The sequence below is a fragment of the Teleopsis dalmanni genome, chromosome X, assembly GCF_002237135.1.
Source record: "Teleopsis dalmanni isolate 2A chromosome X, ASM223713v2, whole genome shotgun sequence".
NCBI lineage: Eukaryota > Metazoa > Arthropoda > Insecta > Diptera > Diopsidae > Teleopsis > Teleopsis dalmanni.
The window spans coordinates 62,384,501-62,456,589 of record NC_051848.1 but is presented as its reverse complement, the minus strand read 5'-3'; the positions used below and the strand labels follow the sequence as shown (position 1 = coordinate 62,456,589).

The 72,089-nt window shown below is 28.8% G+C and overlaps 1 protein-coding gene across 1 annotated transcript; it reads left to right on the top strand.

Moving 5' to 3' along the window:
• Positions 1-26,461: 26,461 nt before the first annotated feature.
• On the top strand, positions 26,462-68,778 carry LOC119687770. Its single transcript, XM_038102239.1, has 8 exons — positions 26,462-26,561; positions 26,630-27,695; positions 61,517-61,624; positions 61,696-61,894; positions 65,246-65,424; positions 66,569-66,731; positions 66,800-67,522; positions 67,594-68,778. Exons 2-8 carry the CDS (start codon positions 26,652-26,654, stop codon positions 68,022-68,024), a joined length of 2,847 nt encoding a protein of 948 aa, XP_037958167.1. The 5' UTR covers positions 26,462-26,561; positions 26,630-26,651; the 3' UTR covers positions 68,025-68,778.
• Positions 68,779-72,089: the final 3,311 nt, after the last annotated feature.

Genomic DNA, 72,089 nt, shown 5'->3' with positions numbered 1-72,089 from the left:
TACACACCGCAATTATTGTTGCCGAGCAACTCACCAATCTTAAAAGTAGTTCCTTATTTCGTTTAAGTTTGCTTATCTTTTGAAAATCTGTGACTATTAATCCTGCTATTATTTACACTGTAATTGATAGTCCGGTCGAAGCTAAATTAATTTTTTTTCTATTTGACCACAACTATTTACTTAGTTTATGCTAACGTACAACTCTCAAACATCAAACTAAATCAATAATAGCTAGAAAGATCAATTAGTTCTAGACGCGCTATTTGAAGCCTGTATTTGGGGAATATTATGGTTTCGGCATCCGAACATAAAACCAAAAACCACACAGTAAAAATATTAAATTGTTTCTTCTCAATATTTGTCAACTGTTTACACTGTCAATATTAGTCTTAATAATATTTTTCATCACCCGACTTTTTTTTTTTGTTTTTTCATTGGCTATTTCATTGAAGCTTTCTAAATAGAAATTGACAATAATTTTGCAAATTGGGCTTCATATTTGTCAATGATTTCCTTTTAAGGTGATTTAGTGCAGTTGCAGAAGATAAGTGTCGAACATGAAGATCTGGATGCGACTTGAGTCTCTCTCGGAATTTATGTGTATATTGTCGAATGACTTCTTCAACAGCTGGTAGAAGTCTTTGTCTTTGTGTAGGTTTTTGTTTTTGACATACCACGGAGCGCACGTTGCTTGTCGGAGACTTTTATTTTGTATTCTCTGGATTTTTCCTACATTTGTGTTACATGCTGAACACCACAGTTCTATACCATAGGTCCAAATTAGCTTTAATATTGATTTGTAAATTAACTATTTGTTATCGAGGCCGAATTTAGAGTTGCGCTTTTTTAAAGCTTCTAGTCAGTACAATTCCTTATATTTAAGATTTAATTGGCATCTTTCGGCTTCAATATGACTTATTCACGCGAGCCTTCTATCTAGATGAATTCCCAGATATTTCACAGAATGTGATTAAGCTATGTCCACATTATTGATTTTAACTGCAGGGCATGTTTTCCTCTTTAAAGTAAAAGATACTTGAATGTATTTAGTTTCATTCACCTTGATTCTCCGTTTAGCAAGCCACTCTTCAATTAAACCATGATGCCTGGATAAATTTTGTGATGCTATAATGCAGTCACGGTCGGTACTGACTATAGCAGTGTCGTCAGCAAATTTTTTGGTTATTGTGGAATGTCAGTTGTGTAGATTAAGTATAGAAATGGCCCCACTGACTTTTAGTTTGTGATAATCTACTGTTCTGCGTTTTTAAGGTAGAAAGGTAGGACTTAAGTTTATACTATCATTGTTAAATTTTGTTTTAAATTAAAGTTACTGACTAAGAATATGATCATATCAGCTTAATTGATAAACACGGTTTTGGATATAAAAAAATGTTAGAGTGTTAGATAGTATGTGTTGGAACTAGTGTTGCATAATCGTAGATTATCAATCCGACATATTGGATAATAGTGTTGGATAATCCTAGATTATTAATCCGCCACATTAGATAATAGTGTTGGATGATCGTAGATTATCAATTAGACAGATTGCAAGGATGGAAAGCGTTTGTTGCTGAGATTAAACTGCAAGTAATCGTTTTAACATTGTAAAGCTCTATTAAAATTCACAATTCTTGGTGAAACGTGGATAAAATTCAATCCGAAGTCAAAGGAATAAACCAAACAACAAAAAAAAAAGGTGAAATGTCATACCGAAAACATTATCACTATTGTTTTGATCATGGGTGATGATGTATTTCTGGTTGAATGTTCTGCACAAAAATATATAATGTAAAATTATTAATACTAATTATCAAAAAACTTTTCCATTGCAAACAAAAAAAGTTTTATTTCACTAATTTATTTCATGAACTTTATTTCAAATAGATTGATCATATCCCTTATTTAGTAATTTTGATCAAGTGAGTTTTTTTTGATTCCAAAGTTTAAAGTTTGACACGAAAGATAATAATTATCGATATATAAATTTTTACTGTGCCGATTTTTGAAAAGATGAGTTTCAAAATATTAATCCAGTTACATGCTGGATATCTGGATATAGTAGCTAATACGGCACTTGTATAGCAGATAAATGATCATGCAAAAGTACAGCTTTTGCCTGACTTTTGATAAAGTCAGTTATCTTTATTTATTTACACATTAATTTATTTACATTTACACTATATATATGTAGTATTATTCTGTGAAACACTCTTCATTTCTAAAAAAGTAAAAGCAGAAAAGATCCATATGCCTATCTAGGATTAGCAAACTTATTAATTTAAATAGAACCGAAATTCGAAATAACATTTCCCGTGTAAACGATTCCTTAATTAACACATATGCTTAGAGACTTTGTATTCCAACTGAACAACATTGCGACCTTTTCCACAACATATTGTGCAGATGTCCAACACAATAGATTATGGTAGCCTTGGTAAGAGATAAGACTACTATTCTTGGTAAGCGCTCTTTGGGTAGTCTAGAAATGATATCAGTAATTGATGTTACAAATCAACATATTGTGCAAATGTCCAGCACAATAGATTATGGTAGTCTTGGTAAGAGATAAGACTACTGTGACATATTGTTTATAATAAAAAAATAATTCAAGAAAGCTTGTCCACACAAAAAAATTAAATACACTACGATTATTATAGTGTGATAGTTATACACTATTTGCTATTCACTTGTTAGTAAAATGAGTTCTTTATAGAGGAAAGTTTCAATCAGATAGGAACAAAGATTTGTTTTTAAAAACGTGGCCATGGGTATATGGAGTAACCACATATTATTATATTATCCATAGAGTATAAAAAAATACTTCTATTTATGCTTGTTAAAACTATTTTATTATAGCCCTTATTGCGATACCATTGGTGAACTTCTCTCAACTTTCTTAACAAATTTTGATCAATCTACTGAATCCAATAACAAACTATATAAATTATATTAATGACGGATAAATAGGAGTCCTATATTTTTAATTTAAAATAAAGACATAACGGTATAGGCAGACTCCCAGACTGATTTCTTGAATTTTAGTCGTTGGTAAGTTTTATAAGGAACCAGAGTTTATAACAACTCGACTTTAAAACAAAATTTTTTTGGTTACATTTATCTGCATTTAGTTAACCAATAATAGGCATAGGAAAAGTTTTTTTCTTTTACATTATATATTTTCTAATGGTTCCAGTATACATCTCAACCAATCTAATCAGTTCACTTAATTTAAGTTATAAGTATATGTGAATATTTCTTACATATATTATATTGCTTATTACAATTGATAGTTTGAATACAAATTCATTAAATATTAATTAATTATTAATTATTCTAGTGAATACATTATTAAATATAATATGGAAATTATTAAAAATTTCCTAAATAATTGTCAAAGAGGCATAAATTACTCTTGATCTATTTGTAGAGAACGATTGCGAAGATTTTATATATTATGTTCCACATATTCTATGTCACTGTTATTGTGGATTAGAGAGATAATACCAGTTGATTAGGTAGAATTAAGCTTTTTCATAAATACTGTAAATTTCAAAAGCATCGTAGCAATTATTATGAAATCTCCTAATCCGGGTTTGTTCCAGCAAAACAAACGCATCACAAAGTAAAATCTGCTCATTATAAGCAAATAAATATCAAGTATAAGAATATTATTTATATGTTAGGAAATATAATATAAAAATAATAATAAAAAAAATAATTTTTGCTTAATTAGAGTACTGATACTTACTTACTTAGTTGGCCATTGCAGACGTGAGTCGTTCTTGGTCGCGTCGAGTAACCTTCTCCAGCCGATTAGTTACTTGGTAGTACCGAGTGCCCCCAAATCGTTGGTCACCTAGTTCTTCCACCCAAGATGCGGACAGCCTCTACTGCGTTTTCCACCTTTCTAGCCGCAGCACTTTCTTCCATTCGCACGATATGACCAAGCCAGCAAAGCCACTGAGTACTGATAGCAATCTTTATTTTATATGTATAACATATATGTATATGTGTATATATTTTATTATTATTTTTATTTATTTAACTAATAATTTCAAGAGCGTTTAAAGTACAAAGGCGTGAATAAAATGGGTTTTTCATTATATATATAAAATATTATAATATATATACATATAAATTCACTACTTTAATTTTCCGAAATATATATTGCATAAACAAATATTGAGTTTAAGAGCATTGCGTGTCATAAATGTTCTAGACAATATTATAGTTAAATTAAGGAAAAAACAAAAAATTCTATAATGATATATACTGGACATTACTATGGAATTTTCCCTGGTAACTAGTTGTTATATTATTAAAGTGCATATTTGTTTTATTTTTCAATTGCTATGAAAATAATTTTATAATTTATTGCATTTGGATCAATTTATTGCAAATAATAAATTCAATAGTAATTTTACTCCAATGAAGTAATATGTTAAGCATGAAACTAGAGAATAAATTATTATTTTATACTTTAGCAATTAAAATTAACTTTGGAAAATATTTAAAAGAAATGTGCTATAAAACTATATTCCAAGAAAGTAGATTTTAAATTAACTAACTATTAACTATTAAAAAGCTAACAATTTGGAATTGCTTATGATTCAAATTATAACAGAAAGATTTATTTTCGCTTACTTAAAACCCAGCACTGAAAAATAATCCTCAGCTGCTGAACGTTTCCTTTAATAAAAATTAAAACTCATATTATTATGTGTAATAGTATTTTTCTTGATTCAAAATGCAGAATTGTCTATACTGAATGCTTAAAAATATACATAATAATGGATTTAGATTGAATTATGACTATTACTGTATGTCATTAGGCTCCATAAGTTACAGTTTGTAATCAAAAAAAAAAAAAATAAATGATATATGTTAAACCACGGCTGTCCAGATCAGATAAGATCGTAGGCCAATATAAATCACTGAATAGATTGGAGGACCGTAGAAATAAATACATACTTTCGTGATTTTTCTGGAGAAAAAAAAAATACGGCTATAATAATAAATTAAATTTTATTAATATTTTATTAATTTATATTTTAGAATTCTATCAATATCAACAATATTAATATTAGTTGTAGCCACACAAAAAATATTTTATTTTTAATGTAATGACTGAATACAAGTATTTTGGACCAGTTGTACGAAGAAATATGTTATTTACGAAAATATCTGTTAATTAAATAAATTAACGTAAAGTGTAATAAATGATTTAAAATATTATTACGGCGAGACAGTCGAGGTAACCGTCAAGCTAAAGAGCTGATTCAGCCCTACAGTTTGGTAAGGTATCCTTCTTGAGCAGATGGGGATATTTAACGGGTCACCATGGACTGTGTTATCACTTTAACAAAATGGGTCTGCCCGAAGAGATAGATTGTCGACTCTGCTTAGAAGCAGACGAGACTTTTAATCATATTCTATGCTTTTTTTGTGATGAGTGAATAAAAAGCCAGCTTCTTTGCTTCGCTACTTGTTTCGAATGTCAATGATATGTATGCCCTGTTAAGATTATATATGGATGAATACCTATTATTTAGGTTTGCAACTATTCACACTACAAACTTAAAGTTTCTTATGCGATAAGTCGAAAGCGTGCTTTAGACTTCGAAAGTCGTTGTTATGCTGCACAAAACAACTGCTATCAAAAATTTGGAACATGAGAATACTGAGAGGTGTTGAATGAAAGACCATTATTTCGTATTTACAGTGATTTGTTAATTAAGTGTTCGCGAAAAAATGTAATTAACGCGAGAAAATTTTCGTGCGATGATTTATTACGACGATACAATGATTTTAATCGAAGCCGCATTTCGCTCACTGATGAAATTCGTAAAGGTCGTCCAAAATCAGTTGTTGTGTCAGAAAACATTGTTGCTGTGTAAAAACTGTTACGAGTAATATAAGATCGTTATGTGACATATTGCGAGATTAAAGGGAACCCTAGACATTAGTTCCACCATACTTATATACATAAAATGATCATTTAGCCGTGAGAAAGATTTGTTCTCGTTGGATCTCCCATCATTTGACAAAATCTCAAAAGATTGGAAAAAATGATTTAAAAAATGGTTTGAACGCATAAAGTGTATTAATCAAAAAGAAGAATACTTCGAGAAACAATAAAGCAATTTTCAACGACAAGTTAGTATTTTTTTTTATTAGGCTCAAAATATAAATATTGACACTCGTAAATATATATATGTATATATATATAAATATATTTCTCCTAAGAGATCTAAAATGTGCGCGATCACTATTAATTCCCATTGTGCAAGAAATTGGGATATGGTTTCAAGGTTATATATTGATTATTTTGTTGAAATAATTAAAATCTAATTGCAGAATACACACAGAAAATATTAACAGACACGTACGTGTCTAAATAAATTTACATAGTAATTAACTTAGTAATTATACTAGCTCATTCAACTGCTAGTATCCTTAAACCAGTGCTACGTACCAAATATTACATTTGTCTTAACTATATTGACAAATCTCATATATTCTGCACTTTGATAAGCAGTCTATCGGACCTATTCTGTGCACTTGACAGATTTGTCAAATTCTTTAATAAAATTTTTGATTTTTATATAGCAGAAAGCTTTTTGGTATTCTGGACACATCTTGACAAATTTCAAAGCTTAAGTACCTAGTGCTTGTCACCACACTGTGGTGTAAAGTGTTTTGTATAGAAAACTGTTCATAATTGTTCGTAACTGTTCGTAAAAAATGCTTGTAAAGAGCATATATTTTAAGTTGTCAAAAGTATTTTTCATGCATTCAAATAACAATAAAAAATATGCTTGTAAAGAGCGTATATTTTAGTTAAGAATATTTGTCATGCATGCAAATAATAAAAAATGCTTAAAAAGAGCATATTTTTATAGTTGTCAACAGCATTTGTAGTATTGACAACTAACAAGGAAAAGAGCTTTTTATTTATGTCACAGAATACCAAAACCTTTACAGCAGTCAATTTTGACAAGTGTCAATGTTTGACAAGTTTATAAAGTGCACAGAATAGGTCTGTATATATAAATAGTTTTCAAAAAACTATAATAAAAATGTTTCTAGTTATTTTTAAGTCCTTCAGCTTGCTTTGATTTTGCTTTTCAAAACTTATGTTTAACGTAACAATTAAATAGTATTTGAATTTTTTCAATTCTTAAAGTTTCTTAGCAGTCAGAGTTGAGAGTATCCGCTTTCTATCATGGACGAACTTTAAAACTAATAGATTTGGTTTCTATTTGCCCTTGACGAAAGGTATATCGTATATATATAGCAAAAATAGAAACGGGCTGCATATGTAATGTTACTTCACGCCCAAATTGGACTCAAATTATTCCGATAACTAATAACTATCCTAGATAGCTATTCTCTTCGTTACCACCATATACAAGGTGAGATAAAAAAACTGCAACCAACTTCAGACTGCTGTCATTTCTAAACCGCTCGTCCCACAGCTGTCAGATTTATTCTAGTGACAGCTCATTATATTGTTTACAAGCGCACAAAAGCATTTTGGTGGGAATTTTTCAAAAAAAAAGTTATTTGTGATGGAATTCAAGCGTGATAGTGTGATTGCTTTGCATTTGGCTGGAAAACCACAAGTGGCTATCGTTAGAGCCCTCCAGCATTTAGAAGTGAATAAATGTTTTGTGTCTCGTACCATCGCTCGTTACCATGATACTGGTAGCGTAGCCCGACGTCAAGGAAGTGGACGAAAAAAAACAGCAACATCGGCAGAAATGGTTCGAAAAGTGAAAAAGCGAATTGAACGAAATCCGCGTCGCAGTGGACGAAAAATGGCTCGTGAGCTGAACATATCGCAATATGCCATTCGGCAAATATTGAAAAATGAGCTTGGACTAAAGCCATTCAAGTTCCAAAAAGTGCAAGATCTTACTGATGCGCAAAAAAAAGTTAGACTCGAAAAAGCTAAAGAGTTGTTTCGCTTGGCCGAAAGTGGTGAACTGCCGAATTTGGTTTTCTCCGATGAGAAACCATTCGTTATCCAGCAGTTTGTAAACAAACAAAATGATCGTGTTTACTTGCCAGAGAGGTCAGCTGAAAATTTGCAACTTCGGTTGGCCATCACAACTCAAAAGCCGGCCATGGTGATGGTGTGGGCCGCCATAACAGCCGATGGTCGCTCGCCGCTCGTATTCATCGACCGTGGGGTCAAATTAAATGCGCAAATCTATCGCGAAAATATTTTGGAGGGAGTTCTGAAGCCCTGGGCACGCAAACATTTCGGCCGCAGACCTTGGACATTCCAACAGGACTCAGCACCATCGCACTCAGCACGCGCTACCCAAGAATGGTTAAGAAATGAGGTTCCTCGCTTCATTTCCACCGCACAATGCCCACCAAAATCTCCGGATGCCAAACCGTTGGACTATTGTGCCTGGGGTATTTTGGAAAGCAAGGTTGGCACTAAAAAATACCAAAATGTCGATCATCTCAAGCAAGCGCTTCGCCGAGAATGGGACAAAATACCGCAGAGCCACTTTCGGGCAGCGTGTGATGGTTTCATTGGCCGTTTGAAGGCCATAGTTCGTGCCAAAGGTGGCCAAATCTAAACCGATTCTCAAATTTGATGTTATTTCCGACATTTTTTGCTTTCATTCAATAAAATTTAAAAAAAATGAAAAAATTATGGCGTTTTACTTTGTTGCAGTTTTTTCATCTCACCTTGTAAATTTCAAAGGATTTTTATTATTTTGGTTGGGATGTCAAAGTTTCATTTGATGTTTCCATTGAAAAAAATCATTACTAATTAATTCTTAAAACAGAAAATAGTCTGTTAACTAGATACTAATGTTTCCTAAATTGTGATCATATAACATATTTCTATCCTTTTTTTGGGGTAGAAAGCATTAAAAGCCACAATGTAAGATTTGAACTCATTAAAACCATGCCTTACGAATGATTATGGTAGATCATTCCACAGCCATGGGATTCAGCAGATGCAATCCCATTCCAGTAATTGAGGGTAGTGAGAGTCACTCTGTTGGATGTGCCATAATGATGGAAATAAAGGTTTTCATTACGTCATCGAGAAATATGATATTCCTGTAGTCCTTTGGTGAGTCCTTTGTATTTGTTTTCTTATGTTTTCTAAGAGTCTTTATGTTGATCTCTATATTGAAAATAAAATTTTTGGCTGCTGTGGGGTATTCTCAAATTGTAGGAACACATTCTTCAGAAATTCTCTTGTTGTTTTTGTTTTGTGCAGTAATTTTTTTTTACTTTTAGTGCAAAATGAAAAAATTATTTTTTCAGCGGCAATTTTTACACATTCAAAATTTAGTTACTTTAACATTTATATATACATAATTTTAAATTTTAAAATCTAATAGTAGAGCTAACTATAACCTTCAAAAATATTGTAGCACAGTTTCATTTATATTGGTTTTTTATTACCTCCCTAAATGTTTTGATAGTCATTTGAAGTAAATGAATTTGAAAATCTTACTTTGTCGTTGAGTTTTGAAGTAACCAATTCCCTTTTGGTAAATAAGGAAATCGCTGTTTTTTTTTTGTTGGCTAAAATGGATTTTTTGTTCATTAAGGTGTGTCTGGGCATAATATTACACGCATTTTCTGTATATGTCATATACTTGTGTAATATACATTGGTCGACAACTTAAGCAAAAATAAATAAATCCTGACCTAAATACAGGTACAGCAAAAAATCTATTGAGCGGACATATATGGTATTAACAGCCAGCTTTAGTTTATTTAAAAGCTGAATAAACTTTTTTCAAAAGAGGTGTCCATTCAAAAGGGGTTATGTTATTCTAAATAATAACTTAAAAAATTAACTGTCCAAGTTTTGTTTCTTCAAGAGAGATGTCCATTCAAAAGGAATTATGTCATTTCAAATAATGTTTTAAAAAAATTTTGAATCCAAGAAGGGTTCCATCTATTCAATTTTGTTTTGTTATTTCAAATAATGTTTTAGAAAAATTATCTATTCAAGAGGAGTGTTAGACAGCTTCAGTTTATTCAAAAGAGGTGTCTATTAAGAAGAGATTAAGTTATTCTAAATAAGGGCTTAGAAAAATTTTATATCCAAGAAGGGTGGTACACATCTTTAGTTCATTCAAGAGAGGTATCCATTAAAAAGGGATTATGTCGTTCTAAATAATGGTTAGAAATATTATCTATACAAGAGGACTCTTAGACAGCTTTAGTTTATTCAAAAGATACGTCCATATAAAAGGTCTTATATCAAATAATGTTTTAAAAAAATTGTCCATCCAAAAGAGTTGTAAATCTGTTAGAAAAGTTTTTACTGTATTTATCTAAAGTAAAAACTTATAATGTACCTCTATGTGTAAACAGTAATATGCAACTTTTCTGTGAAAATAGTTGACGGCAGTGTATAGTGATTAACTTTAACTGTACTTGAAAAATGTAATTGAAGATACAATTAAATACTATTACTTTTTTCACTTGCCATTGTAATATACATATATCAAAAAGTTTTTTAGTCACGTAAGAGCCCTAAGAGTAGAATTGCACTGTGAAGCTACGCCGAAGTTATTTACTTTTGTTTGTTTTACGTAAAACTCACATCTGTAATTACGTAGTCAACAATGTTTACCTGGAATTATATTTCAAAGGATAAAGAATTCAAGCACCGTAAAATATTTAAATTAAATTTTATTACTTTATTGTTGTTCCATTATTGCCACATATATAGTTTATTGTTACTCTTTTATAAAGTGATATATGTATATAATAGCGAATTTATTATTTAAATTTCTACTTTATTTAACATTTAGTAAATATAATTCTATGTTTACATTTCATTCTCTTAAGTGACTACGTAATAATACATTAAAATAATACTTTAAAGACTATTTCATGACTTTACGACTTTTCTAACCTTATTTCTGTTAGCTGACAGCAGACAATAAAAAAGCTGAACCAAATGGAACCTTTAAATTAATCAGATGTGCTTCCAAATACTACGCCGTAAATTTTTAAAAGACCTACGTAATAACAAAAAAAAAAGCTAATAATAAAAAAAAAGAAACCAGGTGGAAAATAAAAGCTTGCAAAAATAAATGTAATCAAAAATCATAATGTCAGCTGCTTAATCCTTCTAGCTGTCTCGTTTAATTCTCTTGGATTTGGCCGTGTCCTTTTTGCATATATGGTATGTAGTATTCATAATGGAGCACCCAATGTGTGCCAACTACTCGTATATTGGCTCCAAAAACATTCTAACTCTTTTTGCTTACTGCTTTCTCTGGTATTTTTCTGGTATAGAACTCTATTCTATGCTCTCACTTTGTGTTTGCAATGTACACAGTCAGTGCTTTTGACTCAGAGTGTACCATAATATAGGACAAACGAAAAATGCACGAACAATTTTCACTTTCATTGTCGTTATAGTTGACGACATTGCAGGCGTTGCTATCGTTATTGTTAACGTTGCTGGCGCATGCTGTTGATATTAGTACTGCGTTGTTGCTTCTGTTCGTTGTTGCTATTCTGTTGTCCGTTTCTGCAAAAGACCTCGCATATAAAAGTTTTTAAAGTTTCAGATTTTTAGTCGTGTTTTTGTTGTTTCCTTTTATCGTTGTGTTGTTGTGCGATATTTCTGATTTTATCATTGTTTCCTATGCAAAAATGCTATAATTTAAGCAAATTTTATTTAAACAAATATTTTTGCAATTTTTTAAATAATATTTCAATTTTGCAGATTTTTATTTACTTGTGAAATAATAATTTTTTCATGAGGACTCGAATTGCCTTCAAATGCGCATTTTTTATACTTTCTGAATGTTAAAATTATTATAAACTTCTGATATAATTTCATTTTAAAGTTTAAACGAATAAAGTTTTGTTTTAATCGAAGTTCAAAATAATGAAATTCTTAAGTGAAAGTGATTTTAAACTAAATAAACATGTATAAAATATAAAATAAGCTAAGCGTACTTGTAAAAACGTTTTAAAATTGATGTGATATTCACCTTGGAAAATATGCAAACGAAAACGACAACATTTAAAGTGCACTCTATTCAGTTCGCATTATTTCGTATAAGTTTCACCAAATGACTTTAAGCTTTTTAAAGCTAAACACAATAAATTTAAATAAAATATAGTGAAAAACATCGTCTAGCAAATTAAGGAATTGTTTAACATATTTGTATATCAGATATTGTATAAAATTGTTACTCATACGCCCCGTGGGCTCAGTTCACAAAAACAAAAACTTGACAATGTAACTAATAATTGTTGCAGAATAACTTAATTGTAAATTAATTGATTTATTTCTAAGAACGTTTCTTTTTTATCCGAATAATTGTGGTAAATTAGTTTGGCAAATTTCGAAAATAATTGTATAATAAATATATATTTAATATATTTTTCGAAGTGTGAAAGCGAAAAAACTTACATGTAGTACTTTACATATATTTGAATATTTCTGTTAATAATTGAAGTATTACTTTTCTTTCATAAAACTGCACAAATATACTTACGTTTGTATGACCATAAGCTCATTTGCAAAAGACAATACAACCTTTACAGTGCTTAAGTAATTTTAAACCAGTACCAAGCATATCAGATTTAATTATTATTTGCTCCATAAAAGTTTAAAAGCCAAAGGATATATAAAAGCCACATATGATTATCTTGTAAATATTACTATGCATGACTGAACTAAAATTATTGTTAAACTATTTTTTTTTTGTAGTTTTACAGTTTGTAGTTATATTCTTCCAATTGAATCAATTTCAATTGAATTCAGATAAACCACAAAATTAATACCTATGAAGCAACGAAACAGTAAAAGTAAGGAGGAACAGTAAATAAAAGTTATTCTTTGTATGATTGAACATATTTAAATAAACAGAACATTGTACATTTGCATTTAAAATAAATCACTTCAATTGAATAGTAAATTTATAAAACAATTAAGTGTTTACACACAAGAACATACAAGTACTAAAACTAAAAAAATTGTTATGTGTACTTCGGAAAGTACAAGAAAAATGTTTAAGAATTTGCTATTTAAACAGAAAAAAATCAAAACTTTAAAATATTTATAATATTTAAAATATCGTTTAATCTTGTGAAGTTATAAGGGACGGACAGACAGGTATTCAATATAACCAGTTGGTGGTTATATGGCATACTTTTGAATGTAATCAATTACTATAATTAAAAAAAATTAATTAGTTTTTGTAAAGGTTCTTCATTATTATGAAGCATGCGATCTTATTGTTTTTAGTTTTAATATGCTTCTCATGTTAGGATTGAATTTGAAACTCATAACCATTGACAACGTAGTTTATGACGATATAAATTCTTTAAAAATTCCTAAAAAGGTTTGTTAATTGTTACCGGTTATAATTATAGATTAGAGAGGTAACAGGGTAATATTCTATTCATTAAACTCAACAACATTTGAGAAAGACTTAAATAAAATTTTATTATTTGTTAATTAATTTTAATTTAGAACTATTTATTTTCAAAATTTTATTATAACTACATTTAGTTTGAGAGTATCTAATAATTTATTCATTGAACTGGTTTAAAATCAAATAGAAACACACATTTTTTTTTTCTGGCCGACCTATGAAAAATAAAACTAAAATATGAAAAATGGAACTGAAATATATATAGTAGGCATATTTTCAGAGTTATTTATACTTTTTGCAACAAAAAATTGATATATATATCATAGCTTCTAAGCTCGCATAATGTGCAATATAAATGGGTACATGTGATTATATAATACGTAAGTAAAACTTTTTACTTCCCTGTAACTTAGAAAATAACTACAACTAACTCTAAGGATGTATACAGACATACATATTTCATAAACGAAGGTTTAAACGCATTTAATTTTTGAAACACACTGTCTCATATAATATTAAAATAACAGTGATGAAAACGTTTTTTGTATCTACACAATTTATAATATGGTCGCACTAAGATTACTTACTTAACTAAGCACTTTCTCCAAAAGTTTAAACTTGCATTAAATATCAAATATTTAATATTTACAAATAAATAATATTACATTTTTACTTAAATAATATAAAAATAAACAGACAATGTTTCTGAAATTTTCAATCAATGAGAAGTAGTCAAAGTTATTGTAAAGTGAAGATGCAAACTCACCCTGTTTTTAAGTGTGACGGCAAGTTTATAACAAAAACAAAAACAATGAGCTAATTTAAATTAACAACGTAGCTAACGTAAGCATATGAAAACAGGTATGTCCTAAATGAGTCAGTATCCGCAGTAGTTATAGAAAACGTCAAAAGTTGTTACAAGTGCAAAAATTATTATTAAATGATAATATTTGTTTTCGAATTTCGGTCATTGAGTAACAACTTTACAAATAAAATAAAAAGCTATATGTATATAAACATGTCATTATAAAAAGATAATTATATTATATGCATACATATTAAATTATATATGTATATATACATATATAATTTGAATGTGCAGTAAAGAATGAGTGCTACGAGTATATTAAGGCTGTTTGTACAACATATTTTTTAAAAAAATAAAATGGCAAATAAACGAAAGAAAAAATAAGTAACCAAAAACACTGCTAAAAGGAAAACCACAAAAACAAGTTAAGATAAGAGGTAAATCGAACAGCGAAGCGAATTTCTTCAGCGAAAGGATAATATACACCGTCGTGCATTTGTAATAAAAAAATAACGCAAAATTTATTCAAATTGCTTTGGTTGAGTTACTCGTAGTTATTAATTTATTTTTTGTTTTTTATTCTTTGAATATATGTAATGAAATATACATAAGAATATCTTTTACAATAACACGATATAAATTACTTATTGCAGAAAGGTACCTAAGACACTTTTTTGAAGGTTTTGAGTTAGAGGTGAAAACAGTCATTCATCGGATACACTCAACTTTCTATGCAGAAAGGAGCAGTTTTTAAGGATATTTGCCTTAATGTTTATAATACAATAAAAATTCCAAAGGCCTTTGGTTTAATTAGTAGATTTGGTAAACTTTTACTTTTAATTACTTAAAAATTCATAGCGAGTTACTTAAGTACCTTTCTGTAATTTGCTATACTAAGCTATAAATATTGAGTAGTCGATTATATGTTATTGTATGTACCTATAGCTCATAGTAATTCTTAGCCACATACGTTGAAATTGTGTTTAGAAAAAATTCTTATTAATAATTTAGAGTATCTTGAACTAGATAAATTCAAGAAATTGAACTTGAAATTCATTGAAATTCATAATGAATATTAACGCGATCGACCTATTCAGCTTATTTGTTAATTAAGGAATGTTTTAAGATCATTTAATATAGATCGTTATTAATATTTTTTATAAATAGCAGTACTCAATTTACAATATTAAATGTTATTACCTTGCATTACATATGCATAAAAACATTAATTATGTATAAAGGGACCCATACCAGCTAATGGTAGAAGTATGGTATGATTTATATTTGAAAGTTATGTTTAAATATTCTAATAACCTATTCACACGACACGATACAATTGTATTCTTTCTGGTACCGAAAAATATACTTTTAATGTGTAACGATTCATAAATATATCAAAATGATTTAATTTTTGATAGCATTTTTATAAAGCAAACCTTTTTGTAACCGAGTTTGAACATGTATAAAGAATTTCCGCATTGAAAAATCAATAACATATTTCAATACCATATTTTTAATTTAAAATAATTTTAACACGGTAGAAAGACTTTTTTTAAGTCAACGCACGAGTCTTTATAGCTATTGTAAATGCATTTTCTGCGCTTTTTGACGATTTTAAATTGCATTTTTGTAAGCAAAGTGTAAACACAAGAAAGCTAAAGCACAGTAGGTAAATGATCTGCTTGTGTGAACGCTATTTTACGTGAAAACGCTTTATACTGGACTCACACAAGCGTTTTATTTGTAATTTTAACTGTCAAACAGTTTCACTTTACATTACATGCAACAACAATTGACAGCTAAAATTACATACAAAACGCATGCAGTATGAATTCAGTATTGAACGAGTTTAAGCTAAATGAATGTGTAGGTGAAGTCGTTCTTGAAATATTGGTTATTTCGAAAATTCATCAGTCATTAATAATGAAGTTTTATTAATATATTTATTATTAATTAGTAAACTGTGAACACCTTTTTAAATCATTAACACAGTTTTAGAAGAAAAAATCAAGCATTTCCATTATCATTGAATGCATTGTGACTTTATACAAATACTTCCATAAGTTGAATACATTTTGTCTTTTTCAAAAAAATTATAGATTTGTTACACAATTTCTATTTCTTGTTTTTTGACAATTGATTGAAAGCAAAGGGTTATGTAATATAAAATATATATTTTGCACTGAATACGAAAGCTATTTCATTCGTCATAGCTTACGTCGTTTTTTGTTCTCTATATTTAATCCTCAGTAAGTCTCTAAGTATCGTTTAATCTTTTTCAATAAAGCAAGAATATAAAAATCTTGCTAATAAAGTTCTTTGTACCGAATTTAGAAAACATAAAATTAGAGAAAAACTATTCAACTGTTGCACCTGGTGATTCCTTAGATTACTGAGCTCGTGCGCATAGTAATACGCAAATACGGAATATTGTTGGTATTCCGTGCAATAAAGTATTGTGCTCAAAATATTAAATTCTCAAGAATTTTTACTAAATTGCACAATATTACACAATGGGAAAATATTGAACCAGTACACTTCAAATATACCACCTTCTGTAGGCAATTTTAGTCGTATTTGTAAATATGAAATTAAATTTTTGTTCATATCTGACCTACAATACACGCCACCACTCTATAAATGGATTTGAGTTCCACCCAAATGAACGTAGGATGGAAATTTTGGGCAGTAGCAAGTAAACATGTACATTGGGGTAGTTTTTATATTTGTATTGGTTTTCTTTTTGTAGTATCCGTCAACTATTTTTTTTTTATTTTGAATTTTGAATGTTTGTGGAAAATAAGAGTTAGAACGGTGAGTTTAGAAAATCCAAAATATAATACAATTTTTTTTTACTCTTTTGCAGATGACAAAAAAACAATTGGTTTTATTAGAGCATATTTTTTTGTTAAAAAAGATATAAACCTTTTTCTTATATTGCAATAGATTTGTGTTCTTACTTCATAGTTATCATGTGCTAAGATTGTAATGAAATCTGAGCAGTTAATTACCGTGTAAATAATATTGAGCTGTCAAACTGACAATATTTACACTAGGGACAAATTGACAGGGATAGCCATAAATGTGACATTTAACATTATGGTTCTGCCCCAGGTGAAATCCTGCTCATTGCAACTATATTGGTATTGATATATTGAGCGGTAAATGTCTTTAAAAGAAAACTTTTATCTTTTATCAAAAGAAAAACGAGTAAATATATTTTCAGAAGTTACTTGTAAATATAAGTAATTATGCAATTATATAATTGTAATTGTAAAACAAAGCTGTATTTAAAATATTTATAAGTCAGCTAAAGGTTTTAGTAAAAACTTAATGCCTAAAAGCTTTTAAAAATAATTAACTTAATTTAATATAGATATTTTCTACAACTATTAAATATAGGAAGTCCATAGTTTTCATAACGTCATTAATTGCCGTTAAGGCTTCACATCAGGATGCTTTTAATACACATATCAAAGCTCAAAGCAATGCGACAACGCCCCGATTGGAATTCTAGAAAATGCCATTGATGTGAATTGAAACTATATATTTGGATATAGTTTTTTACTTGGAAGGGAGATAGGCCCAATTAACATCCGTTTAGGATACAGCACCAGGTTGAAAAATGAAACTACACATCGAATGATAATACAGCCATTCTACCCGCGTAAACACCATGACCACTTTATAACCATTTTAACTTCCATTAAATAGGTGATCTCTTGATCTGAACAACACAAGCTGTGGCCCCTAAAACTAAAATGAAACTCACTTACTATCATTTATGCTCCGGAACAGTATTGAGTGATGCCTATTGAATTTAAATCGCCTTTTACGACAGATAAGACATACATTGTCTATATTCTTTTATAACCCTTTTTTCCCGCGAAAAAGAGAACTATTAACTATTAAAATATAACTATTAAAATATACATAATTGTCTTCAATTGCTCATTAAGGTTCTGAAATTTTGGTTATTGCCGAAACTAGTAATATTCTAAGGACTAACAATATATTGTATAATATGGGCGTAGCCAATAGCGAGAGGACAGTGAATCCAACCTAAAAATATTGTTGAAAGAATATTTTATATTGAAAAGAAAATTGATGTAGTAATAGTTTCCTCTTGAACAGGATAGATTGATGACAAAATTATGAGTTATGTGTCTGCACAGACAGTATGAAAATAATAAATAAATTTATATTTGTTAAGTATATGATTATCATAGATTGAGCGAAACTGCATTGCTCATATTTGAGATAATTAAAAAATTTTATAAATATTAAAAGTTGTCCCAACACATCTTGATTAAATAGTACATACATACATTTTTATATAAATATACGTTGCACCTTTCATTTGAGTCCCAAATCTATATACGCCACTGGATTTGACGTGCCTATGATCTTATATACTTCTTGACATATACCATATATGTGGGATTGAATCTGGCAGCGACAAGTAGCGATTTTAAATATGAATGGAGCATCATTAGTAAATGATGTTAAAGATGTTTCGGTTTTTATGTGTCATCGGGCCAATATTTTGTTTTGTCGAAAGATTTTTGCAGTTTTATCTGTTGTGTTATTAAATATCTTATTTAGAAAGATATTTCTCCATATTTTTATATAGTATATACATATAATTTTGGTAATAAAAATAAACAATATTTAATGGATGGTTTTATTTAAATATCAATTTCAACAACAGTTGAAATATCTTACGAATAGGTATTTTAACAACATCAGGACTAATATTGAACATATGACCCATATGACTTTTCTGAATCATATGGGTCATTTGCTTTACAAAATATATACTTTTAAATATAATGGTTAATATTTAGAAGCTAAATGGTTTTATAGAAAAATGGTTCGTAATCTCATTTACAAAAATTTAAATAGTACTCATGGATTAGAAATTTGATTCTGGTTATTATTATTGTGAGAAAGATCTTAGTCGGATTAGACTATTTCTCTAACTCTAGTTTCTTTAATGAAATACAGTATAAAGCCTATCTTTCCTAGTCTTGAATCCTTATTATCCATAAAATAGCCTCCTAGGTGTTTCTTCTGCTTGTTAATTAGTGCCGGGTACTCCACAAGCATATGGCATGCGATTTATCTCTTTTCTCTACAGTATCTGCAGTCTGAGTTATACTAAATTCCTAACTTTCTTAAGTGATTACTCAATCTACAGCGACCGGTTAGTAATTCCGTGATAATTCTTAGGTTATTCTTTGATTGTTCTATGCAATCTTTTTAGGTTGTTGTTCCCTAAAAGCATTTTAGATTATGATAGTCTTGGTAGTCTTTTTCTCTTTCTTTTTCCTATGCGACCTATAGACCACAGAAAGGTTCTAGACCTATCATTATTAATCATGATTAACCCAGAAATAATTGAATCATATCGGTATTTAAATTATTATCAAACAAATTTGAGTTTTTTGGGTCTGAAATTGCTCAATCTCCTAACATCTTTTAAAAGACAGTTAAATGAGAGCTCTGAATTAAATGAGTTAAAAAATTAGCAATCAAACTCTCACTTACGCTTGCAGTTGAAATGTGTGACAGAAAGCTCTTTTGTGTAATGAGCTTTGCAAAAATTTTAAAGAAATTTTGTATTTTCGACATTTAAATTATTTAGTTAAGTCTCAAATATTCAAACATAAAAAAAAATAAGCAGAAATACTGTTTTAGTTCATCATTTATTTTGTTTGTCAATCTGATTATAAAATATTTTTTAAACTATTATATCTAAAGAATATAGAGAATGAATTTTATGATTCGGAAACTTTGCAATTCTGTTTTTCTTAAAAGCTCTACTGAGATTTTTTAATAATAAGAACAATTAATTTACTTTAAATTTTTCCTATTTTTAAATTTACAGATCAATCTTTTGAGCACTTTGAAAGGTATATCTTATAAATATCTGAGTAGTTTGGTATGATATGTCATATCAAACCTAAATCAAAATATTTGCAAACTATTTTAGTAGTTAAGTTCTATAACTGTTTCAGCGTTTATAAATAAAATATATAAAATATTTTTACTAAATTTTACCTTCCTCCCGCTTTTTATGAAGGTAGCAAAATAAATAATAATATATTTTTAGATATAAAAAATAATTTTTTTAAAATACATATAATAAATCAAAACTATTAATAATATATGGTGTTAGTAACTATATTCAAAATAATACATTAGTTATTTTTGTATTTATAAAATTATTATTAACAATATTTTTATATAAAATATGTTGACAAAGTTTTCAACGCTTTTTAGAAAGTTATGTTATGGTTCTGTACCATTAAGCATTTAATTATTTTTCATTAAAAATATTATAAAACTGTAAGTCATTCATGTTTCATTATTCTTACTAGATGTCAGTTCGTAATTTGCATTTTTTGGGCATCAAACCATATTGAAAATTTTTAAGAAATATATTTATTTTTTAATACACTTATGTTAATTATTATAATTATAACACCACATCGAAAAGCTTTTAAAACGACAAATGTCCAACATATGATGAAACACATAGGTTTTAAGCATGATTCATTAATGTAGGCACCAGCCATATTAGCAGCAGCTTATACTATTTAACCCATCGAAGAAAAAACATCAGCTTATCGTTCAGATCCATAGGATATATACGAGAATTATAACATAGGAAAGCTTGTCCACTTGAACTCTGCAAATCAATTTTAAGTTGCACTTAGCATAAGTCGCCTTATCACTAAACTTTTGTTGAAATAGAATAAATACACATTGCCTAAATTGCTTTCATCTGAGATAATAGATTGCGTTTCACATCCTATCTATAGTAAAAGAAGAATAAGTCGGAATAAATGCACAGCAAGCGAAATTGTTTGTGCTATATCCAAATTTTATTCGAGTAAGAAAAAAGACTGATAGTAAACGGTACAAGATTAGATATATACTATATGCATTAGAAAATAGAACGCACCGTCCAACAAGTAGGCCCACTGCAGTGAAGGATTAGCCGAAGTAGACCACAAAACGACTTGGATCCTTTTTCGTCCTTCAATTCTTGGATGTCGTTATTAAGTTAAAGCTAGAGAAACTTCCATTCGCATAACTACATCTCTTGTTATTGCAATCAGCTCATTTGGCTTGAGATTGCATCTCAGGTTGTACCTTAATATTTCATGTATAAACTTCCTGAAGTTATAGAATTGTACGTATTATAACTATTTCAAAGCTTTTAAAGTCTTCACTTCAATCGGACTAAAATTTTGAAAACTCTTTGCTAGCATTTGAGTTTTTCTTCTGGAATGATGACTATAGACTTCAAATAATTTGTAATTAATATCGATTATGTTCTCAAACTTTATATGCATCGTGGATATTTAGTCGATATGTGCAAAAATTTAAGATCAATCTTTAAGGCATTCATATTGAATTAGAAGTATTAATGTGTTTCCATCCATACCACACTAGGTTCCAGTCCCAATTTCCTTTTTACTACGCCTACTTAGAAATTGCGAATGTGAGCTACCATAAGTTCTATATGCACTGATATTGTAAATTTCTGATTATATCATATATGGTTTTTATTCAAAGGTTAAGTGTTGTTAAAATGGCACAATTCATAGGAAACCATGTCATGTGTTAAGTAGTTTCATGGCGGCTTTATTAATTTTCCTTAGTATAGCAATAAAAACAATGTTTTGAAAATAATAATGAGCAAGAGGCACTTATCAACAAATCTTGTTTCCCAACTATGCAACAACAGATGCTGTGTGGTGCTTTAAGCCTGCTTTGTTGAAGAGCCAACAAATCTTTGTGTATTGAAAACACCTCGAAATCACAATGCAACGAAAGACAATACACGAACCGCCTCTACCCATCCGAGCATCCATGTGTATACGCCACAAGAGCCACACTGAGAAAAATTTATTGTCTAGATGATTTGTGCCATGCTGTGCCACGAAACAAAAGCACACAGATGAGACACTTGTATGTGCTTGGCTACGTACATTCACACGTACGTTTTCATACTTTTTTATTACTTTTTTAATAATTTTTCCCTTTTTTGTAAGAGTATTTTTTTGCCATAGTGTATATAAATTTAATAAGAATGTAAAAAGTTTTTAATTGTAAGTCTGCAGTGTAGAAAACTTTTCGTACGTAAACTTATACATATGTAGATTATGAAAAAAATATTGTAATTTACTTTTGTAAATAATACTTTAAAAGTCCTTTTTAAAATTGTATTTAATATTTTATTAATTTTTTAGTTTTTAAATCGCAAGAATTTATTATGCAGAATGTAACATTAAGATATTTCTTAGATCATAATATTGCCCAAATATTGCCTTAAGTAGGTGTCGATGCAAAAACTTTTATTTTTCTATCCGTAAGTATACATCCTTTACGATTTTCTATATTTTAAGTTGCTTCAAATATAATACCAAATAATAAAATCTTAAGTCCTTACTATGGACAGAGTCAATAAAGAAACTTACTATAACCTTATGAATATAGGATAATCAAGATGGACATACTATACTATAAGTACTATAAGTTTATAGTACTTATAATAACTTTCACGAAAAATACTCCATATCATACTATCATATGAATAAGTCCCCAACGACAAGAGCCCCAACATTTCAAAAACTTGTCTGTAAAACCTATGCGATTTATATTAGTTAAAAAATATACTATATTTTAGGCATAGAGCAACATTTTAAGGAGCTTTTCATCGATATATTATATTCTAACACACGCATCCAAATTTTTATTTTGTATTTAAAAAGAGAACCTTTACATCATTATTAGTAATTTAGCAAATTTAGCCATTATATTTTATAAATGAAAGAAAAAATCGATCAAGTAGAAGTTGAAAAATCAGGTCTAAATATATGTAATAACATAGTCTTTCTATGCTCTGCTAAATAGCTTGTAAAAATATACATAATGTTTCTTAAAAAAGTGGCATACACATGATTGTTTCCATAGTCAAAAAACTCAGCAAATCTAATGCCCTGATTTCGCTGTCATTTTCAATGTCAAATATTCTCAGTATAATGAAAACGGGTAGTCATATGATGCCATATTCGCATTCTTGTCATGTAGTGAAAATCCATTTCACACACCAGTTAATTATAATTGTCATTTAAAATGACATAGTCAAAACAAGGCAGAAGAGATAATAGAGTGTCAATGAATAATCTATCTGAAAAAAATGCTCGACTCAAGGCGTGTACTAGTTCATCCATTAAATTTACTTAAATTTAATGCCACAAATACTTTTTTGTACTTCAATTGGCTTGGAAATTATAATGATTCTAACTCCAACTTTTTTTTTGAAAACATTTGATCATTTTGTGGAAACCACATCTTGTTGAGGTTACTAAATTTTTATAAAAATTTTTTTGTGAAATAATTTTTGGATCATTTTTAGTTTACCAACACATTTTATTGTGAAAATTTTTTTAAGAGAATTTTCCATTTACGTTTACTATATATACAACGCTTTTCTTTACTCGTGCTTTGCAGTAAATTACCTACTGCAATCTTCAACAAAAAAGCACAAATTCTAGTACCTGATATGCGCTTAGAAGTTTTTTTTACTGACTAAAACATTTTTTAAAAGATTTTCCATAAACACCTATTATCTTGATTAATATCAAAAATGTATATTCCATTTCTTACAATTTTTTCGTCTTACGAACTAAGGAATCACCTCCCACATTCATGTCACTTCGTTAGGAAATACCCCGTTTCATTTGAATGGTTATTTTTTTTTGTTCTTGACATATTATTTTACTAAAGTATTTCTACAAATACACTTCGTCAGATATTTTTTCATATATTTTATGAATTTTTTCATATTAAGCAGAATTTTGCTAATACAGAAATCTCAAAACTAAACAATAGCATCGCGTTTGTTTTCTGTTTAGGCAGCATTAAATATTAATATTTTCACAAAAAAAAATTATTATTAAATTTTGTCAAAAGTGGGCAAAAACATAAAGTAAAATGGATAAAATTCCCATCCTATATATCAATGTGTTGTAAGCACTGTTTTCCGTTTCCCACAAAAACGAAAGGTTCAAAAATATATTTTATTCAATATAAATTGAAAATAAAAAAATTAATTTAGAATAAAATTTCCATTACAAGTATTTTAATATCTTTAGCAACTTTTGAAGTATTATTTTAATATCTGTATTTTTCTTTTCTCTTTAAAGCATAGAAAAAATTTCCTTATATATTTCACATTTAATGCATCGACACTTAATTTGGCAAAAACTTTAATCTTTAAATTTATTTGAAAATAATAAGTGTGTTTCGATAGCAATTGCTATCATTGTTACCTTCATTAGAGGCTGGCACTCTATTCAGCAACTTATTAAAATATTAAGTCCACTCACAATGTATGGTAAAATTGTAAAAAATTAATGTTCAGTTAACAATAATAATGCATATGAGCAACAAATGTAAGTGTAAGTGTTGACTTTTTACTCTACCGGAATTTTTAGGTTAACGTCTGTAGACCGTCTTGCTTGCTAAGAATTGTATTTTTTATTACAATTGTATTATTTATACTATGCTATGGTTTTCATGAATTATTTTTTTAGATTTTTAATCATATTGAATTTTTATAGTCAACTGACTTAATTGCAAATTTAACAAAAGTACTAAACTATTAAACAAACTGTTGATTAACTTAATTGGAGCAGTACTTAAGGTTTACGCAGACTTCTGTAAAATAGTACAGTACGACACAACATCGTACCTAAAATATGTGGAACGGTACAGTGCGGGAAACTCAATTTCTTTCGGTTTTTACTGTAATGCATTTTTGCTGGATTACAATACTCTAGGCTTTTATATTTCGCTAATAGTAGGTTATTAAAAAAGCTGAAATTTATTTATTGTTTTGTTTTCATTCTTTTATTCACTACTTTCTTATAATAAAAATTATGTCTGCTATTGTACGGCTGGGTTTCAATTTTCAATCGTAAGATATTACATACAATATGCTATTGCATCAGTATCCCGTTCCTACTGTCATATGCTGCAGTGGGCTTAAGCATCATTTGCCTCATACCGTACTGTGCCGCAGCATTATTCGAACTTCGCATACATTTACTTATCATTCCTTAGTATGAGTTGCGAAATATCACTTATAGAAAATGTGTACGTAAAATACATAAAATAAAATATGAAAAGGAAAATTGTTCCTAGTTGAATAGAATGTAATTTAATCCACAAGTATATAAGCTACTCAACAGAGATGTGCAATTTTATATGGCAATATGGCAACGTTAGGAACGCAACTAAAATTAAGTATTTTCATACATTCCATATGTCTACGCTTGATTAAAATTCTAAGGCGTTTAAATTTGGATGTGTAAAATTTTATGTGCGGCTGTTGTTGTGATATTAAAATTTTTATTATTTTATTCTAGTTGGTTACTCTACTTTTATACCAATAACTGAAGACTACTATCATCGTCTTAAAAACATATTGCCTTAGAATGATTTTGTATTATCTTAATCGATGTTCTTTACATTTTTTTACACATACATATGTGTACTTCTTAGAATAATTTAATTTTGCTCGCTTACAGTCAATTTTTGTTAACTTATTTTTCAAATAAATCTTAGAAATTAATCACAGGTACTAGAATATTGAGATATAGTTTAGATTTATCTCTACAGGCATTCACTAAATTCTGTTAGTTCACTTTAAAAAGTTTAATTGAATATTAATGATGTGGTTGTAAATAATATAATAATTCTAATCCATAAAAATTGAAGGCAGGATAATTGTTTAATTAAGTCAGTTACTAACTTAAATATACTAAACGAACTGTCAATAAAATTTAAAACATAGTTCTAAGAAATTTTATACATTTTTTTGAAAATGATTATAACTGTTAGTCGAAAATTGTTATTTAAATAAATAAAAATTTATAAATGCAATTATAGCATCAGCTAGCTATAGATACCTTGAATTAAATAGTACATATATATATATAAAAATTGGTACTATAATTTATGCACATATTAGGAAGAGGAGTAAATTATTTAAGGACGTAAATTATTCTAAGTTTTATAACACGACCAAATTCTTTTCGAAATCCTACTTATAAATTATGCAAAAACTTTTCCATTTTAGGTAATTCAGTATAAGAGCTTTCTTTTTTATGAAATACATTTTCAATTAATGCAAAATGCAAAAGATAGATAAATAAAATTTGCTATTCAGAGCTCACATGATGTACTCAGAAATTTATTTATTCTTAAACTTTTGCTTTTGCTTTTCAAATGCTCTTCCGCTGTCAATGCGACCAATACGAATGCAATATTAGGTAAATAAAATATAGTTAAAAACTTTAGATAAATTAAATTCAAATATAATTAATGGTAAGTTTCTTAGCCGTTAACAGTTATTCGTCAAAATGTACGCAGCAGCTGGAGGTGCATCGTTGGCCTCTCGGCAAGCACGACAACGGCAGCGACAACAGAAAAAGACACAGCAGCTTCAAGCGAAACTACATCCACCTAGAACTGCTTTATTACCTGCCGAACATGGCGTTTCCACGCCCACTCGTCAATCTCGACAATTTCATAACTTGCCCACAAATTACTTACGTACTCCACAATTTCACGCACGCAAACTTAGCGCAAGTTACACAGCACAATCAAAACTGTTACTGCCAATCGATGAGAGTGATACGCAATCCATGCTGCACATACGTATGCATGCACAAGCGCACAAACATCACACACACCATTCACATAGTCATGCTCAAGCGCATGCCTATCAATATAATCATCAGCAGCAACATCAACAAACTGCAGGCAGTAGTCATCTTCATGGACGTGTATCACCAAAATTAGTCCACCGACATTCGGGCAGCAGTGGAAATAGTTTCCATCACATGTATGTGCCGAAATCTGCAACAGCCACTTTACCGCTTGTATCTCAGGTTGAAACTACTCCGCCATCGACACCAACAGGCACTGGTACAGGCACCGCAAAAATCAGTGATTCAACAGAGGGTCCTGCTGTAGATCATGATGCAATAACTGTACCACAGCTTGATGCTGTTATAGTGACCCCAGCCACACCTACAGCGTCACCGTGGCATGGTGCGAAAATACGTGATGAGTTGCCGGATACAACACATGAAAAACAACCACTTACCACTGTCCAAACAAGCGAGGACGAACCATTTAAAGAACCACCTATTACTCAATTAGAACGAAAATGTAGTGTATATCGCATGCGCCGCAGCGATGATTTTGAAAATGAGGTTGATATTAATGAAAGCTGTGGAGTAAAGCAACAACTGAAAGAATTGCAATTTAACCAGCAGCAGCGATACTTACCACTGCTATCTGATGAACCGCAAGTAGTATTCAAGGGTCTTAATGGACGAAAATCATGGCAAGTGTGCGCTTATTGTGAGGAAGGCATTTGTGTTTGTGAACATATTGAGGTAAATTTTTTCAAAATATGGGTGGATGTATTGAGAGTATAAACAAAACCGTGGCACAATACTCTCTGTTGCTTACTGTGTATCATTTTTGTTGCATGTTTGTTGTGTGTAACGTATGGCATGAAATATAAACTTATACATTAATATAGCAAAATTATTTAAAAATTTGTACTTAATTCATAGGGCCCAGTTTTACTTAAAGCAAAACAGAAATAGGCAGGAAATAATATATGAATGTACTAGAAAATAAATGTTTTGTTTTTTGTTAACGACTTCTGAGCACCAATACAAGATGTTCCCTAACGAAGTCTGAGTTCATAGACTAGTTTATTTAATATGTCAAGCTTATAACGTATTGCTCTTAAAGTTCAATATATTTGAAATGTGTTTAGTGCTTATATACTGACAAATAAACAAACGAATAAGAAGGTCAAAAGTTCTATTACACGAGTGTGTACATTGTACAGGACTTATTCGAATCGAAATCGATATTTTTTCATAGTCACTATTTACAAACAACAACAGTAATTAATTTCAAACGTCAAGTAGAATTCTTAGTAAACAGTTTAAATAAAAAATACATTAGCAGTTATTGGGTACCTGTTATTGGGTACCTTGTTGGAAATAGAAAATTCAATGAGTGTACTTATTTGAAAATTTAACTGCAATTATCATTTTCATAACAAACATTTTTCGGTTGTTCACACTTTCAAGTATGCTGTCAAACTTTATTTGACGCCATTATTTGTCAATATTTCACTTGCAAAAGTTTCTTTGCGAGCGTGCTCGTGAAAATCAGAAAGTTTATATTCACAAACACATAAACTTACAAATGAGAACCTACTTCGTGACAGGTTGAGTAGTGGGGATAACATGGCAGTTGCCCGTGAATATGAAAACGTTCATAATTAAAATTTTTCCCGGATATTACTTACAATTATATGAGAAGGAAATTAACGTTTCTTTTCGCGACTTTTCATACAGATTTCATCATACAAAAGCAATCAATTAATATAATATTTTTATGAAGGAATTTAATTTATTTTTATATTAAAGCGTAAATGATACTTTAACATACATATTTAATCTTGTGTAATATTTGTTTAATTGTTGTAGTTTATCCAGAATAAATGTTTAGAAACAATTAATTTAACTCTCCTAACCGGAGTGTTTACTATTTTAAATGTATTGTATGAATGAAAATAAATTACAGGCGTTTATAGTCTGGGTACTTGAAATTTTATCGTAAATATATTATGCATTGACCATCTATAACAGGACTGTCCAGACCAGATGCGACTGAGAGCTAATACAAGTCACTATACAGATGGGTGGGTCGCAGAAACCAATACATACCTTCATAATTGTTTTCGACAAAAATAAAAATACGGTTATAATGTTAAATTTAGTTTTATTAATTTAAACGGATTTATTCGGTATACCATAAACAAGTTCAAAAATATTATAAAACAAAAAGTATGTTCAGATTAGAACATAAAAGGTCAGTAAAAATTTAAACGCATAAATTAGCAACTCTAGCTGGCTACAGTAGCTCAGGACTCCTACTATAGTCCAATTATTAGACCCGTACTGTAGCAAGCAACTGGTGCTTAATCGGACATTGGTCATAATATTAATATTATAACATAAAAGTCTTTTCTTGTATATCTCCTGAAAACTACTAAACCAAAATATTTGATCGGGATTGATACTAGATATAACCAAAAACATATTTAGTCAAAAACACCTTAATACCTTAAAAATGGTTTATACAAGAAACTGAATCGTACCCATCTATACTTTCATTAAATATCCTTTATTATGTGTTTATATTTAAAAAAGCTCAGAATTTAGATGATTCCAAGTCAATTTTTTAGTTCTGTGTACGGAAAATCTACTTTGTTTCCAAAACTTTTGTAAAATGTATTCATTTATTCATTTATATCGATACCAAGATAGCAAATCTTAGGAATTTTTTTAGCCAAAGAATTTTTATTCTATCATACATCAAAATCCTATAATCGTACTTTGAAACATCCTACCTATTGCGTTTTTCGACAAATTTTATTTGAAAATGACATAGGACTATAGTCGAAATATTGATGACAATAACTTATATTTTTTAAACAGAATATAAAATAATTTTTACATAATTCAATAAATAAATTTTTATTTTATATAAAATAAAAATAATTTGTGTAATAGGCCAATCATTTAATAAAAGTTTAAAATAGTTTTTATAAAATTGAATTAATAATTATTTATTTTATATAAAGTAAAAATAATATGTGTATTATAAATTCCGTACAAAAATTTATAATTAAAATTTAATCGTTAAAACAATAAATAAAACAAAACCCTACAGATTGCTTGACCGGAAAATAATGTGGATAACACGATTGTTTGACAATTAAAAGTGAAAACATAGCATAATTCCGAGTACCGGAAAGATTATTTTTAATTATCAAAATGATTAAATCTTCAATATTTCTTGTTAAAGTCTTAATTTTTAAAAATGGAATGCAATCGTAATTCCTCCTACAATATAATGCAGTACATATTATGCCTAGACGAGAAAGTCTTAAGAACATATTAATGTTTGATATATGGAAGTAATTATGTAAGGAGTATAAATACATATAAAATTTTTTTATTATATCCTTAGCGAAATAAAAGATTTTCAAAGTAAATGAGGGTTTGTATTAATATGATAAAAATAGTGCTCTTATTGAACTATATCAGATCGAAGCAACTGTTCAGACCAGATCGCAGAAACAAATACATACATTCATAGCTGTTTCGACAAAATAAAAATACGGTTATAATGTTAAATTTAGTTTTATTAATTTATCAATTTTAATTCATTTATTTGGTATACCATAAAAATAAAATAATGTAGTTTAACCAGTACACCAAAAGAAAATTTGCGTAATTGAAGTAGATTAAAAACACGTTGCGAGCCGCAAAAACATTAGCTGCGGGTCGTACTGTGGACAGCCCTGAACAATATTATTAGGCTTAACGCAAATAATCTAGATCCTTTAAGCGTCTAAAATTGTGGCTATATAACATAAATATTTGGTTGTATCCATTTTTTTGTAACTCTGAGTTAAGAAAATATGGTTCATCTGAAATACAACATTTCAAATACAATATACTATCGTTTGTCTCCTTCTTTGATGGTATGAAAAGTGTTATTAAAGATTATACCAATTATAATTACCAGTAAATTTCAAAATATGCTTTTCCATCGTTTATTATCAATATATAGCATATTTATATCTGCACAGCACTACACAGATATCACGAAAATTTTTTTACACAATTATTTACTCTATAATGACCATAAATATATATCAGCATTTTTTTTCAAAGCACAATAAGAATTCTTCTTAAGGACACACTTCTTAGCTGAATAATATCTCTAAAATCATTTTTTTTAAATGTATGGAACAAATCAAACTCTTTTGGTCACGTATCCTTCTTAAACGAACAAATGTCGGTTGACGATGAATGTTCGCTCAAGAGAGTTTTCACTGTATTTATGTATGTCGCAAAGTTCGTTGCACCGTAAGCAAAATTGGTATTATACGTTATTTAAAAATATATATTCAGGATCTGTAAATAAATAATCGCAATTACAGCACAAATGCAACTCTCTGTGTTATTATTGATGATAATCAAATTTAAATGCTACTAAGTAAGATTTTGTTAATATTAGTTATTTTTAAAGATAGTTTATAGATTTTGAGGGCAAATTTCATATTTATAATTTGATCATTTTTGGTTTTCTAAGAACAAGAAATTAAACTTATAAACAATAATAAATCCCTTACCATGCGACTGCTTAAATACTCAGTTAGTTGATACGTACCGTAAGAACTTAAATGAACTTAAGCCAAAGCGAAATACACAACCAACCACACCTGTTTATTTCGTTCCTACCAAATACACAGATATAGTTGGTTGTTTATTTCGCTTAGGCTTAAGTTCTTACTAACTAACTGTGCCTTAACGCTATAAAACTTTGCTTAAGAGGATGTAATATACAAAGTGTAATTACGCAGTGGGTAATTCGTAATTAGCAATCATTGAGGTGTAGTATAGAAGTTAGAATCTTTAATGATGACTGTTCTGTAAATCTAGGAACAAAAATTAAATAAACTCTTTAATTCCTGAAGAAATTCATGTGATACTTTGTATAATCCATTCATAAAGTTTATTCACTGGACTCGAAATCTTCCATTCTATATTTGATCTGCTATTATAAATTTCCTTAGTGTAGGGATATAGCAATCTTTTTCTCAACTTTACCATATTTTTTACCTACACACATTTTTTTAATCATTATATTAAAAGGAATTACTATTTCAATACTATTATAGTGTGACAGTTGCTAAAGATTTACGTGAATACTATTTATAACGATTAGAAAGTTTAAGTCCTAAAAGAATATACCGTCCATATTCGTTTTTTCAACTTGCTTAGATTAACGAACTCCCAATTACTGAGAAATCCATTAAAATAACTTTATCTTACTTTCCCACAGTCCATCATCAGTCCATTCATTATCAAAGTTTTATTATCAAAGTCCATCATCAAAGGTAACATTAATGCAATGAGCATCTACTCAAAAAGAATTTTATGCACTAAGTAGTTAAGTTGAATAGTTGTAGTAGCGGCAGAGCTTCCTCTTTTGTTCTTCTGATCTCCGTTTTAAAACTAAATTTAAATATCTGTGGTTTGGAATATCCGCCAAACTTATTACTTAATGGACTTCTATAGTGGAATGTTTTAATCTTGTTAGGCCGTGGTATTTGCAAGAGTTATTGCTTTTTCCTCTTCTTCACTGCAGCTGCTTCATTTTTGGTTAAGAGATATTTCTAAATTTTCAACATGGGTCTGTTAACAAGAGGCTTGTCAGCACCACCACAGGTTTGATATAGACCTTGGTATCCAGTAGAATTAATCTATTATCTAATATTCAAGTTTGTTTTTTTATAATGTTTTTTCATATATTTTATTTCTGTTTAAAGTTCACCTTTTTTAAATTAAACGTTTGTTTAATATTTTTTGAAATTCTATATTTCAACTCTCACTCTCTTAAATTGTGTGCTGTTAAAGACAGTTTTAAGAATGTGCTGGAGTATAGCACTATTTGTATGTGATTTTCATACTTGCTTTGCTTTTTAACAATTATCTGTTTAACCTAAAATTAAATATTAATACATTTTATTAAAAGAATATGTATAAATAAATATATATATAAATATATATTTGAAATAACTAATCGTTGCATTAGATTCAAAGGAATCGATAAATTAAAAGTTCATCATTTTCAGTATAATTATTAATAAGATTAATATAAGAATAAGTAAATATTATATAAAAGTGTAAATATTATTGCATATTAAAGTCTTTTAGATACATTTTTGGATAAAAAGAAAAAAAAGAGATATTTTTAAACAAAATTTGGAGAACATTATTACTATTGCAACCAACAACTGCAACTAAATCATGCATTGAGCAAAATTTCGCTGATTGCAACCAATTTTAACACTCTACGCAAAGTTTGAACAATTTTCAGGACTGATATGTTCAACTACTCTTGAACCGGTTGAAAAGATAGTTAAACAAATACATACACAAAGTCTTTCTTTATTTTTTTTACGCACACATAACGAATTTTCAATCTGCAAAATTCAAGCAAGATCTAAAGCACCATAATTAATTTTTATAAAATAATCTAGTAGGTTCATAGCCATTCGTAGTCAACTGAATTGAATACTAATTGTTCAAGAAATTACATGCTGTGATGTTTGATAAGAACTTGTTTATCAGACCAATGTAACATGAGCGCTAGACAAAATCAGGTCTATATAAGAAATCCGGTATCGAGATGTTATGTATGTTACGTTGCAAATGAAATAAAATCTTCAACATCATTTACTAAAGTTATAAATTTATACATAAAAAAATAACATACTGTATATGACTTGCACTAATTAATTAAAATTATATTATTTATATAGGAAACCATTCACAACACTCACACAAGCAATCAGTGTTCAACTTAGCTCATTAAAATAAACAAAAGTCAAAGTGCTAGCTATACTAGCCGAAAAATTTTACAAATCCAAAAATGATGAGTAAAATATATATCCCTATTATGTTTGAAAAACATAATATGTAACTAACTGTAAATTTTGATATAACTTTAAAAAACATTATTTACTTTATATTATTTAATAATATGGCTTCTTAATTGGTTTGATTTATATTTATTGATGTAATTATCAACATTTTATTAAAAGATCGTTATATTCAAACAAGATTAATCAAAATACAACAATATGACTGTTGTATATCATGTTTTTTTTTTGTAGTGAGAATCATTATAAAACGCTAGCGGAAATTTTCTGCATAAATCTAATTGCGAGTTATAACTATATTTAATTTTAAAAAAGTCAATAAATACTAAATCTACTAGTTAAAGATATTTAAGGACATATATTTGTTAGTGTAATATGCACAAAAACATGTTCCATAACCTGTTTAAATTTAACATGTTTAAATTTAACATGTTTAAATTTAACATGTTTAATATTAAACATGATATATAAGAGTTGCATGACATTAACGCTAAGTAATTATTGAAAATTTAAGGAAGTTTGTTAAGGCCATTTTTTTAACAATTTTTATTTTTCATTCAATTAAAAACATATATATCTAGTTCCTAAACGTATAAGTGTTTTTGATTCAAATGTTTATTTTAACATTTCACACAATTTTTTAATACTTTTTATGAAACTATGTGAAATGTTAATGTTATTTGCGAACCTTTTCTGTGAACTTGACAAATTTGTCAAATGTTGACAATTATCTACCTTTTTTTTGTCAAGATTAACAATTTGTCAATGTGTTGGTATTCTGTGCTATAAATAAAAAGCTCTTTTCTTGATAAATTGTCAAAATGACAAATGCTCTTGACAAATAAAATATATACTCTTTACAAGCATTTTTTATTATTAATTGTATACAAAACAAAATTCAAAACGGCATAATTACTGAGTTTATATTTACTTATTAAAGTACTGTAATAAAACAAAATTTAATAAATTTTATAAAAATAATTATAATAAGGTTCTAAATGGCATTATTAGTGATTTTATGATTATTTGTTAAAGTATTGTAAAAATATAAAAATAGTTTTGAGTTATCTACATATATGCATGATAAAATTCGAAATAGCAAATAACGAATTAAAAAAAAATAAAAGTAATGAGGTATAATATGAATATAATAACTAGTCGAGAGACATTGCTTTTGATTTTGTATACAAAACACTTTTCACCATAGTGTGGTGAAAATCACTAGGTACTTGAGCTTTAAAATTTGAAAAGAGTTACACAGAATAGCAAAAAGCTTTCTGCTTGATAACAATGTTCACTAATTCTCAATACTTGACAAATTTGTCAAGTTCTGAGAATAGACGGGTTAGTCTATTAAGAAAGCAGAGTTTATCTGTAACCATTTTTAGCTACCTAGTATTTGGAAAGATTTCAAATTTTGTTTGAGATAATGCACATAATTCGTTAATACACAAATTTTTGGTATTTATGCAGGAAGGAAAAATTAGTAATTCATTTGAAATAGAATTCTCATAATAATTAGGAAAAACTAGGTAGTGTTTTTAAGTATTAATAATAAGTTTTTAATGACGTCAGAATGTTTGGTTCATAACAGAAGGATAATTCAAAACCTTCTTATTCAAACTACATTAAGACTGAAAAGTTTTCGGAAATTCTCATTTAAAATTCGCGCGCTGTATATTTTTCGATATTTTAAGTTTATGTAGTTTGGCATCACTGTCCTTAATTACTATGCCAAAAATGAGCGCGATCTGTCAGACAGTTCGTTTACGGCAGCTGTTGAAACCAGTTCACCTCAGTAGTGCGTTGCGAAATGTCTTCGACGGTCGTACGACCGTCCTGAAAGGCTTTGTACCACTCATAAACTTGAGTTTTCGATAAAACTGATTCCCCATAAGCCTTTTGTAGCATTCGCAACGATTCTGCACACGAAATTTCGTTCGAAACACAAAATTTGATGCAAACTCTTTGTTCAATATTTTTTTCCATTGTTTTTTTCGCAACGCACTACTGAGGTGAACTGGTTTCAACAGCTGCCGTAAACGAACTGTCTGACAGATCGCGCTCATTTTTGGCATAGTAATTTTCCTTAATTGCTGCCAAACTACATAAACTTAAAATATCGAAAAATATACAGCGCGCGAATTTTAAATGAGAATTTCCGAAAACTTTTCGGTCTTAATGTATATCATGTAATTTTTTACAAATCAAAACTTTAAGCAAGTTTGAATATTAGACAAACATACATTCTGTATAAGAAGTATCCGGAATTAATAAATTATGACGATAGTAAATTGTCGTATAGAAAAATTCATTAATTCGCCTTTCAAATGTTCGGCTGGTTTCTTCTCGTGCAAGGATTTCACGGCCGCGAAATAGTATTCCTTATTCATCAATTATTATTTTTCTGGAATTGTTCGAAATTATTGAAATACGGCGATAGTGCATTATTATAGTGCAAATTCCATAAATTGGCCTTCCATATGTTCTACTATTTTAATCTATTCTTATTCACACACTTGGAAATTCTTTGACAAGAACCCACAGTCACGGAATAGTTTTCCTTATTCACCAATTATTATTTTTCTGAAAGAAATTCAACAATAATCGCACCATGGCAGTTGAAAAATTTGTCTGCATTGCCTTGAGTTTCGAGCGACTCTGAAACGGTTATTTAGGTTTCGTCTCGTCGTTGAAGTGCCACTCCAAATATTACTAGCTTATTGACATTATTATTGCTATTGACTAGCTTATGTCTTCAGGAAATCACATTCGATGTTTTTTTTTTTTTTGATAAAATTAAAATCTCTTTCGGAACTGGTGGTACAGCAATACTTTTCATAACCAAAACACCAGTCGTAATGTTATGAACGGTCTTAAATAAAATTTTCGCTTGTTGAGCCAACTCTATTAAATTCCAATGAAGAACCAGAACCAGCATTTGAATCAATGTGGTAAATTATTTACCACGTTTTGACACTTTATGCTTTATTAAATGAATGTGTTCTGTACTATTTCGGCTATAATATAATACTATTTATAATATTATAATATTTTGATTGAAGGCTAATATTAAAAAAAAACTCTTTATATAACTAGTTATTTCAGCGCGAACAATACAAAACTCTCAAAAAATGCGTTTACTTCTCTCATGGCAACGCAATATAGCGCTTCAGTAAAAAATCGTGGTGGTATCGTTTACGGACGTTATTCAAATTAAAAATATCAAATACATTTTATATAGAACATGTTGACCATCTTAATTGTATTGCTAACATCACCGCTTACCTTAACCTTAACTCATTTATAAGCAAAAACCCATTTGAATCCAACTTCTGGCTCTGTAGTTCTACTTAAATACTTCGTTTATTCGAGATATTATATGATTTGGTGTAACTAAACTAATCTGATTGTATTGAGACTAGTAGTAATAGTTTGTATATAATAATAATTATTGAAATAAAGCGAAAACATCTCAATCAAAGCAGTTTGTAATTAAAATTAATTTAATCAAAAGATATCCAACTACTTTTTTTCAAGATGTGATTGAACTATTGTGTTATTACAATTATAATATTCACGGCATATCAACGACAAATGGTGCAATATAAAACTAGAATCTAAACAAAATGAGAATTATAAATATGCAACGTAATTTAATTTTAAATAAAAACAATTGACTTTTGACAAACTTTTTATTTATACAACTATAAGTAATTATATCTCAGCCTATAAAATGTGATTTTATCTAAGTGAATAATATAAACAAAATAAACTAAAGGAAATTCTACAAAAATCTTTACATCATTTAACATCTGCCAGGTGTTTAATCAAGTGGAACTTCCTTTAAAGCAGAATTTGTTATATACTACTACAATTTTGTATAGTGACATTATTCGATGTAGTGTGATTCGTTAAGTACCAGAAATGTATATAAGATATAAAGTAATAAGAAATTGAAATGCAGTGTCTTAATCCATGCTATTGTGGTTTCAAATCAACAAAAGTATAGTTTAAAAAAATATGATATCTCGATCGGAAATGATAAATGACATTACCTTGAGCTGCTAAAGGTAATGGTTTTAAATGTGGTTGCTGTCATATAAAAACAATTTAAATCAAAAATGAAGTCGCCAACAAATACGAAAATCAAAATTGTTCCTGATGGTAAAATATGTAAAGTTGACCGAATTACGAATACTACAAAAACAACAACCTAAAACTGCTGAAAAAATATGATATGTGTATAAATTGAAATAGTTTAAGTGAAAATTATAATCTGTTAATTTAATATTAATTCAATAAACTCAATAAAAATAATGATCGTTTCAATGTAATATATGTGCTAAAGTGTTATCAAATATCGATGCTATCAGGATGGTGCAAATATCCTTGACAAACATTGGAATAACGAATATCGCGATATCAAATAATCTGAATAATCTGAATAATCCGAATAATCTGAATAACAGAATAATATAATACGAGTATATAATAATGTAAACAAAAATGTATAATGAAAAAAAGAGAGCTATAATTAAGTAATGAAAAAAGCAATAAATAATGGAGAACACAAGAAATAAAACTAAATAGAATCAAAAGCACAAATAAGCCAACATATTTTACATCAAATAGAAGTCGCAAATTTTTGCGAACTATGCTACCAAGAACCTGTCTTTTTGTTATCAGTCCGAGTTTGCAGCCTGTTACATATTGAGTTAATATATTTTAATGCATAATCATTTGCGTCATAAGATTAGTATGATATAAGCGCATATATAAAATTATATAGATTCGATAACTGCGATGTTTTCGAAAAACTATATTTCCTTCGTTTCTAATTTCAAAAAGTAAAAAAAAACAGCCAATATGCAGGCGGCATTGATGCTAAGATCGAAATCTCGGGTGGCGAGAAGAAGAAAGCTACGAAAATTGGGTGGAAGACTTGAGTTGCCTAGTAATGTAGCAACGAAAGAAATAGCTCCATTTCCACGGTATCCGCCTGAGTCATGGGTAATGAATTATAAAACTATTAAATTGATTTTAAAAATGTTTAAAAGTACTTAAATAGAAAGAACAAAATAAATTTACACATGTTTATATATACACTCACCTATATACATTGTATAAACAAAATGCAATCCTCATTCCACATATATCGCTAACTTGAGTTACATTCAGTTGCCATGCGTTCCATCAAATTCACCATCAATTTTTTCTACAATGTACGAGTAGTAAGTACATGCCATACAAACAAAATGTATCTTTTGCTCTGCATTTTTAAAGAGAAAATTTAGTTTCTGTAGTTTACAAAATCTTATTAAATTGTACAAATATTTTTGTTATTTTCTTTTCCTTTTTTAAACTTAAGTAAATGATTTTTTTTCTTTATCTTTACCTACATTGCAATTTAGTGCGAAACGAATTTTTTTTTATTACTTAAGATGAGTAATTGTGAAACTAGGATAAATTAGAGTTGTATTAATAGTAACTTTATCCACGATATATCCAAGTCATAGAAATAGCGTGACTTGACTGATAAATTGTTCAGTAAACGGCTATTAAATCTTCTCTACAACCTCTTAGATAAGTAACAACATCAGTAATTATTCGAGTGCATTCGCAAAGCTTTCGAAATAAGCCTTTCATACTATTTTCCTCCACAATGTGCAATACGCCAATCGCAAAATACTATCACAAACACAAATATTATTAACAACACAAACCTATCCGATATTTGTATTGTAACATAGTAATACTACATTTTTTTTTCATTTTTGTATCTATATCATATGTACCATACATGCTCATCTACAACTGCAGCATCCTTACCAATTATATTGTATTACATTATATTATATTATATATAATTATATATTATATTATATATTATATTATATATTATATTATATATTATATTATATATTATATTATATATTATATTATATATTATATTATATATATTATATATTATATTATATATTATTATAATATTATATATTATATTATATATTATTATAATATTATATATTATATTATATATTATTATAATATTATATATTATATTATATATTATTATAATATTATATATTATATTATATATTATTATAATATTATATATTATATTATATATTATTATAATATTATATATTATATTATATATTATTATAATATTATATATTATATTATATATTATTATAATATTAATTTTTATTATATCATAGTACTATAGTGTTTATTATATTATATTACTATACATGTAATCATATTATATCACTAGATTTTTATTATATTATACTATATTTTTTATTATATTATATTTCTATATTTCTTATTATTTTATATTTCTTTATTTTTTATTTTATTATATTTTAATATTTTTTTTTATTATATTATATTATTTATTATATTATTTTATGTTATTGTACTATATGTTTATTATATTATATTACTATAATGTTATCTATTATTCAAATTTTATATATTATATTATATTTATTATTATATTATATTTTATATTATTATTATTTTATATTTTTTATTTTATATTTTATTATATTTTTATATTTTATTTTATATTATTATATTATATTATTATATTATATTATATTTTATTATTATATTTTTTATTATAATATATTATTATAATTTTATATATTATATTATATTATTTTTATTATATTATATTATATTTTATTTATTATATTATATTTTATATTTATTATTATTTTATATTTTTATATTTTATATTATATATTATTTTAATATTTTTTATTATATTATATTTTATTTTATTATTATATTTTTATATTTATATTTTATTATATTTTTATATTATATATATTATATTATATTATATTATATTATATTATATTATATTATATTATATTATATTATATTATATTATATTATATTATATTATATTATAGGTTATACTATATATAGATTAGGTGTTTGATTCCACGTTCCTTACAATTTTTGGTAGAGAATTGTATCATTTACAAGCAGTTACTCCAAATAATGAACGCTTGTATGTGACTGATATCCTTATTGGATATCGCGTTAAACATATTGAATAATGGCCCACACGTATACTTAAGATTCGGTTTGAATATTTCGTGATACAATATATGTTCTAGCGTCTCTCTTTCAATAGCCAGAGAATATGTTCTAAAAGAATTTTTTAGAATCTTACCTAATCTCTTTTAATATCTTACGGAAAGTGTTAAACAATCTGTGAAAATATAGACTTATGCAATATGAAAGTCTATATTTTAGATACGATAACAAAAATCCCCATCTTAAAATATTGAAGTAGTTGTAAATATGATAAGACTTACATAACTTTAGGTATATAGCGTAAGTCTCGGTAGTTATTCTTCTACCCATTTTTGCATTCAGTGTATGTCTCTACATTTACTTGCTAAATGGGTTTTGCGAATTCTTTGTTCAGCATTGGCTTTCCAATGTAATTTTGTGTGCAGAATAAACCTTAGAATTTTAACCTTGACTTTTTGGTCACTCAATTTTAGATATAAAAAATTTGAAATTTTGTGTTTGATCCATCTGATTCATATTATAATAAATTCTGCTTCGGGGAGTATCTTTGTGGAATGTCATTTCTTTAAGAGATTCTTAAGTCGAGTGTCGTTAGACGAATTGTGATCTATTCCTCCAGACTATGCAATAAAAATTTCCCAGACCTGTCTTTTAGCTATTAGGGCATAATTGTAAGGCAGCTATAAAAGATTACGAACATCAACAAATTAAAGCTGGATGAGACATATTATTGACATTATTACCTTTGTTGAATTTGCCAAGCCAGTCGAATAACTACTAGTTAGGAACAATTATCTCAACAACCGGGAAAATTTATCTCGATAAGCTGTTAAATGAACTTAGATACGGGCGTACTTCTATCCGCAGTGTTGATGAAAAGGGAGCAGGAGTGTCAATTTCTTAATATTTTCTATTTCGGAGCAAAGAGATTTTCAAGAATTTTTCTTGAATTCCAGCTTTCTTGTGTGTCCCGGTTTTTACATCATAATTAATCAGCATAACTAGCTATGTCAAATAGAAGTATGAGACTGTCAGTGACACATTTTGAATGGATCAGATTAAGTATATAGAATGATATTATTCAACCACTAGTATTCTCTTATTTATTCAAGATACTGTCTGGAGCAGCATTATTAAATAGTTCTAGTTGACCGTTTCTGTTACCGTACAATAGTTAAAAAAAAGTTTATTTGAAGGCTGAAAACAGTTTGAAGCTATAGTTGCTGCATAATTAAGTTCATATAGCTAGTGTTTTTCAGCAAACTGACGTGCGTTTTCGTAGCCACAACAAGCCTAAGCTCTCTCTAATCACTACATTTTCCATGCTCTTCCTGAGAGTTCATGTGCTCACCATAGTTACCGACGTTCGTGCAGACGGGAGAAGATTGGTGTAAGCTCTCCTCAGATTGCTGTACTTTCCAAGCTTGGTGTATTGGTATATTGAACAATGTCGTGGTTTTTGATAGTTTTTTTATTACTTCCGATCTTATTGAGCACATAAAAAATTTTCTTACGCAATTTTAAATTATCATTCCTGTTAACAGCAGCAGTTCCAAAATCAGAGACACGTTATATTTAGTCCATTAAGTCTAGAATGATCCCATAGTTAGTGATGGTTTTTTTTATTGCATGTTGAGGTATAACGACAAGTACAGCCAATATTAGTTTTTGTGACGGTCCCATCATCGAATTTCAACAGCTGATGTTCTTACAGTGGAAGACATTTTTCATTTTATAATGGACCATTTTGACCAGTAAGAGAAACACAGTAAGTTCTAGTAATATATTGACTAATAGAGAGCAGGTACATCCACAAGCGGCATTAACCCATAACAAGGTTGGACTAAAGTTACTCCAAAAAATGGCTTGGTTAAACAAAAGTCGAGCAGACATTTTAACTGCAAACATATTGGGTATATTGGATATTGGGAGCATTAATCAATAAAATTCACGTGTTGGGATAACGTTTACACCATTATTTCCCTAAACTTAGTCGGTTGCTGTTTAAACAATATATAAATAGATAATTCTGTTTAATCCATTTCAATGCGTCATTCTCGGAGAGGTTTATCTGCCTTTATTATATAATAATATAATATTATGAATAAAATGTTAGTTTTATATAGTCAATTTCTCGGTGGCACCCTCGAAGAGATTGTTCCTTTCCAAACATATTATATTCTATGTTTTATTATATTATTAAGAAGTGTTTAATTTATTTATTGAGGTATTTTAAGTGATGTTCTATAATGTTATATTATTTTATATATTTTAATATATTATTTTATAAAATAATGCTATTATACGAGTATGTTTGGTTTCATTTGTACATCTTTTCTCAATTCATACATTTTGCAGTAACTTTTTTAATTAAATCTGTAGAGCTATGTACCCTTATGTAGAGTTTAAATTTGCTAATTTTTTTATTATTGAAGAAGTAGTGTTTTAAAGTAGTTATTTCTATGGTAACTGAAGCTGGGACTAATAATCGCTGTCAATTACTTGTTGCAGATTCATTGCGAATCGATAACTCATCCCGCACTATCAGCATTTAAATCAATCGTTTTGGCAATGATAGCCAAGTAATGAAGTGTTGACAAATCTGGAGAGATTAGGAACTCAGTCTATATTATTTTTAACAATTTAAAAAGAATTTATGTCTATAGGAAGATAAGCTTTGATTTTGCACGTTATCGGGTGAACAGTATGCCCTCGAACAGAATTATTAGGAGATTCTTATTTTTACCAATAATGCAAAATAGTTTAGTTTATACATTATTCGACTTATGCAAAAAAACAACAAATGTGGCCAAAGTGAAATCAAATTCAATATGAAATGTAGCATTTTTCATAAATGCCAAAGGTAATGACATGCGCACTTATCTATCTGTCACTCTTCCAAATTGGGTTAGAGATTAAAGTAAGAAAAAATTTAATAAAATTCTTTGTATACATATAAAATAAAGAGAATAAAAAAATGAAGTTTTTTATTCAGATTATTAAAATATTTTATTTTTTTTTATCTGAATTATAGATATCACACTATAGGTACACGTCAGAGTATAGATCATCGAAAGTGCGAAACTGAATTTAACAGTTCCTGTTAAGACAGTAAGTCTTAGCTATCCTTTATTTAGTGTTTGCTTACAAAGATTCTCTTACAGAACATCACCACTATATATAGTTCATTTCGGTTGTTCTGTTTCATAATAAAGTAAATACACAAGATATCGTAATTCTGCAGTTTGTTCTACTAGAAAAGTTAATTTAGTTTAGCAAGTTACTAGAATTCCAACTAGTTTAGACACTTAAGATGAACCTGAAGTACCTTAACAGTTATTACGTTAAGAGTTATATATACTATCAGTTAGTATCTAGTCAACACTTTTCAGCATATTCAGCATTCATACCAAATATTTAAATTTATGAAACTATTGACTTATGTCGCTACATATTAAAGAGGAAATGCTACTCAACTGCAGAGTTAAAACTATCCAATCCTTACATATACTATTTAATGTGTATTCTATTGCATCAAATCAATAATATATATTCTTATCTAGAATATTTTTGTAATGCCACGACAGGATATTACAACATATAAGTATGGCGAGTGATAAGCGGCAGTAACGTGTTGAAATTCATTTCTGTAACCATATTTCCGTAATTCTATATAGACAACCCTCACTCCATAGCAAATACAACAACTAAATTACTATTGTTCATTAAGTAAGTTAAACTCTAAAGAAAAAAATGCATACTCGAACAACACTTATTTGAAAAAAGCACTCCACTTTATGTTGAACGGAGCTATTAGAACACTAAAACTCTTCGAAGAAGCTCGATTGGCAAGGGGAGAGATGCGCTGCATTAATGCACATGCGAACCTCATTAAAGCATTAAGCTGGGATTTCAAGTGAATTGATTAAAAATTACGTTTTATAGGCACTTATGGTGTGAATATCAAATATCTACAATGTCCTCGATTTAAATAAACAATTTGAACTTTAATTTAAATAACTTTCCGTTTTATTTAAATTTTTTTTATAAATTATTTACATTTAAATTGTGAATGAATTTTCTTTACAATAAATACATTTTATTAATAAATGATAATTATAATAATACTAATAACGTTTAGAAAATTAAAATAAAAAATATAATATTAAAAATTATAAAACATTTCCTTTTTGTCAAATTGGTAATGACAAACTTTATTTATAATTATTGTAAGTAAAATAATTATAACAAAAAATTCTGATAATTTTTGTATAAAAACTGTGGTCGTGTGCGAGTTCGAGTAAATAAAAGTAAAGTAAATTAAAATTTCCTAGGGATTTTTTGCACTGCACTTATGTAAATATTTATTTATTTATTTATAGCACTTAATTATTATTTTTAGTTAAATGTTTTCAAATTTATTTATTTATTTATTAAACATCTTAAAAAATTTTCACAATGGTAACACCTAATTTTCCTGATTTTTATCTAATTTACCCTACTCGAAATTCTGGTAAATACCAACATTCGCTGTCATACCGACATAATTTACTATTTCCCTCAATTTACTCAAACTCGCTCACAGCCTAAAATGTAGGAACAAATTATTAAAACAATAGTCGAAGCTAGGGACAAATTTTGAGTCCCGAATTCATCTATCTCACAATTCACACAGTATTATAATATTATGATATTACAATAATAAATAAATAGATAATTGATTCGATGCAATAGAATCTCTAACACTTTTCAATTTTATATCTATCGAACGATATTTGGTATTTCAATGAATTTATATTTCTGCTTATTATCGAAAAAAAAATTTAATTTAATTGAGAAAATTTCATTTTATTTAAATTTAAATTTCACAGAATTTTGTGTTCGGTGAATCCCAAACAAAGTAAATATTAAAGCTTCAAAAATTATTCAAATTGATTAAAGTTTGACCACCAAATGCTTGACCACAGCGGAAGGTTCTAAAGTGTTCGAACATCATATTATATTCGAACATTTCTGGTTAAATGCTTTCATATAAAACAAAACGAAATTTAAATGAAATATTACACAGATAAGCTGTTAAAGTAGCTCGAGCAACATTGAGCAGTTCGAACATTTTCCAACATTTAAGGTGCTAGATCGAAATGTTCGAATTCAAGTATATTCGAGCTGATTTATACTTGAACATTCGAACTTTATAACATTCGAACACTTCGAAACACTACTTAATGCGGTTTAATACAAATGGCAATTAGCATTTATAGTGAGGCTTCAGTTACCGAAGTACTAAACAAACAATTGTCGAACGTAATATCCACCATTCACACACTAATCTGGTAGCTATTCGAGATACAAAGGTTACACATTGCAAAAGTAGAGTACGTGTTAAAGTTCAGCATAAGTGCATTTAAACATTCATTCCTTCTTAAATCACTGTTATGAGTTGATCTATTTTATATAAATATTTTTGTTATGGTATTCCCTTCGATGGTAGGAAAGTAAAAAATGATATACTAAACCAACTGTCAATAGATTAGCGGAGCGAGGAATCCATAATTTTTTGCATTTGCCAAAAATTCAATATTAAAGTTATATTGAAATTTTTAAAAAACATTATTTAATTTTTTCATACAATAATTTTTTACTATTCATTTTCTTCTTTCGTTTATTGTTTTCTAATTTCTAATACTCTTTTCATATTGCTGCTATTATAAATTTATCAGTTAAAAACTTTATCGAAGTTGAGATTCAAACTGAAAACACTGTTACTTTTTACCAAAGTATTAATTCTTTACGAAATCCGGTCATTGACATCCTTTGATTTTCGGTGCCTTCAACAACTCATAGTCTCTAAACGAGCAAAAAAGTATAAGAAATATGCTCTCCATACTACAAATTGTAAACTGTCACGGTCACGGGCACGTCAAAATCAAAAATGTTGTTGTTTTTAATGCAAATTTAAAAACTGAAAGTGAGAGAAAAAAAGAAATATCCATTTAAGGACGTGTGAGCGTTAGGCTAAGTTGATGCTAAACCAAATGGGAGATTTTTTGAGATTTTTCGCACTGCACACATTTAGCCATTTATCAACACGTATCGACACATCACTACATTATCGGCACAACTTAGTATTTCCTTCATTTAGAACGCAACTTAGCCTAACTCGCACACGACCTAAATTCGATCAACAATTTTGATTTTGACGTGTCTATGACAATACATATAATATAGGTCTTAGATTTATAGAATGCACATTTTATGATGAGTTGTATTTTATTAAAAAATAAAAATATTTCAGCAGGGATATGAGACTACTAAACTTTATATTGTGGAATTGTTTTATGCTAACTAATAGGGATCTCCCTTAATTATCATGTTTCTCTCTCTCTCACTCTCTTTTTCTCCCTCCATCTCTTGATTAAAACGTCTTCCAATTGAGGGTGCATTAAAGTCTTTCACTGACTGTCATTGAAAGCAATAACAAAGTACAATAATAATGCAATAAGTGCTTTGAACTTGAATGAAAAATGAATTCTCAGTAAAAAGTATTTATTTTCTTTGAAAGTAATTGAATATAGGTATTCTGTGCTTGAAAGTATTTTATTTTTCAATGCAATATAGTACGTCACGTTACTTCACTGATACTGCAAATGTGTTTATGTACACATATAGGACGAACCGTCATATTAAGCACCCAAAAATAAACCTCTGGACATTATCAACGGAAATGCAGTCATTTCGTTCACACTTGGAAAAACATCATCGCACTTATTGTATTTTTACTCCATATAGTCAAAAGTCATACTGATAGAAAAATAGTTATGAATAACAATTGTTTTGAACTTATTGCTTCACTGTTTTTAAAATTGAAAATAGGTAAATAAAAACCAAAAACTTGCAACAACAACGATGTTGTGTTGTATACTGTAGTACTTTAATTGTGCGGATTAAATTCGTGGATAGTGTAAAATAGTGAACTATTCATTATAAGTAAACATTGTTATTTTTGAGCGAATAATAGATTTAAAATAACTATATGCATGTAGAGTAAATTGCTTTAGTAAATGATGTTGTAGAATCTTCTTCGAAAGATTTAAAGAGAAATAAATTAAGGATAAATGTTCAATGTTTCAAAAGACTATCAGAAATTTAATTAAAAAAAATTAATTCATTGATTTTGTTATTTATTTAGACTTCGCTTATAATTTTCATTAATGTGATTTTACACTTCAAACAAACTTTTACTTTTGCGATTATGAAAATTATTTTTTAATAATTGAAATAAGTTTATATTCAATAAAGTATTTAATTTTAAAATAATGTTAAGACTTTATAAAAAAATTCACTTATAAAAAAGGACACATACTAATTAGGAAGTAGGTAGTCATCAGTCATATATTTATTAGAAGTTTATTTAATTTGATGATATTGTACTTGTATTGAGAGCAGAACTAAAAATCTTCAATATATATATATATATATATAAACATTTATAAATATATAAATATTAAACAGCTCACACAGTTATAAATATGAATAGGAGCAGAGTATTGCAAAATTTTAAATATTGCAAAGAGATATGACCCTTCATTTAGCTCCTGACATCAAAAAAATATTAAGAACATAACCAAACAAACTTTTGATTGTCATTTATATAAAGCCCGTCTTGAGGGGCTGGGCAATAAAGGGTTAATTACAATAAAATATATACATATATTCGGTTGAACTAGTCATTACTTTAAATTCATAATTTTAAAATAATATATCCAGACTTAATTATTTCTTTTTTAATTGCTTGAGTTCAGATTTCACAGTCGTTACTTCAATCTAAAACTTATTTAAATATGAATAAAGTCTGTTAAATTGAGAAGTCACTCAATAGGCCTATATTGAATATATACATATGTGCATTACTTTCGTAATATCGGACCGTAGTAATTATGTTTATCTGAATAAACTTTCTAATAATTTTTTAATAGTTCTAACTTCCTAAGCTAAGCTGTATTTGTTACATAGACTTAGTTTCCTTATAATATCGGAGAAAAAATAGACTAATATTTTAGCAATTAAATATATAATATTGCTTGATATACTTACCACAGTAATAATAATAATTGTAAATAAAATATATATGATACGGAAATGAAAAAGTAAACAAAAATATTAATAATTAATTGTTTTTACGACAAATTTACAATACTTTTTTATTTTCACCAGGCTTAGGTCGTTTTTTTGCTACATAAAAATTATAAAAGAATTAGGCTTATTAATTTATTTTAAATGTTTTTAATTATATTTTAAATTTTTTTATATAAAATATCTGTACTGTAAATATTTTATATAAAATGAATTGAAATATAATTAAAAATATTTAAAACTAATTAATAGGCATAATTTTTTTATCATTTTTATGTGTCAAATAAACGACCTAAGACCGGTAAAAATCAAATAATAGAATTATTATTTAAAACGGATGATTTCAAAAACTAAAAAATTCCAAACCATGTAAGAATTAGGTTAATACAATCGCTAGATTTGATGAGTTGAGCTTAATTTATGAAACCTTGACACTTGCCAGACGGTAAAAATTCATGTTCGATTAATAAAATTTCCAACAAAACAGCTACAACAGCTTAACTTAATAAACAATTAGTACTCAGAAATCAAGATTATACCAGTTGATATAATAATATTAGCACTGTCAGTATCAACAACTGAATAAGTTAGTAAATCATTAATTTCTTCCACAATGTCAAGAACCAATCCAAGACCACTAATCCAAGACAGCTACAAGTGCCGAACAAGTAAACTTACCCTTAATGTGGGCTTATAGAGTATAAATAAACAACCCACATAATTCATGTAGAAAAGAAGAAAAAAGCAAACTAACAACAAACTCCCCTCCTAAAATAAAAAATAATAACCAACAATTGACATAAATGACAACAAAATTCACTCGCCTAAGAAACCTACTAAACTAATGAGGCCAGTCAATGCCCACAGAAAAGCCCACAAAGCCACTTACAATTTAAGCACAAGGAATAGAGTAAATAACACATATTAACCTCGACGTTAGTGGAAAATGTGGAATTAATTGGATGGTAGTGCTACCCCAAAAAGCTTTAATACAAAGATGTGCGCAAAGAACAAAAAAGTTTTTTAGGGCATTATAGTTACTAAATAATTAATATCATAATAACTTTATAAATTAATAACATTCTGCAAAATAAAGCAGAAAGATTACAAACAAATCCCCAGTCCTATGTATACCCAAAGCAAGAGTTGTTTGTGGTATACTATACCACCCCCGTCCTAACAAACCAAAAGGCATTAGTTGTTTTAAATAAAAATACTTGAGCGACTAGTTAAAATCTCTATTGAGAATAACGTTAAATAAATATATTTAGTTCTCATGTTGAGAACTAATGCATTTCCAAACATTTTTCAAATTGAAAATCAACAATAACTAGTTTAGAATAAGTTGGGACTAAGTTGAAATATTAGTCAACGAGTATTAGTGAATAAGTTCAGAACTAAAACTCGTTACTAATATGCTATTTTGTTTAAAAATTGCTTAGTTAAGTAACTAACTTACTTTAGTTTAATAAATTAGTTCTCAAATTAATAAAATATATTAAGAAATAATGTAGAAAGTAATTATCCGCTTGCATTGTATTTAAGGATAAAGCTAGTTAGCAACTAGTTCTTCACTCGTTAACTAATCATTTGGTAAACTAATTACCTTAAAACTGACTCACACAGGAGACGCGCTGATGCAGGTTACATCAATATCTCCCAGTATCCAAAATCTAAAGCCCACACTACAACTGAAATATTTCTTTCTACTTTAAAAGGAGAAAATGTTAGTTGAAGATGATATTAGTTGACAATTAGTTAAGCCTAACTCGTTAACTCACTAACTCACGCCTACACATGTTGACGTACATAAAATTAGGTTTGATTATTATTCAATAGATTCTTCCAGTATCCAACATATAAATCTTCCTCAATATATACTCGTAAAATAAAAAAGTTCTCTTTACGTTAAAAGAAAAATATACCTGAAATAACTAATTACAGACCTTAGCTACAAATTATGAGACCGATTCATTATGACCAAATGGCTGTATATAAAGCAAAGGAAAAGGAAAATAAACAATGTTAGGAGGAATAAAAAGAATAAAACTAACACTAAAGATTATATAATAATACTTTTTGAAGACCGAAACTACAAATCATCAGACCGATCCATTATGACCAAATGGCAGTAAAAGGAATAAAACTAACACTGAAGATTAAATAAAAATGCTTTTCGAAAAATTTTAAAAGTTTTGATCACATCCGATATATTTAAACTATTTATTCAAACTTTATCACAAAATTCGAACTTATTGTTCTTAATATATAATATTAACTGAATATAATACTTAATACAAGTCGTATCAGTTTAAGTTTCTCCTCATATCAGAATCTACCTTTAGAATCAACAACTTTCTAAAAATTTCTCGTTAGATAGTCAAGAACCCTTGTCATCGACAAAAATAGAATGCTAGATTTCTGCTTAGTACAATTAGGAAAATTTGCCAAAATTGTTGGCTAACTGATAACGTAATTAAATATTTTATAACTTAAGTTGTTAGTCAGATATATTTATTTATATATATTTTAATAAATAAATTAATAATATATATATCAATTATAAAAATAATTAATATATTTTTCAATTAAAATATTTATGTTCTATGACTAAAAACCTTTTCCGAATAGAAAAGCGTGATGTTAGATTTATTAGGCAGATGATAGATAATAGATTACATAGGTTTTATGAGATTAATTTCTTTAGAAAGTTAGAAATCAGAAAATTTAGTCCTTAAATATTCACAATGTTTATAGAGAGGTATTCAATAGCAATTTTTAGCATAGCAACAAATTATTTTGTTTTATTTGCCAATTTTTTGTGCTGTAAACTAACACTTTTGTTTATTTTTTATGCTGTTTTGCCCGCTTTCGGTGATGTTAGTTTGCACCTTTGCTTCATGTTTTTACTGTTTTCTGAAATTATTAGTGCTGTTACCTATAACTTTAAGTCTTCTGCAGTTTATTACATGATCTCAAAAGCCTGTATGTTTGTTCTTCAACTATTTTTTTAAAATGGAGAAAATTCATTAATAGTCTATATCTGAGAGAAACTTTAATATTCTAAACATTTTCTCTCATCAACAGTCAGATCTTTCCTCAACCATCATTACGGTTATCGTCGGAGGACCGTCTTAAGCAACTCACAGTTGGTTTAGTTCGATACCTGCGGATTGTCTATTCTGCAGCTGTGTGTCATACTCTGCTATAGCTCTTCCGATCAAAAGGAATTCGATCATTTTAAATATTTTCCACCACACACACCATTTTTTCTTTTTTAAGAGATTTGCAAATATTTTATAGCAAGATCGTAGCTGCTGTAACTATTTCATATGTTACTTGCTTAAAGCCATTATATCCGCTGAGAAGTTGCGTTAGTGATATATCAACTTTACCATGTTTCTTTGTTATATATGCTTAAATATGCAGAATACTGCGAAATATTCAATATCTTTTAAGAGTTTCCCGTTAGCATAACCAAGGGGAACATAAGAGTTGCGTCCGATGACTGTGGCGGTCAGGGAACGTAAAATTTGTTCAAGACCATTGACTTTGATTCAATGAACGATATATCGAATTATATTAAAATGGTTGCACTTTCCTCATCGCGCGATGGCAGTTTTATATTTATTTAGTGATTGACCCTACCAATAAGGTGCCTTCTGACTAGTTATCACGCTATTCTGAGAATTGCATTAACAAAAACTTACGTTTATATGTTCAGTGATCTTTTGACGTGATATTTTATTTATTGCCCCGTTTTTGTGCCGTCGATGAATATTGCTCGATTATCAGAGATTTCCCACTTAGTAAGATATAAAATTGTATAGTGTGCAAAATTTAAGTTTATGGCTAGACAGTTCTATCAGTTCAATGTCTAGTGTAGCTAGCTGTATCATTTGAACACATCTTGTAGATCTATTAGCTCAGGCCAAAAGTACATATTGAATGTTTCAGAAATAACAAATTGATGGTATCATCTTGCCTCTTTCGCTATTTATGTGGGGGTAACCTAAAACTGTTTCAGTACCATAGACGGAGTACAATATTTTTTAGTAGTGGTGTACCTGTTTTGTTGACGAATTGTGTCATTGAGATTGAATTATGTTTTTATTAACGTCGTCCGATTTCTACTTCTGTGTATTTTTCTATTTAACGCATTCTGATATTTAAGATACTCATATGTCACATTTCCTTGTCACCTTCGTGAATTTGTGAAGAATTGAATCAACATATCTACTTAGTATCTGATAGTCTCAGTAAATATATAAAATATTGTATATGTATTTGAATACAACGTAACGTAGGACGTACTATAAGAATCTCTATAATTTTAACAGAATGAAACATTTATCTGAGAATCAATTTTGTATTATACAAATCTTATTCATTTAACCAACAGAATGCAAATAGCACCAACTCCAAGTAATATAAATTGTATGTTGCATTTAGTATAACTTAATCGAAAATCTAACTAGAAATCATTCCGATGACTAAACGTAGGAACATACGTTGTACACTTATATGTCCAACAATTATCCTTAACTTGGAAAACAATTGTTATGCAGTTCTGTGTTCCACATTATACGTAATGCCCTGTATTTCGAACTCATCACCAATAATACAACTAACGTTAGTATTAACCAACTGATAATCAATGGAAAGAACTAGAGCACATTAAAAATAATATAAGCGGTATGTTCATGATGGGAAAATTTAAATAAATTGTAAAGGTTTTTACAACAACGAATGCGCTTCAACCCATTATATGATTCGACTCATTAAGATATCCTTCGAATGGAAACATGGTTGAATTAACTGTCATCTCATGCAGCTTTTATCAGATCATGGCTGCTGCAATGAATGCTGTCCATATTGATATGAAAACACGTTTTCAATTCTTTTAACAGGAAAAAATTGTATTTTTTATATTACTATAATATTCAATATAAAAATGTTAACGATTTCTTACATACCGCCTTTCAATGCCGGATTTTGATAAAGATTGATTAGCTGAGTAAATCTACTACTAACTTGGCGTTTACACTGACAAGATTTTAGGAAGAATTGCATGTTCCTCATTTTAATCGCGAACAAAAATTTGTGTGTATGAGATTGAATGCAAAAATCTTGCCAAAGTCTAGTCTGTGTAGACGTAGTATAATCTTATCATTAAATTAATTTTAAAACTAATACACAATTAGTAGTCAGCGAAAATTTCCATTTAACTATAGAATTCATTTATATACTTTGGCAAAAAAAAAATATTTTTGTCCGCTAAAAAAATCTTAAAAACTTCTATGTTTGGGTTATAAAATCAAATCTATCAATAAGTATGCAGAATAAAAAACTGTTTGTAATATCAATAAGTTGTACATATTAGATCTGTGTCAGAACTTAATTTGAGTTGCCTTTATTGAGGCAAAAAACAAAGGTAACTTACACCCGTTTTTAGTTTTTCTCTTATTAAATTAAACTTATATATATTTTAATTATTTTCATTTTCTAAATACTTTTTCTTCTTGCTTTATTTATTATTATCATATTTTTATTTAATTTCGCATTTTGATTCATTGAAGGAAAATAACACTAATACCATTAACAGATGACAGCATAAATTATCATTAAACACGCTTAAATGATCATTTAAAAAATACCCTGACGTACGGTGTTAATTACACTGTGCGACAAAAATGTAGTGTTTTTTCGTTTATTTGATGTTGCAACGTTTTTAGTTTAATTTGGGGCAACTGAGCGAAAATTTGCAATTAGTCTTTTTTTACAGATATCTGGGTCGACAGACAAAAGTTCAAAATATGGAGTTTTGAAGTTTTAATAAAAAATGCGAAAGTACTTTAAGAAATATAAAATTTGTGTTAGCAGTGAACTTGCTGATAACTAGGTGAACTAGAACTTTAAGCTTAGAAGTTTTTCCTCAAAATCCCTTTCTTCTTTCTTAAAAGAAGGAATTTTCAAAAATTTCTTAAAATTATTCTGAAAAAAAATCGTTTGAAGAAATATTTAAAAAATTGCTATTTCTCTGATGTAAGGAAGGGCATTCGATTAAGGGCACCTAAGGCAAAACATTTTATCTATTTATTCGTAACAAGTCTACTATAGACAAAAAGTTTATGTTTCTTAAAATAGTACGACTTATATTAAAACTTCTTTTATTATGGATTTCAATTCATTATTGCCAGGGAACCATATGTTAAGGAAAAAACCCTACAGATTTCAGCTCAGGAGCCTAAAGTTAACTAAAAGTTATTAAATCAAAAAAAAGAATTGATTGTCGCACAGTGTCATCATTTAAAAGCCGTAAAATTAACATGAATTGACAGAGGTTGAAACAATGTGTGAGCATTTTGATTCAAAATGAGCAAAGAGTCTTCTCTTCAAGAAATTAGCGGTAATATTATTAAAAAGACCACGCTTTTTTATTCAAAAACAAACAATTTTCTTATCAATTATTTAAAAATCTGTGAACTATTAAAGCACAAACTTGCATGAGCACATGTCTTTTGGTAAGAATAACTTATCCCCTTATCTTATCTTACTTTATTCTTACTCCTCGCTCCAAAGTTTTCAGTTTTTATTTACTTTCATTTAAAGATGATTCGTTACCGCTGTAGAAACCGTCAAGTAGCTAAAGACCACTATCGATAATTTTACAATGCACACTTAACTATCTATTTCACACTAAAATAACGTTTCTAAGTGACTTTTTAGTGCACAATATCGAGCACTTAATGATTATTTAGCTTAATTATGCACTATAAAACTAGCGCTTAAACGGTTATGGCAATTTAACAGCACATACTTATGTCCCTTTTTGACATTGTTTGAATTTTAAATGTGACTTTAGTGCCCAATATCGAACTCTTAAGGGTTAATTAACTTAAGTTAAGTAAATGATCATTTAGGCTTCCAAATTAAGTTCCCATCCGTTAATGTTTTAACATACAAAAGGGAAAGCTGTCTCAAATTAAAACCTGATCGCTTTAACAATAGTCCAAATGAGCAATTGTTCTAGCTCTGAGCTATGCTTTGTGTAACGATGGACAGGAAAGTCAAACATACCGCAATATGGGTACGGAATCAACGCATCTCATTTCATGGTTGCGAGTTTTACTCTGAGTTTGAGTCCAAAACGAGTACCATGCGTGCTTGCGTGCCCAGTGTTTGGTGGATACTACGCTTCATGATCACAACTTTTCATTTAATTGATAAAATAAATATTTATTTTTATGTACATTATTGTAGTTTTAAAATACATTTGCACGTAGTTAAGATATTAAAGATAATAACCAAAGTAACTTGTATAGAACACTGCAGCATTTATTACATATTTTTAAACTAATCACTGCATTAAATCAGCAAATAATAAATGGTATCAAGTTTTCCTTAAACTTCTGTTAAGCTTACTTGCCTCTCATTCCCGTTTTCGATCTAAGAGCTCATCTTGGTTCAATATGTGAATATGTATCCTCAATTATGCAAAATGTGAAAAAATGTTTAAACAAAGATTGCTAAATTTAACTGATGTATAAAAATGCAAAAGCTACGAAATTGTAATCAGTTTAACCGACATCTTTAAAGAGGCCTCATGGGTATTCGTAGAAATACCCTCTTTGTGGAACATTCACATGTTGAAGCAAGCACAACAACTGATATATTAAAATTCTCATAAGCTGCTAATTATAATAAGCAAATATAATAATAAAATTTAATAATTTTATATATATATATATGAACCCACACATATATATATGTATATGTATGATAACCTTTTTATTTAAAAATTTAATAATTGTTTTTAAATAAAACTAACACAAAAGGAATCCTTTATGAGCTGGACTTCCTTGCTACATAGCACTTCACTCAGAGATATATACACAAAAGTTCAAGAGAAATGTCTTTTTGAGTATCACTTTTATGTATATAACTATTACGGAAGCTTTGCTGTAAGTATTTTGCGAAAGATATCCTAATCGAAATATATGCCCAAACTTTATAAACGTTTACGCCTTGCTAAGGGGTAAGTTGACAAGTTACTGTTCTTTATATTCAAGTAATTTTATTTTGAAATAAAATGTTTTGCACTTAGTTAAATTTAATAGATGATTTTTTATTAAGGATTTAAATTAGAATTTTTATGAAGATTTATGTTTCAAATGTACTTGTATATAGAAATCATGCCAATCCATATCTGAAAAATGTAAGTATTTATTTTTTGTAAATCAATACAAATCTTCAGTGACGTCGTTTATTCCTATCAATACCATTAAGAAGTATACAAAATCGATTAATTGAGTTGATTGAACGAATATTGGCATTATTGAAATTTGTTTAGTGAATTGTATATGATTTGAATAAATATTAAAAACATTTTCTAATGTACATTCTGACTATCCATTAATTGTAAATAACATTTTTCAATTATTTTTCTAACCACTAAAATGAGGGAATCATACGTTTTATGTTTTCTGTTTTTGGTTAAAAAGAGCTTTGGTGTATCAAATTCCTTTGATGCTATTCAAATTTGCATTATCGCAGTCAATATACTATGAAAATTATGTCCTTCACAAACCTGTATTAGATGTGTCCAAACTTGCATATTAAAATCGTATCTATATTTCAAGTAAAAGAAATACATAATTATGAACGCAGATGTAAAAATGAGTAAAAAAGATCATGTAAGCTCAAAATTACATATACCAGAGCTAGATCGCTGAATCGGTTTTACACTGTTACCTCCATGTTTTCAGTGTAAGTAATTATAAACATCAGTAAAATGAAGGTAATGTTCACAGAATTCTCGAATCAATTGAAACCGAAACACTTCAGAAGATTTTACGATTTCATAAAGCTTCCAAAGAGTTCCCCCATAAATATTACGTTTATATTGTTGTGCATATTGCATTCAACATTATTTAGTAGATTCAAGAGTTAAATTAAAAAAATTTTAATACAGAGAATGGTTACCATTTACATTAGTTTGGTCCAAAATGTTTAAACATAATAAGCAATTTCATGAAATGCATTCCCGATTTTGTGCCCATACCTATTCAAACTATGTACACCGTTTTTACTTTCAATTTTTAACTTTTGTAGCTTGACTTTATTATCAAATGCATTGAGATTTATTGACTCAAATATTTAATCGTAATGCCTCTTAACAGCATTTTTCACTTCACTTCATTTCTCCATGTATCGAATTAGACTCCAATGCATATCACTCTTCTATCTACCTAATCCTCCACCTTAACCATGTTATAAAAACAAAACTGCATTTGCATATAAGGCACCCAAAGTAATTTATAGTGAGACCAACAATTACATGCATCTCTGAGACAGATTTTGAACAATTGTACTGTCCAAATTTCAGAATATTTAGATGTGTTGTCCTCCTATACAGAAACGAGTGTCGAGTAAAGAACTAAAATTATATTTTGTTTTAACTACGGTAAAATTCTTTTAGAAGCATTTCATTAGATGTACCATGTTTATGGTGGCGTTATGTTGATTCTTGAGACAGAGTTCATGACTAGTAGATGGGGCTTAAAAACTATCAAGACTATGTAAATGATGAGCAACACGTTGACCAGCTGATATCCATAGACACCGCAGACTTATAAAAATTTTAATCAAAGATTTGCAGAAATCTTCAATAAATTTAATGAAAATAGAATTGGACATCCAATAATTAATATGCTCGCTTGCATATAAAACTATCGAAGAGTGTACCTACGGCAACCAAAAATTGACCTCACTGATCGACAAAATTTCTTTTTTGCTAAAATTTCCATTGAGACAGACTATCATTCAATTTGGGGACGTATGATTTTTATCACTTCTTATAAACACATATACTTGTAAGAGAAAAGTAGTTTTGTGGCCGTATAAGCTATCTAAAATCTTTATATCATTATTAATAATTAGTAGCTACGGTATATATCACAGATAGGATTAAAAAAAGAGAAAACTTTAGAAAGTTTACCAGAAGGTACAGCATTGTATCAGTAAATCAAAATAACGTATGAAATAATCTGCATCGTTTAAAACTAAATCGCCACTGTTTTAATTCTAATAATGAATAAAAGGTATTTCCGAATTTTTAATCATGAGATTAAATATGCAACCCAATTAAACTGAACTGAAAGAAATACTTTAAAACAATTGGCTTTGCTAAAAATATATATCCCTTGCTAAGAACTCAAAAATGCTGTAGTATAAAGCAATATGTATATACACTGTATATAAATGTATATAATCAATGACAATACTATTGATCCTACGATCTAAAAAATTTCTTTATAATATGTTATAATATACATAATTCCATACAGTACTTATCAAAAATGCTGTAGTATAAAGCAATATGTATATACACTGTATATAAATGTATATAATCAATGACAATACTATCGATCCTACGATCTAAAAAATTTCTTAATAATATGTTATAATATACATAATTCCATACAGTACTTATCAAGGCAATACTTTGATCTTTGAAAAATATAAATAAACTATGAATTTGTTTTTCAAAACTTGACTGAACTGTCATTAGAACTATTTCCATTATATCTTAAAGATTATTTGAGTTGCAAGGCCACCACTAAATATCTAAGCGTCGCTGTTTATATTTTAGATCGGCAGATCTACTTAGAAGCACTGAAAAAAAAAAAATTGAGCAATGATATTATTTCTAAAAAATTAAGAGCAAGTATTATATCTGTTCAGATGTGAAATCAGTAACGCAAAAAATCAAATCAACTACTCACATGAATATTTCAAATGTTATCAACAATCTATAGTTCCCAGATAGCAGCAATGCAAACAGTTGGATACGCAAAAAGTTTCAATATTTGTAGTGCTTGCGTTATAATGCTAATACCCATTAGGAGAAATTCCATAAAAATAGAGGAGGTGTTTTAGTCCGTATACTACACAGTAATAGTCAGAAACACCACTCCGGTGACGATCGCTTTGATGGTGGTATAAAGCATTCCATCTTCTCACCTACAACAATGCTAATACCCATCAGTAAGTAATATGTATAATACATCTTGTACTTAGTTAGGTAATGCCAAAACAATATCGTTTAAAAATAATATAAAGAGTAAATAAAATTTTAGATTTTTTAAAAATATCCTAAAAAAATAGCTTCCTAGTTCCAACAAGCAATTTTCGAATAAAAACCTGATCGCTGGAATAGTGAAAGAAGTGCCGTTCATTTCATGATTATTTTGTTGTATATAAAGGCCCACTGGTTCTAACAAGCTATATTTAATTATATACCATAAATATATGATAGTGAGATAAATGACAGCAGCTTCTTTATAAAAATTCTGCATATGGAAGCTACTACTAATTCCAACCAGAAATATTAAATAATAGCCCTGATATTTTAAACAGTAATACAAGTGACGTTCCAATTTAATATTTTAACATTTGAAGACCTATTAAGTTGTACATAATACTTTGTGCTAATGTAAAGAATTGAAGATAATCGCATATTACCTTCAATATTATTTTAAATAAGTATGGTAAATAAGTTTAAAGATCCTGACTTTACAGATGAATTCTCAAAATGAACACGAACTAATAGAAGGGATTTTAATTGGTTTATGTACTATATATAGCAAATTGAAAAAAAAATGTGAGAGGTAATAGCTCAAAGGTTCTTATTTGGTGCACTTTAGCCTTAATGTATACCCCTTTGTAAAATACTAATATTCATTACAACGTAGCCTTACCTTGGTTTATACATTTCTCAAATATGTTGGAATTTCCTTAACAATACATTAGTTTGTGGCCTGTTATGTTTTTATACGTACTCTTCACACTAACGACAAAATAATACTATAAATTTGATTCCGCCATGCAATAATATACGTAAAAAAAAATTCAAAGTAACTCGAGAAATCGACTAGGCAACATATAACGCTGTCCGTCTGTCCATCTGTTCAATTCAATTCGAGAAAGGAGATATTATTTAAATAAATGAAATTGATACTCCGACTTTGTGTGAACGGATTTTGAGTTTATATATTGTATCTGCTCATGAGTTAAGTAATTTACTAGACTAAACAATCAAATGCATGTACAAAACAAAAACTATTAATACCGGATTAAGGAGTTATAAGTTTTTAAATAGGAAAGAAGATTGGACCGCTCGTTTGAGTCTTGAATAGTATTTCTTTTATTAGTTAAAACAGCATTTATTGTTAATATATCTATATATCTATGCCGTTTAAATTTATGTTAATAGAAAATTATTTGGAAATATTTAACTTTATTTGTGTCATTACCATGTGTGTGAAGGGTATCACAGCTAGGCAAAGCCAAAGCTAATTTTTTTGTGTTTTTCATTTCGTTTATTTGGAACAAAATTTAAATAGTTGTTTTATAATTGTTATGTCGTGTAATATATATCTTTGTCACATTAAAAATATGTTATAAACAATGTAGTGCGCTCAAGGACGAGCAGCTTGGCTGGAACGTGGCCGTCGTTGCAGCGTGCAGGAAAGTCAACAACAGGCTGCTAGTTGCCACCGTCGCTGGGTGAAACGAAATCGCGTGAGTATATCTAGAGAGTTGTTTAATAATTACTTTTAGTGGTTTATTTTAAATGAACTTTAATTGCACAGATTCAGGACGTTTCTGTTGGTGGCTCTTCAGATGACGAAGACTTTTTGGGTGTATTAAGAGGTCCTAGCACTTTTGCTAATGCTTTTTTATATATGGGCTTAGGTACGATTGCTTTAGGTTTAGTTATAGCCTTTGTTGGTACTGGAGAAAAGGGCTTTAAAACGGTAGAACTAAGGTTTATTGGACCATCATTAATTGGTAAGTTAAAACAATACATCTCTATGATTTTGATTACGGTTGAGTTGCCATTAGACTTGTTCTTATTTGAATTGGCAATTTAATATGTATATAACATTTACGTTAAATGTACCCTAAAATGTTTCTCTTCACATTGGAAATACTTTAATTTAATATAATATATCGGCGCAATTGGAAATATAACGTTTGATAGTAACTAAAATATTTTTCTGTAGCAGCCCAGCGGTTACCTTTAAAGGAAGTAAATGTTTGACACAACCCAACTATTATGCCTAACATACTTCTCTTTTCATCTTTTTGCTTTGCTTAATAAAATGCGAGTTATAGTGTCTAAAGCACTCTTACCCAATAGTGTCTGCAATCCCTGGGTGAACAACTGTAATAAGAGCTTCATTCAGTTTTTATAATAAGCTATAGAGGTTAATTTACAGAAGTATAATATGAAGCTCAGCATATATCTTCCTGACGGAATATATATTGTATTCGATATAAGAGAGTACCTATAATTCGGAATTGATGTATGCATCAACAAACTCTGTCTTTGATGTACTTTTGTATACTCTACTCTCAAGATTTTGTGTATATTTTTAATTCTGATAACATATACCATGAAGTTTTTAGCATACCTACGTCTAAATACAATATTTTGACAAGTTTTTTAATGGAAGCCAGTACGACAGCGGCGTCATAAGGAACACAACAGTAAAGGAGTTCAGATCACTCTCAACCTTTCTTATAGTAATGGCAATCATTAACTATATTTAGCGGGATATTTGTAATAGCACATCGGCCGACAAGTGGCCCCACTGAAGTAAAAAATTAGCCGAAATAGACCACGCAATGACTTGGGTCCTTTTTCGTCTTTCGATTATCGAATGTCGTTATTGAGTTAAAGCTAGAGTGGCTTCCGTTCGCATAACTACATCGCTTGTAATGCAAGTAGCTCATTTTGCTTCAGGTTGTCTGTCAAGTCATCACCAAGCCAATAGTGTCCCAAGACAGTCATCCTCCTGATTGACAGTGCTGGACATTGGCACAATATATGCACCGCTGTCTCCTTTCCTTCTAGACATAGTCTGCAAGTGTCTTCATCAACAAGAGTTATATCTTTGAGGTGTTACTTGAAGTTTCTATGTCCACAGTAATCAATGAGGTCAGCCGGTTTAGGCTGATCCATGGACAGTTCACCATTTTTATCGCTTCTCTGGTCAATGGTTTTGGCATCATAAACTTAGTCTGTCTACAAGTGCTCATCTCTCTCCATCTGTTAGGTTAGGTTAGGTTATACCGGTGATCCCTAGTGGATCCACTTAGGTCTATTGGCCCATTGTGATGCCGTATATAAATAATAAAAAACCTCAGGGTTTAAAACCACCTAGAACCTTTTGCGAAGCATAAAATACTATTTAAAGCCCGGTCCTGTAACTGGTCCAGGTCCTCAAGGAAGGGGGCTCCTAGAGTACTAAATCGCCGACGTGCATGAGCTGGACAAAAACACAAAAGATGAGATGCGCTCTCATCGTCCTCCCCACAGCTACGACAGATTTGGTTGAAAGGAAGACCTAGTCTTCTAGCATGGTTCCCTAGTTTACAGTGTCCTGTAGTCAACCCTACCAGAAGACCAATGGCATTCTGGGCTCTGGGCCGCAGAAGTTATGTCTTGATACTTTCCTAGATATGGCAATAGTTTAATAATATTAAAAGATAAAGATTAATCAAACTTTATCTTCAAACCATAAATATGCTTTCTTAAAAATTGAATGCTTTCAACTTATTGCTTTGCTTGACATCAAGGTCTTTTAATTGGATCTAAGCTACAAATTAAAGTACTACCAGGTAAAAGAGAAGAACATCGAGAGGATACTTAGCGAATTTCTTATTTTCAAAAATAAGCACAAGTGTAGTCGCTAAAAATAGATGATAATATGGGTTTAAAAAAATTAATACAGATATTTAAATGACAAAAAATTTTGTTTTGAATGAGCCGTAAAATGGATTAAGAGTAACCGGAGAAGGAAATATGTGAAAGTTAAGGTTTTATTTTTAGTTGTCACTGAACATATAAATGGAGGAGTTTTATACTAATATCTTTATTTGAGGTGCAAATATGTTAAGCAGATGTGCTTCTGATATCTTAAGCTCACCCCTGACATGTGTAATGAAATAATATTTAAATATTATGACAATATTATGTAATGAAGTGTAAACTCGGAGTTTACCATAATTCTTATAACTTTAAAATTTTAAAATCAGTTTTTAGTTTTTATGTTTCTCACATGGTATAACGGTCCTTAAAAGGTCATACCCTATAGCGTGAATGTCTTCTAAGCGTATCATTATTCAGTCCCTCTCTCTGTCATCTGCGTAGTCGTCCTCTTGCATTGCTTCTAAAAAGTTTTAGGAAAGCATTTAAATCTGCGGTTAGTCTTCAGCATTTGTTTACATGTAAATTATGTAAATACTTCATTCATGAACTGATAAATCAACGGACTCATTGTTACTGTTGTTGTCTCATAATTTTCTCTGATATAGTCAGTATTAATCGTATTATTTAACGGTGTACATCTTGCCGTATATATGTTATTGTATTTTTGTTATCTATGGAACCCACAGTCGTACTCGTACTGCACTTCATCTCTTCCGTAATAATGTTGATATGCTCAAAACAAATTTGGTAAATTTTTTTATGTCACACATATGTGACACCTAGTGATATACTTAACCCTTTATATATGGGGTATATAACGGCTTTATTTTTTTCTACAAATAGTCTGACTATGCGATTGCTGCGTGCACTATGTTGTCATGGTTCGATTCATTATTCTTGTTTTAAAGAAGTTTTTGAAAATGTGGTTTGCAAGAGTTACTCACGCAGCTGTCTTCAAAATATTGAATTCGATTTAATTCTTCGGACTAGTGCTGGGTATAACTTATTCATTAAGCTGAATTAGTTAAATCTATAATTTTTTTCCAATGAACTGATAGATTCACCCGATTTATAAAATTTCTATGAGAGCATCAAGCGGAGATCAATGTGTATCGATAATAATTACTTATCGCTTGTTAGTCAATCTTCTGATTGATATATGCGAAAAGGGTGTGTTTCTATGGCCAATTTGTTGCATTCTTAGACAGTTGAAGAGTTTTGCCCTTAGTATACGATGAGCCAATCGAATTTGAACTGCCTATATTCTAAAGATAACATTTTAATAACCATTTCGAAAACTAACAGAAAGCTACAGCATCAACTTTGGTTACTGTTGCCTATCAGTACATACTATCAAACATAAAAGTTGTGTATTTAATAGAACAAATTATATATAATCTATTTTTATTTATCTACTTTAACAGGTCTTGGACTCGTTTGTTGTATATTACGCATTCTTTTTTGTATATGTCCTTCTCATTGTATATCATCAAGTAAGCAAACAAGAAAGAAAAACGGTAATAAAGTGGACGTTGATCATACAACTTCGCTATTGCATGGAGAGAGTAAAAGAGTATCTATAGCTAGAGGACCAGCAATTCAGGTAAGAATATCGATTAAATACTATGTTGGCAAATTTAAAAATTTATTTTCTTCAATTGAAATTGTTCTCAAATTCTATATTGTAAACTTAGTAGTAGAATTTCAGAAACTTTTAATTATAAAACAAAATGATATTGTTTTTAAATTATATACATATTTATATATAAGTATTGATATATATACTTATCTAAACTTGATTTTTAAAAATACTTGAGTGATTTGAATACTACTTGGGTGTTTGAAATCAATTCTTAAGTGTAGTTTATAATACATATATTGTAGAAATCATAAAATATAAGCATACAAGTATACATAGAAAGAATTAGAAGTCATTGACATCAAAATAGAGTAATGGAGCACTGGAAGTAATATATTCTAGAATCGAAATGATATTTTTAAACTTGATAAAATTAGGAAAAATGATCACATCGCTCATTAAACAATTTTATTGGTACTAGAGTCTCGTAAATATGGAATGTTCCACACTAAACTTTTTGCTGTAGACCTTTATATATAGTACATGCATATATATATACATATTATTATTATACATATTCTTCATTTCATCTGATTTTTATATAAAAGAACTGCAACGTAAAGATTGATAAACAAAAATACTTGCTATAGGTGTACGACAATTAAATGACCGTGTTTATCTTGTATTAAAGTTAGTACTACGTTTCAATCCATTAAAATTCAAATGATATTTAACTGAACAATACATACTATTTAAGTCTGTCCTTATTACACCACACCTACACTATACGTCTAAATGTCAGAAGGTTAATATGAATTGATTAGAAATTTTCTGAAAGAGGTAGAAAGTATTACTAACAGGAACACATTGATCTCGTCATACAGCAACATTTTTTATAACAAATTTTGGTTACCACTTGAATAATAGATAGTTTTTGGTTTAAAGATTTTTCATTCTTGTTTTATTGATTTCGTCAAATGGTAACTTCACTCTTAACTCTCACGTTGCTTTGGTCTTTTACGGTAAAATTGAATCTTTACTGAGGTAATTTTATTTTTTTTTATAAAAGAATAAGATTTTAAGCACATTATTATATATTCATATAACTCATTCATACTACTCTATATTCGGAACACAACCATATTAAAACTAACTATTGAATTCTTAGTTAAAATATCCAATAGCACACAAACGAAGCAATAGTAGAATGCTCAACGAAGGAATGGAAGCTCTTCGACAAATTGCCACTACATCGCTTTTTATGCAAAATGAGCAAAAACATGACTTAAATCGAGTAGTACCCATCATCAATGAGCCTATTTCGTCAGCTGGTATGATATATCTATATATATATAATTTCTGGACAAAAGACTACTTCTCAAAAATTTTGTGTTTACAGATGCTCCATTAGAGATGAAAAAACTTGATACTGTTATTAATGAGATGAGTGACGATGAAGAACTTAAATACAAAAATATCAAAGAAGTAACTGCAATCAATATTATATCAGAGCAAACAGAAGATACTTTTAATGCGAACACATCCTCCGTAACAACAAATATAATGTTAAAAACAAGGGTTTCTGACTCCAATACGTTAGAAACATCCGCATCTACAGGTAGCAAACTTAACCGACAAAGATTTGCACTAAATCAACAGCATACTCAGATCGAACAGTCCCAATCATTACAAATGATAGCACTTAAAAACGATGATGGAGTATTTGTAGAAACTTCATTAATGAACATAAAAAATACTTTAAATAGTGATGAGCCATCTACAAGTACGATACATTGTAAGGATAACATAAATAATTCAATAGCAGTAACAACAGTAACAACTTTAACAACAACCACAACGTCACCGCTTTATTTAAAGCCCACAACAAATGAGGGATTAACTAGCACCAGCGTAACGGACTTCAAGCTCCCATTATTTTCCGAATCGCCAATATATAAATACGACACCACTATTACTTGTTTACCATCCACTTTACAATCATCATCTATGGGAGTACCGCTAGCGATACCACATACATATTCTACAGCTATGTCGCCTTCAGTTCCACGTACACCAGCCAATCGGGATTGCTTAACACGTATTCAAATGGATACACAAACAGGTATGGATATCTAAAATAAGCATTAATGAAACATATTTCATAAAATGTGTTTCTTTTATTTATCAATTTAGCTTCATCAATGTCAGCAGCATTAGATCTAACAACAGCTTCTGCGAGCGATATAAAAGAAACTTGTATACCTGGCCAAGTTATGGACATTACTGAAAACTCAGATACAGGGCATTTATTAAGTGACCAACAACGATTTAGTACGAATATAATAAGTTCACCTAACAATACATCGAACACAAGCAACATGCTATCACATATATCTTCTCCAGTCATTACACCAGTAAGCTTTAAGTATCCTCCACCTTTGTCACCAACATTCAATTCGATGGGCGCTTCTACTAATGGCCGCAATACTGCAATAACTACAACAGCACCGACAACTGCAATAAACACAACCAATCTGACAGAAGCATCAACGTCAATAGCTGGAACACCTTCTAATAAATTCGAAGCAGAACTAGTGCTTAGTCCAGCAATGCTAGGACAATAATCCTTTTTTAGAAAGATTTTTTATTTCGCTTTCATATGAAAGTATTATGTATACATTACTTGTAAAGTGATGTCAGGATCCTTGGAGAGCAATCATATTAAGTCCACTTTAAAATAAATTTTGCCAAATTAAGAATTTTTTTACAACCATAATAATAGGAGTATTCACTTCTTAGTGTAATTGTGTTGAAAAAAAGTGTTTACACATCACAATTCTTCAAAAATTGGGGATAATACTTTTAGTGAAGCCAGAACACATCATTATCTCCATTATCTCCAATTAAACAACAATCGTTTTATTCTGTAGTTACAAATGTCAAAATATAGTTTCACAAATGATCATCTGTTGCACTACGCAGAATTGAGCAACAGTTGCTGGGTACTAAATTCAATCCCGTTGGACTATAGTGAGAGTAGACAGCTACTGGAGCGAGAGACTCAAGCGAGGGACTCAAGCCAGAGACTCAAGCCAGAGACTCAAGCGAGGGACTCAAGCCAGAGACTCAAGCCAGAGATTCAAGCCAAAGACTCAAGACTCAAGCAAGGGACTCAAGCCAGAGACTGAAGCCAGAGGCTGAATAGTTCGTTGGAGATAATGAAAAGTTCTTGAAAGTCTTTCGTCAAATTTTCAACACAATTAAATCAAAATTGAATACCTCCACTGTGAATACAATATGTGTCTATATAAGGAATTTTGAATATTTAAAACAGAAATCTTTATTTTCTAAGTTCTAAGCGATATATTTAGCAAAAAATCAGCACAAATTCTATTTTTAAGTTTTCTTTCAAAATCAGTTCATAGACCACCACATTTTATTAATTAAGACAAATATTTTTTAACGATATTGAAAGCATCTCAATTAATGGTATTATTAATATTAAATGAAACCAATAATTATTGCTATAAAAAATTATTGTGATTTTAGATTAAATTTATTTTGCTATAATATTTCATTAGTGAAATTTGTAAAAAGTATCTATTTTTTAAGTAAGATTAACGATAATAATACCAAAAGAATTTCTCATTACGTAAATTGCTTAGATATTCATATATACTATTATTATTATAATTTTTCAAGTGAATTTTTTTTTTGAATTAACTCTATACATTTTATAATTAATTTGATTGATTAACACCGTGTAAAGGATTGCACTCGTATAGCCATTCTTTAAAAAGCCATTACTTATACGATCTATTTCGATGGAAAGTAGAATATCCATAGAATATCATAGAATACCATAGAATATCGATAAAGATCTTCATCGTTAGATGTGGTACAATTATTTGCCAGTTCCTCTTACTATATGAACTTATAATTTTATATTCAAGATTTTTCATATGTCATATGTCGATCGAAGCAGTATACTTTATAGGCCAGACGAGGTGCGAGGAAGCTGATTTAATATGTCCCAACCAAACTCTTCGTTGAAAACATAAGTCTCTTGTAAATGTGCAAAGATCGACTACTTATATTCTTTATAAACAGTTGTTGAGAGTTATTTACTATTCAATTCATTTGATAAATTTACATATAAAAGACCAGAACTTAGAGATAAAAAATTCTAAAACTTTTTAAGAATTAGTACCATATTTTTTTTATTTGTTTTATTTGATTTTAGGTTAGGTTAGGTTAGTTTAAGAAGGCGCGTGCTGACAGTTATCAGCACTTCCACACGGAGGCATATATTGCCGATTGTGATGCCCTCTTATTTGATTTTAACTAGCTTTTCAGTTGTTGTGAGATCTTAAAGTAATTCTATTGGAATTCATGTAAGGAATAAACACAATCGATTAGGAATTAAAAGACAGTTCTAAGAGTTATTCCTCGTTTGTGAAGTAAGTTAGGCAGGTAGATTTTTTTAAAAATTTAATTTTCTTAGGATGGTCTACTGCAGTTTGCTATTAATTTCACTTGCTGATGCTCGCTTAAGATGTGTTAGTATAAAGCACTCCGTCCCAGTAGATCAACTTATGTAAATATAGCATAACTCTTTGCTTTTTATATATATTAGTATTTTTGTATATAATTAATTCTTTTATAATGATTTCATCTAGTTATATGTGAGTGTAATTTTCAGTCGCCATCACTAAATATATAAAGCTTAATAATAAAAAAAGATAGTCTAAATAATAGTAACAATCTATGAGGTTGTTATACAATATCCAGAACAGAACACAAAATCAGAATTAATGTATATACTATATAGCCTAACATAGTGCACAGCCGGATGCGTGCCTTATTGACTATATTAACTATAAATTCATATAATTAAATTTATATAATTAAATTTATATATATGTAATTGTGCCACTCAAGCAATAGCGATGGCCATTTTGTGATGGGTTAGTTACTTAACCCACACATCGAAGTAAACAACTATCTTTTTTTTTAGATATTGAGGTTATGATCGATTGATGACTTCTTTTGGTTTTATACCACGTGTTAAGAATTTATGGCAAGGTTTTTTATTTGGGTGTTGTCTTTTCGCTAATAAAAATATTCATAATGAATTGCTATTCGGAGAAGGTGTTCACAGCCCCCATTTCAGCAAAATATTAAAATCGGCTTTGAACGATTTTCCACTTACATAAGTGCAATAAAAACAGATATATATATTTTGTTATTTAACATATATATATAAGCATATATATAAGCATGTATATGAATAAATTTGAAGGTATGAAATAAAATCAATATTCGTTATTTCGCTTTATTTATTTATTTTTTTTTTTTGATCATTTTTATTATGCTTGTTATTAAAATAAAAAAATTTGTCAAAAGAATTTCATTTTTATAAAATTTAGATAGTGAGGTATTGGAAATTACGTAATTCAGGGTTCAGATTACTAACTTCGTGGAAAGTAAGTTAGCAAAACAAAAAAACATAGTAATGTAGTATTAAGGTATATAGATAAAAGTACCCCTGCTTCTAATGGGTTTTTTATTAGAAAAGTATGAGTACAAAAATCAAACAGCTTAATTTAAAATTTTTTGATAACAAGGTCAAAATCGAAACAAAAAAAAATGTTAAAACCATTATTATATTTTATATTCTTCTGCTTTATTTTTATTAGGCTTATGGCGTAGGCCCGCATTGCAATTAGAATAGAGACATTATACATATCTTCAATGCTAGATCAAACATCCATTCACCGATCTTGAGTCAATCACAAAAATTTGGGCTTTTCCCAAATAAATGTATGAATATAAAATTATTTATACAATATGTAAATATAGTGTTTGTAACTTACAAATAAATAAATACTTTTTTTTTTTAAATCTCTATATATCTGTTATGGTCTCAAAACAGGTTTTGTTCTCGTCACACGAGTGAGAACCCCGTTTAACGTCAATAAACTACAATGTGACCGGTCTTTATGCTAAATTCACAATACTTTGAATCCAATTAAACTCTTCCAAACTTTTACATTAGTTAAATTTATATACGGGCGGGTATGTGTACTATGCAATTATCTTATATAATATTAATATATATATATTGTGTAAATTTTATTATTTTATCCAAAATGTTGGGAATTTGAATGTTACAAACACTATTAATATCGTACTCCTACGAATATACTTGTACATAAGAGTATTGTAAATTATTTTCAAAAAATTAATAGATTATGTTTAATAAATAATTTAAGTTATGTGTAATTGATATATGTATACGTATATATATATATATATATACATATAAATATATATATATAAAGATATGTCAATGTGGAATTAATAATACGATTACTCGCTGATTCGATATGAGCCTTTTATTATAACAGAAGCGTAAGTCCATTCATTTATGTTCAATCGATATATTCTGGAAGCAATTAATCGTATTTCGATAATATGTATTTTCCAAATGTTACGTATTTTTAATGGCTATCCATGGACTTACGCCACTAGACTTACGATGTGCTAAGAAAATGTATGAAAATGTTAAATGTTTTTTATAATAATTCGATGTAGCCGAGATTTGAAAAATAAATTTTAAAATAGCAAAATAGCAAAATAGCAAAACAGCAAAATAGCAAAACAGCAAAATAGGAAAGAAAGAAACA

Excerpts from the sequence above, each read along its gene's own strand:
- LOC119687770 (XM_038102239.1), top strand. The coding sequence starts at position 26,652 with ATGTACGCAGCAGCTGGAGGTGCATCGTTGGCCTCTCGGCAAGCACGA. Across the intron at positions 27,696-61,516 it reads GTGTTTGTGAACATATTGAG|TGCGCTCAAGGACGAGCAGC; the intron begins GTAAATTTTTTC and ends TAAACAATGTAG. Across the intron at positions 61,895-65,245 it reads TATTGGACCATCATTAATTG|GTCTTGGACTCGTTTGTTGT; the intron begins GTAAGTTAAAAC and ends CTACTTTAACAG.